Source organism: Dicentrarchus labrax, unplaced genomic scaffold (assembly GCF_905237075.1).
Source record: "Dicentrarchus labrax unplaced genomic scaffold, dlabrax2021, whole genome shotgun sequence".
Taxonomy (NCBI): Eukaryota; Metazoa; Chordata; class Actinopteri; family Moronidae; genus Dicentrarchus; species Dicentrarchus labrax.
In genome coordinates, this window is record NW_026136717.1 from 6,727,549 (window position 1) to 6,799,637 (window position 72,089).

The window sequence follows — 72,089 nt, forward strand, 5'->3', positions numbered from 1 at the left end:
GGATTTATTTGATTTTCCACCTGAAGGCTACATTTATTGAGTGTGTCAGAGGAGCAGGACTGCTGATCTAGTCCCATTTCAGCATTTTACATCATGATGAATCAGATGTTCAGGATGAACTGGCCTGTGATACTAGATCAGCAGGGGGACTCAGGGTACATAAGTACATAATATTCACCTCATGGATGCCATTTATTAAGATTTAATCAAGTATCTCAGAAGAGGACTTTTAAAGCACGACCACAGACGGAGCCAAAGTAGAACCTTTGGGCCAGATGTGACCCTTGTTTAACCCGCATCCACCCTCCTCCTGCTTATCAGCAAAGCACCCTGATCTGAATACACTGCCAGACAGTAACCCCTGCATACATATTTAAATCATTTGATGAGGTATTTTTGATGTGTGCGATCATACGAATGAGACGGGGATGGACCAGTAAGTTAAGATCAGCTGAGCTTTATCTGCTCAAGGCCTAAACTAAACAGGACAAAAGACAAAACTGCCATTGAATGCGTACAGCTCGCTGATGACACTGATAAGGCTGGCGTTATGATGATGGATCTGAGTGTAATCATGATGACATTGGCGGTAATGAACACAGTAAAGACGCTTATGATGGTGAATATGATCATCATTATGTAGGTTTGGCTGTGTGGTGTTGAGAAGACTAGGTCTGAATGACTGATATTTAGTCTGAAGAAAAAGACAGCACAGAGAGAAATATGGTTCAGAGATTGGCCAGGTACATGTTTTTTTCTCTTTGTAATCGCTCTTTCTGCATTTGCATTTTTGAAATTTTCATCTGAAGCAATGACACGCTTGTCTTTTTGTCTCCGAAGGTCATACAAAATAAGCTGCATTTTAAAGCAATTGAAATGGATTTTCCCATTTTGAATCCAATTTGTTGACCAGTTTGATTTGTCATCCTTGTTCTTTTCTTCCTGTATAGCCTATTATACTATCCACAGTGATTTTGTTATAATGCAAATCCTCATCTGTGCTGTGCTAGATATTACCCCTCTCCATCTGTACAAAATTCTGATTTGTCATCACTGACAGAAAGTAAGTACTTAAAGAAACAAAAAAGAAGCCTAAAATTATGGTAACTACCACCCCATTCTGTGACAAATGAAATACAACCTTTAAACTTTTATAATTAAGAGAGGACTCGGTTTGGTTTATACTGTATGAGATTCTCAGATACTGCTGAGCCTATAAGGCCGGAGATGTACCTGCTTTTTAACGACATAGATGCAATGCATTATTTCAGGATACAAGAAGAACACATCACGTGGACACGAACACGTAGTTAAAAGCAAGTATATCTCTGTCTCCCTTATACTATCCCCTGTTGCTGCTTAAAATGCATCTGTGGGGTTCGCAGTTCGTGTCTTGGATGTCAGTGGAAGCTGGGCATGGCAGGTGGCATCAATACTAATGACTTTGAGGTGGAAATATATTGAGAAAAGGAATGCACTTAGGGAAGAAAGTGAAAAAGATTATGATGATAAAATGAGCAGAAGGAATTGGAAAACACACACCCCTATAATTGGTTGTTAATGTTCATTTAGAGGTTTGTTCAGCTGTTTGCCATTCAGTGGAAATGAATCTTAAAACACCTGTGTCACTTTTCACCACTGCTGTTTATTAAGAATTTAAAAGCCAAAATCAATGTTGTGATTGAACAATAGGGTGCAGATGAATAGATTTCACAAATTCAACAGTTTGTGGCATTGAAAGAAACCGTTAAGGAGAATACTGGTGGAGCACTTCCTCATAATATCTGGGGGGGATTTCTGTAATTTTTTGTTTCAGTATTAGCCTGCTATATACATCCATGATTAGTTCTAGTGCTACGCCTTTGTACAGCATGGCCGTGGCAGTCAAAATAGATAATCTTCTTATTAGGAATCAAGCTGCCTCCTGTATGAACTGTCCATAGCTGAATAGGGCTGGCCTACTACTATATTTTAAATACCTAGTGGTGGTACTTGGAGACCATAATATTTTCTGAGGTGGTACGTGGTGGAAAAGGTAGGAGAAACACTGAGTTAACTCATTTTACCCAGCAGTCGATACTGAAAAGAAACCCTAGACAGCTTGTCAATGCTCTATTTAATGACAGGTGTCAGCATGATGTTCACATTCAGTCACAACAAACACATACTGAAACACATCAATCAGCCTGTCACTTATCAGCCAATTGATTAACCCCACTTGTTTGTGTCAATACAGTTGGCCAGGCAAATAGATAGTATCAGGTAGTATTACAGTTGTTGTAACAGGGTCTTTGTGTCAGTGTTGAGTATCAAACACTAATATTTTCCCATTCTGGAGATCCAGCACTGTGATTAGTATCATTTATAATTTGTAAATTGCTTGTGAGCAGACAGAAACTAGCTCTGGCATTGTCAGTATAATCACCAGTTATCACTTCTGCTTTGTGTGCATACACTGTCCAAAGGATTAGTGCTACTTTCAGATAAAATCTGTAATTGCACTTAGTATAGTAGTATCTGTGCAGAGGAGGAGAATGACAATACTGTACAGATGAGAAATGATTGATTATTAAAGTTAATGATGAGTTAAAAGGATATTACTGCTTACATGATTTTACCTAATTTAGTACTAAAATAGTCAAACTCATTGTCTTAAGTGGGACATGTTTACTGACTATACTGGCCAGTATGTATTAATGGGCTTCCTAAAATCTTATTTATGGAAGAATGGAAGAAAAAAGTTTTTTTTTTTTTTTGTGATTTTTTTTTTTTTTTTGTAATTTTTGTTTGTCCAACCAAGAATATATTTTTTACATTTCAGCAGTCTTTCCAAAGCAGTAGTAATAACAATACTGCTGCAGATTGCTGCAGCCTCTGGGCAACCATTGGTTTGCGTTCGTTTTGAGACTTGAAGCTTGTTTAGGCTTTGTATTCCAATACAATGTACCATATATGCAAACTTGTGATTTTTGTCAAAGTTACCTTATCAGTGCATGTAGTCAAAATTGCAGGATCATTTGAAATGTCTGCCACTGACTTACTGACTGCTCATGTGCTCTGAAATAATTGTTGTTCCATTATAAGTTGTTGGACAAACACACGCGTGATGCCATGGTGGTTCTGTGCAACAAAACCCTGATTTGGCTCCTCATCCACTCTGCTGGAACAATGCTGGGAGAGTGACTTGTTTAGCCAGGATTGGTCTGCTGGTTGTAGGCCAGCAACAAAGCGTTGTCAGAGAGATAGCATTACTCCATGCCACTATAAGGATACCTCATTTCAACTGCATCTGTCTCACTTCTCAGTAACAAGGCCTTGTCTTTATAGTGGATGTATCCGTTTAATGAATTCCGTCTGGGTGCTATTTTTACCCAGTACACAGTTCTGAATATGCACTGATTTCTAAAGTATATCTTGTTGAATTATCACAGCCCTAATGAAACATCCCCGCTTCTTTTATGTGAAGAGCTCAGGCAATCAGCAGATGAGATTGAGTTCTTCTACCCTGATAGAGATGCAATATCATCAAATCAATCTGATGGATTCAATTAAAAAATACCCTGCTTGCCTTTTCATGTCAAAGTTACAGACTTGGAGACTTTTTTTTATTATAGATTTACATACTTTTTTATAGATTTCTGACATGGTTTTTATCAGACAAATGTCTGCACTGGCATTGTGAAAATCACTGTCATTAAAGTGATTCTGAACAGGAAATGTGCCATTCTATAATTTGCAGTGGCTGGAGCCTCAGCTGAACATAGATCAGCGGTGGGGGTTGATGCATCTGTTTCCCCACTGATTTCAAGCTCCTTTAAGTAGTAAGCGCTGGTCTGGGATCAGTGTCAGTGTAGGGTTTGGGGCATGGCCAAGGTGTGAGAAGATTAATGTTTGTGTGTGTATATATATGTTAGGTGTGATGATTACCACAGACACATAATTCTCTGGGACCAGAGCTGGAGCAGGATTACTGCTGACTCACCAGGGAGCTCTTGCTGCTTCATGTGTGTCTGTTTCAATGTGAAAGATAGTGTGCAGGCTGTATTTGCCTGCCACAGAGTGATGAGAAGAGGTGTGTGTGCCTCCTAACCAGCATGTGTTTAACAAGATCCTAATTCTGTCTTGCACCTGAACATGAACACCTATTTTGCTCCCTGGAGACTTCAGCAAAATCCAACACTGCCGGCGCCCACACAGACAAACACACACACACACACACACACACACACACACACACACACACACACACACACACACCTACACACACAAACGCACTCACTATACTTCCTTCACCAACTTTTACAAAACTCTAGCAAAACAGCAGTCTCCCCATTACTCACAGAAACATGAACACACAAACACAGACATAGGCTCACAAATATACTAGGCTGAATGCTAGCATGGCACCAGTCTTGCCATGTTGGATCCTGTTGGGAGCCGTAATTATGTGCCAGCTAGAGAATTAGGAGTGTTAACCAAGCAGCAGTGCAAACAACAACAGATTAAGACTGAAACAACACAGCCACTCACTACCCGATGTTAGCTGAATACCATGGTGTATGAGCTTGATTATTTTATGGGCTCCCCTGACAAGGCCACCAAACCTTCTCTTACTGGCCCAACAGTTAATTCCTCACAGCTACATGCCAAGTTATTATGAAGCTAAACCTTATCCTAATTTTAACCTCTGCCATAAACCCAAATTCTAACTTAAATCTAAATTATACTACTGATCATTTTAGCCTCCGTTCTTTTTCTAAACCATGATCCCATTGATTTTTAAAAATGCTGAATTTGTATGATCAGTGTGGAGTGAACTTAACAATTCACATGTGCACTTTTAATATACACACCCACCAGTGACTAGTTGCCAAGTGCTGACAAGACCAGGACTTAGTCTTTGTAAGTAGAAAAAGCAACTTGGCACTGCAAGAGACTTTGGTTGCAGGACTGGCCTACTTCAGTGTGCTTTGGCCTGGTTTGGGAGCTCTCTGATTACTCTTTGAGCAGGAACAGAATGGAGGTGGATTTGCCTCCCACAAGCCCATCATCTGCGCCGCCTAGTATGACAGCCGTGCTGTGTATGTGTGTCTGTGTGCATGGGTTGTGTGTCTACGCACATTGCTGTGTCTCATGAGCTGCATGGAGCAGGTTTTGATGAGAACAAACTGACATAGTGGCCCAGGAGTCCTGCACACTGATTGAAATACGTGTGTGAGAGAGAGGGTTTTTTTTACTCACACATACAGTACTGCCCCTATTTTTCTTCTACTCTGTCCTCAGGTACACATACGAATAAACTGTTTATGTCAACAAAATATGTAGTGATAGTATAATGTTTATTGACAACAGTGTTTAAAATCTGTTTAAATATTTACATGACCATTAGCTGTCCTCTGCTGCATGTTTCGTATGTTTTTGATACTCTAATATGGAATAGAATTTGCATTGCAAATATTTGTGGGAAATAATAATAAATGTAACCAATAAATGTATACATTCAAGTGTGAGCAATATTATATGTTAAATAGAGCATGTACATGCTATATAAACACATACACACTCAAACTAACAAAATGGGGGTGTCACAACTGCGAAAGGCTGGGACATCCTCAGTGGCTGTCCACATACTGCACAGACGGACAGACACTTCACATGCTCAGCTCACATTATACGCTTCGTGCTGCAATGCAAGCTGGCTGTATGGTTGAATGGATGTATGATTTGAGACCTGTCTTTGAAGTCCACCGAGGCAGGGAATGGGAAGTGATGGATTTATGTTTCATGACATGCTTTACTGGCACACTGCCCTTCTCAGTCACCCTGGCTCATCTCTGGTTTATACTGCAAATTTTAATCCTATTTATCCAAAGCTGACAGCCTTATATAATTCACCCTTCTCCTTCTATACTTCTTCTTTGTCTCTCTTGATTCCTCTTTTTCTGTCACTGTTTGTATGTTTCTATATACTGCTCTGCCTCTGACTTCTTGTAGGTCTTCATCCTTCTCTCACTTTCTCCCTCACCTGTCTCACTGCTCCTTTGCTCCTGGCTAAGAAGGTGTTCGTCCTGTACTCCCTGGCGGTGCAGCAGCTGTCTAAAGAGGACCACTATGATTTTATGCCTGTGCGACCTCACCTCCTTGCTCCACTATGCTGGAAAGAAACTGTGCTCCTTCCTCAGTGATGAAGAGGTCAGTCTCCCTGTTGTACAGATAATAGAGGTTTGAACATTTGCTACAGACATGTTACAACCTTTATCAGTATGTATAAGGGTTATAAGGGTTATTCACAAAGTCTAAGAGATCCACTTATGCAATGAAAATAAAGCAAACGTTGACTATTTAAAGGTTCTATGTGTAACTTTCAGAAAACCGTTGAGCGAGCATCATCCTGGGCATTGGCCTGAAGTGACATGCCCAAGACTGAATGCTGGAAAATAAATTTCTGCAATGTTATTGCAGTAACTGATATTTTATTTAGACCATTGGCTCCATGCCACTAACTGTAGCCGTTAATAAATCACTCCATCAGCCAACACCACAAAGCAACCAATGCCAGACCGACACTGCACAACCAAGACACAGCCAGCCGGCTGACCCCAGCTTAGGCTACAGTGAGCTAGTTGAATCCACCTGCCTTACATCACTCTTGGTAGAAAGAAAGCATATTTTGCTTTGTACCGTTACATCATTTATTATTAGCTAAAATCAACACTTTTTTTGATAATACAAGTTAGTACTATTAGCATGCTAAAAACACATATTAATCAATCAACATATAAATTAAGATTTAAGCAATCTTTCAGGGACATTTGTGCTATTGACATTCCATCACAGTTTTAAGAAAATGGTAAAACATTTGTAAAACCGTTGACACTGGAGAAGACAAAGTTCTATATCAAGCTTTCCACATCCTCCAACCTGTAATATTCAGATTTTTCCTGTTATACATGGAATATGTTTTAGCCATTAAGGATTAGGACACTAAACAGAAGTACAGCATCTTTGGCACAGTTGTATAGTCAGTGACTGCTCGTATGCCCCTGTGAAATTAACCATCTTAGTCCACAGGCCATGATAATTGTGAAAGTGTGAACAGACATGCAGATGTAAGAACATATTGAAAAGCACTTTAAAAAGACAGCTGTTGTTCTTGCATCATATATCACACTCATTGCAAAGCTTAAAACTGAAGCTGACACTTGCATCGTGCTAAGGATTTTGGCTGGACCATTGTGAAATACAGCAACAGCACAATCAACTTTGAATTGACTTTGCATATTCTGTCTGGGTTTGATGTAGGTAATGTTTTGGCCTGAAGGGTATGCCCAGATATCCTGTAAAGGAAACAAATTACAGCTGCTTTTATCCACGATCTTATTCTTTTGGTCACTACCCAAATTGTGTTGCCAGAGGTGAACCCCTCCTTCACCACAACAGCATCTGCATGACTGCAGGTAATACAAAGGATTGATGTTGTGCTCTATCTAATCCTCTCTTGTGAGCAAATTCCCAAGAAATGCAAACTTCTTTTGGCACAAAATATTGTGTGCTGTGTGGTCTTGAAGGTAATCCCACCTGCTTCAATTTCAACTGCAAGCTGTTCCAGTGCACACTCATGGTCAAAATCAAGCAGGACCAAAACCTTTAGCAAAAGCTAGAGATGCAATGCTGAGGTCACAAACTGGACCCTCTGTACGCCTCTGCTGTGCATTAAAATCACCAACAGTAACCTGAAATGGGACCTCAAGGCCAGCTATCACATGCAAAAAGCCCAACAAAGACTCAACTTCCTGAGACAACTCAAAAAACACAGACAGGCAAGGTCTACTCATCCAATTTTACACTGCTATAATCTAGAGAATCCTGTCACTATTGATTACTGTCTGGTATGGAAGCACACCTTAGCACACAATAAAGAAAACTGACATCATCAAGAAATTTAAAGATCATGGGCTGCAAACTCCCCACACTTGCCCTATCTCCCCTCTGGCAGAAGGTACAGATCCCTAGGAGATGGGACAGAACGCCTTAACTGGGGCATCTTCCCCAAAACTGTACAGTTGATAAATACACAGAAATTCAGTCTAATAGCAATGCTATGTGCAGGTGTATGTGGTGTATGTTTGGTACATTTTTTTTACAGCCATTCCATTTCTACTGAGATTAATTCCACCAGCCTAACTTAGTGGTAATAAAAGAAACTTGAACTTGAACAGCTGTGCCAGAGCCCAGTAGCCATGCACTCGACCGACTGCTGAGGACACAGCTCCAGTCACAGAAGGACCAGATGTCTTGGAGCACAGCCCCAGAACCCTCATACTTCCTCATCCACAAAATCAATGCCATGTGGCTGGAAAGGTTTGACTCCTCATGTCAGTTGAATCTCTGGGGATAATTTAGCCATGTCCATACCATATGAGTGAGTGGTTCCATAGCTAAATAGCAAATATAAAGGAAACATCTCCCAAAATACACAAAAACTGTAAGATGTCCATTACCCAGGTTTTATTTTGGCTGCACCAATCTGCCTAAGCTAACCCCATCGTTCCTATTGCATGCGTCTATCTACAAGCAATTGGCACCTGCAGAATGCATTGTGCATCCTATCTCTAACCTGACCCCATATTCTCATATTTTGCCAGTCAGACTCTCTACTGCACCCTCACTCGTACAGAGAGTTGATGAGACAGTTACTGTAGGTGAAGGCTTGACACCAGGAAAATGTGTGTCTAACGGCCCCACAGGGGATCTGGCTGTGATCAAAAATGTATCAAAGTGGGGCTAAAACTTGAAACAGCAAACTTGAAAAGACCTCATCATTTTTTACCTGATCACAAAATCTTTTTTTTCAAGTTTTTTGGGGGCAATGTAAGCCAATCAATCACCAATAAGGCACTGCTTGTCACAGTACTCAGTTTCTGCTCCAAAACGTCACCATTGTTTAAAAGCCTATTAGCTTGCATTTCAAAGTAATATTAGTCATGCAAGCTGCTGTCAACTTTCTCTCTGCGGGGTTGCCCTGATGGCTGATGGGTCTTGGACAAACATGCATGGAAATAGAAGGCAGTTGCTGTGACTGCATTAGCTGAAATCTGAACCCAAGCTGTGCTGTCATCTCTCTTTTAGCATCCTGTCTGTCTACTGTGCCAAATGCAAATATAGGTGAACCAGCACCTTTAAACCTCCAGGAGCTGCACTAACCTCTCTCCTGGTCTTACAAATGAACCAACCTCTGGTCAAACAACGGGAAGGGAAATTATGTTTGACTCTCTGCCCTCAGATCCTGCAAATGGCTATGAAGGACTGGAACTTCAACTCAAGCTGACCTCAACTGACCTGCCTCTGTTCAATGGGTTCACCAAGGCCTTGTTCCCTGCTGTGGAAAGACCCATTATATAGACTGCGGCAAGGTAAACTGATCTAGGACAGCTTTCCTGCAGAGAACTAGTGTGTTATGACTGTATTGCCAGTGTTATTTCCTCTTCGACAGCAAAATGCCAAGAAGGTGAATCCTCTCCCGAGGAGGTAGATGCAAAATGTACGCAGTTCACATGTAGTTCATTTGTCCCAGATTGGGTCCTGAGAGCTGTCAGCTCTTCGTTGTAGCACTCAAATATACATACACACCTCTTACAAATACTGAAACTGAAAATAGAGTTATATAAACTTAGACACCACCGCTGTCACTGCATCTTCTTACTTTTGTCCTTGCCTCTTTGTCTGTCTACATGATTGTTTCTTTAGCTTCGGGAGAGTTGTGTGTGCCTCAGTGTGTTTATAAACACAGGTGATAGATGAATGAATAGCTGTGCATTATCACATGCAGAGCACACACGGGCTAAATTATTTATGCAGCTGTGATATTGCGTTTTTCATCTCTGCTTCATTTCTCATCTCTCCGTGCTGTGAAAAGCAGATGGCATATTTTGAGGTGGCAGTCATGTGTGCAGAAGGATGGATAGATAGATGGGAGAGTCCCCCAGTCCACACATTTTTGTCTTTTTCTCTCTCACCAAATTTACACCCCCCCACCCCACGCCCTCAGCGCATACATCATTTTAATGCTGTGTGTTTGCATGCACTCCTTGGAGTATGTAAGAAAGCACACAGGTTTTTTGTGAACACTTGTGCAGATGCATTCTCATGTATGTACTAGTGTGTATGAATCCATGCGTTTGTGTGTGTGTGTGTGTGTGTGTGTGTGTGTGTGTGTGTGTGTGTGTGTGTGTGTGTGTGTGCGCATCCTGGTTTGCACAAAGGCCCAGCCAGAGTCCATTGGCTGGGCGGGAGCGCGTGCAGCGTAGTAATGAGGGCGTCATTAGTTTGGCTGGGAGGCTCCTCCACTATTAGCTAATGGATTCTCAGCCATCTGCTCTGACAGGCTCCACTGGTTACTCATTTCCACCTCGATCAGAATGTGCTACTGGAGACGTCTTTCCTCTCTCTGTGTGGAGGCTCTGGGAGTGGCTGAACCCCTCCTGCTGTGTGGTTCAACTCCTCCTGTCTGTTTATCTGGCTCACTGTCAGGCAGCCACCGGTCTGTCTCTGTGGTTGCTTTTGTACCTCAGTCAGCATCTGTACCATTTCTTTTTTCACACCGTCTACATTTTAACTCTTTTTTTTCTTCCTTTATCAGTTATCCTCTGCTCTCTCTTCGGTTTGCTTCACTGAAGATTCCTCTTTTAACTAACTAGAAAATAAATACTACTGTAATGTTGGCCTTTAGCACAAACAGCATCACAGAGACATTTCAACCACACTTGGTCTTTCTTTCAAACATACTTCGAGAATATCTCCAGAGGTATGCCTTGAAAATGACCAGGCATGTCTGAAATGTCAGTTTTTATAAAGTCATTAGTGGAGCTCTGTGTTTGGTCACCTCTGTAACTGTTGTCTCCAATTTACCAGGTCATGGTCAAGTACATCAGAGGATGTTAAAAGTGGACAAAAAGGCAACCCGCCAGTATAAAGTGCAGTGTGGTGGCCAAATAATGATCACAATCACCAAAAAATGCACTTTAAAAGCCAGAATTTCTGCCTGGGGGGAAAACAACAAGTTCTTGGAAAAAGACAATGTGTGACCTATCTTGTCAGCTTCACTGGGAACTGACCTCTTTCTTCCACTCGGGCTGGATCCAGAAATAGGTTGTGGGCCTATTGCTTGTGGGTATCCACAGGACACAAGCTGTAATAGATTTTAAACAGACTGGCTCCCTGGGCTAGAGAATAAACTTGCCACCTGGGATCCTTTTGGAAAATGTGTATGAAAACCTCTATTTACCTGCTGTGTGCAGTGGTGGAATGTAACTAAATACATTTACTCAAGTACTGTACTTGAGTGCACATTTGAGGTACTTGTACTTTACTCAAGTGTTTTCTTTTCATACTACTTTACACTTTATCTCAGAGGTAAATATTCGACTTGTAACTTCCCTACATTTATATAAATATATATATACACTATATAAAAGATGCATTGCTATAAATTAAACCAATGTGCAATGTGTGTGTATACAAGTACAGCTGAAAAGAATTAGTGTCATAGTTGACAGTCACTTTTTTTATTGGCTTTTCTAGAAAGAACAGAAAGGCGACACAATTTGGAAAGAAAACAATGAAGAAGAATAAAAACGTTCACAGACATATTAACAAACAGTCACTTGCACAACGTAAAGGCCCAAGGATTTTTTCTTTGTGATGAGTTACAAAGAACAGCCTCAAATCGGTGCTACCTGGATATCTCCAGCTAGTTGACAGCAAGGTGACAAGACCTTGGATCACTGCTGCTTCACTATCAAGGGAGCGTACAGGTCTATTTCACTTCCAGACCATTAATCCATGCTATTGCCACCTGCTTAGAAGCAGAAAGTTGTGGTCATGTACAGTACTGGTTGGTGTAAAAATAAGAACAAACTACAGGGTTGTTTTCAATACAGTTACTGTTACTACTTAAATTCTGCCTGGACACTTGTAGTACTACCTGTACCATCTACTCCTATCCGAATCAGAAACCTTGGATTAAGATGAAATGAAAGGACTGGTACTTTCAAAGTAGGGGATAAGGATTGTTACAAGAAAGCCAGGTACGAGCTGAGGAAAGCCATCAGGTCAGACAAAAACAACACCGGGATAAACTAGAACTGCATTACAAAGGCAGAGACTCCACAATCATGTGGCAGGGGCAGCAAGCAATAACGGACTACATTCCCTGCTTTAAGTGTGACTTGGGACCACCAGACTATGTACAGAACCTTGTTGTGCACTCACTCAACGAGTTAACAGACCAAATGAAAGAGGCTGATGTGAGTAAGGTTTTTAAATCTGTCAAAGCATGCAATGCTGCTGGCCCAGACAGTATCCCATGTTATGGCCTGCTTTAGTTAGCTATTGAATGTTTTCACAGATATTTTTAACCAACCAGTCATTGACACCGTTTGTGGTTTCAACATGATATAAGATTTATAAGATGTATATAAATCTTAACATTCCGGTCAATCTTTTAATACACAACAGTTGCGGACTCATTTATGTAGTCTCAGGGATACCCGTCTAAGATTTACTTATTGCATAACTGTTTATACTGTAGATTGGCAGATTGACAATAACGGATGTGAAACTTGTGAACAGAATAGTCATCCTTATGCATTCTCATCTCATTGAGCTAACTTCTAGTCAATTAAATATTATTGAAATTAAAATATTCCCCATTTTTACGGACCCCAGTGCTACAGTGTGCTTATCGGTCAAACAGATCTGTGGGAGAAAGCTTCAACAGTAGGAAATGTTCGGTTTGCATTAGAAGTAACGTAATACTGCCTTCTCCAGGAATTGCCACAAATACCTAGTTCATACTAATGTAAATATATAAGGAACTGCTTTCATCAATGGCCAATCTGCAGGCTGGATGGGAAGCTTTGGTAGGCCGGAGGTTGCTTACGGGCCACCAGTTAAAGATGTGTGACGTGCAATTTTTTTGCCAAACATCATAACAGAAATTTGCAGATGACTGAATGATGAATCACAATGAGGACACCTATAGGAAAGGAGGTGAGGGACCAATCCATGTGGCATCAAGATAAGAGCGACCTTGCCCTAAATGTTGAGAAAAAGCCCCAAATGGTTTAGATGCCACTTTATATTAACAGTATTCCTGTTAAAACTGTGAATAACTTTAGATTTTTAAGCATTCAAATTTCAGACGCCATCTCCTGGTGTCTAAACACCAGGCAGAACAGAGAGTATACTGTCTGTGATATCAATCCAATTCCAGTCTGGAATGTCCATACCAATCCTTGTCAGTTTCTACCAGGCTACCATAGAGTGCATCCTTACAGGAAGCATACAGGTGTGGTTTGGCAACCTAACTGAACAAGACCACAAACAGCTGAGAAGGACAGTAAAAACAGCTTAAAAAAATCATAGCCCAGGCAGTCGGAATAATGAACAGTAGACACCTTACATAACCTGCAGTTGTTTATTTTATATTTATTATTTGGTGGGATTTTGGATTTGTTATTTATTTATTTATTCATTCATACATAGTTTTGAAGTCATTGCATTTGAATGTACATGGTTCTTTGACAATAAACAATGAACCTTCAAATAAATAATAAATAATAAATGAATAAATAAATATGACTAACTCCATTTAAAGTTACATTCAGGAAGGTGGGGGGGTTAAAGCTTTGTCCAAATGTAATGTATGAGTCTATCTCGGTGGATGAGGAGTCTTCCAGTGGAGAAGGATCGATCTCTGTGCTAACAAAGTGACACATTTCCTTATTTTGAGGATAGTTCTGGAAAATGATTGTTCTCTTCTACTATGCCAAAAATAAGAATCATAGGATCCGGCTGAATGACCATTTTGAAAATACGAATATTGAACTCCAATAAATAGACACATTAGGATATTGCCAGTGCCAGAATGCATGCATGAATTATATTAGTACTTTCACTTAAGCAAAGGATCCTCTCCATCTATCTCTGTGTGCCACTTCCTTTATTCTATGTCATTCTCTCTCTCTCTTGCTGCGTCTGTGCTTTAAAGGACCAGTGTGTGTGATTTAGTGGCATCAAGCGGTGTAGTTGCAGATTGCAATTCACTCACTTCACCCCGATGTGAAAAACAGAAACAGCCCTATCTAAAACCAGTTTTGGGTTTGTCCATTATGGGCTCCATGGAAGGCAACCATCTGTAGATATAAACAGCTCATTCTAAGGTAACAAAAACACAACGATTCCTATTTTTTGGTGATTATACACTAATGAAAACATACCAGTGAATATTATATTCCATTTCTGCCAATAGATTCTCCTAAATGTTAGACACTGGACCTTTGAGTCAGTTGTAAAGTGACTTTCATGCAAGTTTTTGAAATGCCACAAAATGCCAGCCAGCTGTGTTGAACTGAATTAATCATCTTCCTGAATAGAATGTCAAACAACATGTTGTAACATCTTAAACATGTTATAGATATACATGTAATCACAGGCAGTTTCAGGGTTTTCAAGCATAGCGAAACATGGTAATAGGGATGCTAGTAAGGGCGATATTCGATATGATGGCGTATCGCTAACGTACAGTCCTATATTGAGTCCCTGATGTATTTTGAATTGCTGCATCTTTCCAGCCATTTCAAAATCCTAAGCCTGTCACCATGGCTGAATTCTTGGCTTGCCAATTGTATCCTCCACAAAAAAAGTTGAAATACTATGTATTTCAAACTACTTAACGACAGGGAGATGAGGTGTCCTATCTGTGATGCAGAAAAAATATTTGTTTCCAATATTATTCAAGTATGTTTTAATGTCATTTTGAAAATGTTAAGTATATTTTGATGATTATCGGAATAATATTGTGTAATATTATGGGACATGAAATTTTCATATTTTCCCAATTCTTACATGGAAGACAATACATATCATAATACAATATACATACACATTCAGCATCCACTCTCATTCAGGTTGCCTGTGGATTACAACTTTCTGTCATTTGGTCAGAGTAAGTGTCTGTCTGTTTGAACAATAGTCTCTATTTGTTTTCATCTACCCGCATTCCGCCATGATCCTTTGTCTCTTTCTTTCTCTCTTATACTGTCCATCCATTTCTCATTTACTATGAATATCACAACATCCGTCCCTGAGGGGCCCTTCCAAGAAATTACAAACCCTTCACTTTGACACAGACGTGTTGGAGCATTTATCACACCTATCAGGATGTGTCGTGAACATATGATCGCATCCACTGTCTCTGGGGGGGGGCGGTGGCATGGCTGTGGCTCATCCAGCGCACACACGCACTTAACACACATCATACACAGACTGTCAAACATCTAGATGTATGTGTCAACTTTATGTTGTTCTCACACATACACACACATACAGGCATCCACACATAAACCGCAGATCTAACAAATCTTCTCTCTTTCATGGTTTCCTCTTCCTACTGGTTTAGCATGGCTCCCCTGGGCACAGTAGAACCCTATCCTGTTTAATTGAGTGTATCTCATCATCTGCAGTGGGCCTTCCCTCTTCTAATGAGTTTTAAGAGCTCCTTTGCTTTCCACCACCCTCTACGCTTCAAAAGAATCTAGCACTGTGTGTGTGTTTGTGTGTGTGTGTGTGTGTGTGTGTGTGTGTGTGTGTGTGTGTGTGTGTGTGTGTGTGTGTGTGTGTGTGTGTGTGTGTGTGTGTGTGTGAGTATTTGTGAGTGTTTTAAACTGATTGGGTGGGCTAAGTGCGGAGGATTAGAGCACCAATGCGAATCATCTTGTTGACATGGAGTCTGAGAAAGTCTAAGTGAGAGAGACAGACGAGGAAGTGGCACACCCTGACATGCAGTGAGTGACTGAACTCGAGACGAGAGAGTGTCATGATAAACACCGTGTGATGTTACAGTCAGAGGAAGGGTTTTTGAACTTCAAACTTCAAATAAACCCTTAAAATGGAGTGAATGGACTACATGTGTATATATAACTCTTTCAGAAGATTTTTGTTGTTTTGCAGGAGGATATCAGTGACTCTTTAACATCTCCATTCCAGTTCAAAACAAGTTTAAATGCAGCTAAAAGGCTTGTACTGTTTTGTCTCTCTTTTGTCTCTTTCCACTTTCACATAATATCTCTCTTTCATGATTTTCCTTCTCTTTCTTCCCTCCCTTGTCTTCCTATACTCTACGTCTTTGTTCACTGTAATGCTAGTCACATATGTAGATCCAGCTTTATCTGGATGGTTTGTCTCTTTGGGCTCTGAGACAATCAAGTCACACACAGATACACTTGACTGGAAGGCAGTGACGCCTCACAGTGTTTTAAATGGACCCCGGAGATATTGTACAGGCAGACACACTTAGCCAGTCGTCATATGCATACACAGACAAACACAAATAAATACATTTAAACTGTAAATATACACTTATGCTTATGCTCTTGTGTGAATCTATAAACACACTCCAGTGTAGTGAGACACATACTAAGCAGGCCTTATTTAGTTTGCAAGTTTCTATCCCTCACTTTCTCACAGTCACACTCTGTATTAACAGGCAGTTGTCACTCACACTCCTGTGGACAGAGTATAAACCTCCTGCAACAGACAGAGAAGGCAGCGCTAATTGCAGCGGCTTACCGGTGCTTTCTAGTGACAATATGTGCGTCAGACTGAACAATGCAGTTTGCTGTCACCTCAGCTGGCTGCTGGTACAGGATGATGCCTCTCTAGGGCATACACACACACACACACACACACACACACACACACACACACACACACACACACACACACACACACACACACAGTGTGTCCTAACTCTCCTTATCTGTCCATGGCCATTACCACTGTCTCACTCTCTGTGTCACTCTTGTAGCTACTCCAGGTGCTGGTATAAATAACGAATGGGGTTCAGAACAGGGAAAGGTGGGGAAAAAACAAAGAGAGATAAAAAGGGGAAGATTAACCTCCTTTTTAAAAGTGTGTGTGTTTGTATACATCTAGTATGCACGCCAAGCTAAGTGCTCATCTCTCATGTTGTGTTTCTCCTGCTTAACCTCCACCTCCATCCTTGTCTCTTGCTTTTCCTTGCTTTTATCTTTGAGCCTTTTATAAGTACTCTTTGCCCTTGCTTTCTCATTCCACACTTGAGAAGTGCATCGCCACATCACATATGCAAAGGGATTGTGTGTGCGCGTGTGTTGGTGTGATGCTCCCTGTGGTTCCTGCTGTAATTCTGTATGCTTTCAGCTTGTTCTAGGTTCCCAGTGTGACTCAACCTCACATGTCTATTTGTGTCTCTTTCTCCCTCTCTCTCTGTCTACTTACTCCCTACATCTTGCTTTTACTAACTCTTCCTTGCTCTTATTCTCTAACAAATTTTCCTGCATTTTTCCCCCTATCTCTCTTGCTTTATTTCCCACTCTTAATCTTTTTTTCACATTTCATTTCACATTTTGTCCTCTTGCTTCTCTCTCTGTCTCTCCATCTTCATCTTTCTTACACATTTTCACTCCCCCTCTCACTTTCTCCCTACTTCACTCTCTCTATCCCCGCCTCCTTCCATGCCTGCCATCTCTTCTTTCATTTTCTGACTCAACACCTTGCTCTTTGCATGTCTATTTCTGGTCTCTATCTTCCTCTCCCCATGCCAGCATCACCTCCCCCTGGTTCTCATTATCTGTCTCCCTCTCTTCCTCTCCCTGCCTCTGTCTCTGCTTAGATACTTTCTATTCCCGAACCTGTCCCACCCACATGTGCATGTGTGCACCCGCACAGACATACACCTGCATAGACACACATGTACACACAGATGCAGATTTATAAAGGCACTACATCCTCGGACCAGTCATTACTTCTGTATTCTTTTCTTGCCTCTGGGAACATGAGAAACATGCTAAAACTACTTGTTAAAAGTAAAGGTAACTGCAATATCAAGACTAGCCTCATCAAAGATTTAACCCATTTCTAGGATTTCACTTGATAGAGCTGGAAGCAATGTAGGCTTATGAAATTGTACACGGAGCACCAAAACATTTCTGAAACTCACATATTAAATTATTTGAGAAATTAAAACTGCAGCTGATTGCATCTCCATTCTTTGACAATTGTCATCACTGTGTCTGTATACTGTAGGTATCATTCAATCTACTCCGCAACTGCAGATATAATAAACAATTCTTATAGAGCAGAAGGCAACTTGCCAATAAAGTAAAGCGTCTGTCCCTGATTTTCTTTTAATTTCATTTGAAGCGAGTGATCTGTGATCTGAAAAAAAAAATTGTTATTATAAATCTGGCAAAGCCTTTAATATTTTTCTCTCTTGCTGCCCTCTGTTTTATTGCAACTTTTTACTTTTTTATAATGAACTCATCTTTTTTGTCACTAATGATCCCCACTCAGTGCAACTTGCAGACAAAGCAGAGCAGATGTTGCTCAGATAGTTGCTAGCTGTTAAATTATACCACATTATGTTTTTTGTCATTCAAACCTTAGCTAACAAACAAGCCAGTCATCAGTGATATGATCAGAACAAGCATTTGTGTAAATGTCTCTGCACCTTTGACTTTTTTTCTCTGTCAGTTTACACTGCTTCTGTTTGGCACATTGTTACTGTGCCCTCATTTCTTTGTCACTTGTCTAGTCAGTGTAAGATGCACACCCCCTGCTACCTTCTGATAAAATGGAGCAGATGTTCATTAAAAAGCTACTGTGGAATTACCATTATAATAGGTTTTTTTTGTTTTTTTGTCATGCAAACCTTGATAGCTGACAAACAAGGAAGAAATGTGTGATATGATCTGCCAGTAACGAGAATCATTATGTCCATAATTACAATTTCCTCATCAACTGTTTCTAGACTGTTTTAGTATTTTATCTCTGTGCCTTCCATCCTGTCAACACTTTTTCACCATGCACTTGTTGTTTTTTTCCGTCTTATCTTGGCCCAGATCCACAATAGGACAGTGGAAGCCTCCTCTGAACTCCATAACAACAAGTCTTGGAAAGCTGTATGGAGAAAAAGTCCTCTCCACCAGTGAATGAGCTTACTGACTGCTTTCTTCTCTCATGAGATCAGCCCGCACAGGTACAGATACTAGAAACACACAACATTGTTACTACAGTACATGTAGTCTAACTGAAACAAACACATCCTCCAGTGGCAATTCACATCTATAAACTCAGCTCAGGCTCTGTTTTCTCATACTGCTTCATAAAGCAATGACTATCAGTAGAAAACAGTAAAAGCAGATAGGCACCTTATGTTCACACTCATTTATCCAGCTTTTATTGCACCCATTAGCCACAGCCTTTCACTATGCAATCAGTGCATCTAAAATTATCCCCTACAAAACCTAATTTTTTTCGTTTCACTCTGCACATTGGGATAACAGTTTGTTTTTGGCACTAGACCCACAGGGCTTTTGTTGTCATGGCTATTACGATTACATTCAGAATCTCAGTAAAAAAAAATAAAGGCCAAGCAGAAAAGTGGGCTACTGGTTCAGCTACTGGCTTGTATGCTGTGCAAGTAAAGCTGCTGTGAAAATGGATTGATTTCATCCAGCACACAATGTTGTAGCCCCAATATGGTTTTTACACTGTGTAAGTTTACCATTCAGTACACACACTGCTACACATGAAAAAAGAAATGATGTTCATTTTTACGCTTGCCTGTAGATGCCTCTATATCTGCTGTAGAGGCTTAGAGATGATGGGATTTTCAATAGGCCGTGCTGAATTGTACATGTTTGAAATGCCTGTGGTACAGTGGTAGCCCTCATAGGCCATTTGAGAGCCCACTTGTAAGAAATTAAATACACAATTTTGATGTCAATTGGAAGAACTTACAACCCCAGTTACAAGATAAACACACAGTAGTAACAACTTCGCACCTACACCAATCTGACGCAGTCAAAACAGCATCAGTGGGCAGCTGTTTCACGCTGAAAAAAGCTCTGATAAATCTATGAACTTAGCTGGTGAACACAGTGTCCCCACAGTGGAACATTTAGCAGTTAAAAACACAGATATTTCCCTCAGGAGTTGGTGGAGACCAAAACAGAGGTAAAAGAGAGTGAATATTGGACACAGTGATTGCTCTGTAAATAAAAACAGCTCATTCTAAGGTAACGAAAGCACAACTATTCTTATTTTCAGGTGATTATAGACTAATGAAAATCTATGAATGTTGTATTACATTTCTATAAATCCTTAATTCAGTTAGATGTGTAAATATATGTGAAAAGGGCTGCAATGGCAACAACATAAACGTCAAAGTACGTCCACTAAAAGTGCTTGGTTATGCCGCTGATAGGCTCAGATTGTTATTCTAAGTGTCTGACAACATTATGGAAGGTATCCTTACAGAGACATACTTTTTGTTTAACCAGAAATAGCTGTGATATTGCCATTGCTTGCAATCAGACTCCACAGACAAGAAACACAATTGTGTGGTGGACAGAAATAAAATAAAACTCACCAAAACCATCTTTGTTAGACTTTCCGTTGTTCCAACAATCCCCAACTCTGGTTTGGTCGAAATAAATCCTTAATTCACTGACACAGATGAGAGAAACAGCAGTTTCAGTCGCTCTACTCAGCTGCACACAGAGGAGACAGCTATGTAAACAAACTACAGAGAGGCTGCGATAACAACACAGTCAAAAGAAGTGAAACGGCATTCTTTGCTCAGGTCACCATGACTCCACTATATCTTTATATAGCATGTAGTTGTTCGCTGCTGTATAAATGTTTTAAATCTGACATTTATAATTTTTAATTCTGCTTTAGAGAATTAAAAATGTTTATATCTCAGGATGACACATGATGATGCCGTAACACTCACTGCTGGAAAGCAGTAGCACCAAGTTATTTCTCAGTTGGACAAAGTTTTTTTTAATCTGGGGCCAACATCCAAAAACAAATCTCCAAATAAAAACAAAAAATGCTGACGCTGCTCTGTATGCATTTTACACTTGTCTGGTACACCACGGTGCTTGAGAAATGGATACGCACTGTAGTGTTGGGAGGGAAAATGGACACAATGCTCTTTCTATCCGTCTGGGACAACTACATTAAAAAACCACAGAGAATTGAGAAAGTCTTGACCCAGTGCTAAAAAGAAAGAGGTCAGAGCTCCAGCGTGCTGGAGAGGAGAGCAGAGTTCAAATAGAGATATGTTCATACTGGTTTATTGGGAACCAATGATGCTGTGGGGAACATAGAGTGACATTTGAGAGAGAGAAGACCAAGGAGCTCTTCTGAAAAGATTAAGAGATTTCTGAGAAAGGTGGAAAGAGGCAGACAGGGAGATAGATTGAGATAGAAGTGGCATGTCGACTGAAATTGGAAGTGAAGTACCTGCAGTACTTTGGACACACACACGTACACACCATAACCATCTGACAATCAGGTAAAGAGTGTGTGAAGGGAGACATCTCTCATACAGCTGTGTCCTGTTGATCATCACAGCTATATGCCCCCTCTTGCTCGCTTTCTCTCAAAAACCATGTCTCTGTTTAGCCCTCACACATCATTAGCTGGAAACCCCATTGCTTTCTCCCGAGTCTTTTCTTTCTTAACGGCCTCTCTTTCTGCCCAAACTCATCCCCCGCTACTGGACAGAGAGTGGGATAGAAGCAGGAGGTTGGTGAGTCAGAGGCAGGTGTCTGAGAGCCAGCCAGCCAGCTCAAGAAATTTCTCATCCTCTACCTCCTGTGTTTCCTTCCCATCTACTTCTCTCTCTGTGGTCTGTTGAGGCCCAGTGCTGCTCGCTGGAGATACCAAGACCCACAGAGGAGGGCCAACTCCCCTTATTTCTCTTCCTCTTCTGTCCCTCCTATCATTCTTGCCACTTATCTTCCTCTCAGCTCTCATTCTCCATCACCCAAACATTTTCTTTTTATGCACCTGAACGTTTCCCTCTCCTTTCCCTTTCTCTTTCATTTAGTCACTCCCAGCCAGAGTTCCCACTGCAGGCCTTTGTCCAGGCTCCTCAACCAACACATAGCAGCTGGCATGCAGCGCTCTCCTGCTGGGACACCTCTCACAAATACGTATGTTGCTATGGCCAAATATTCACTCACACACTCAGAACTCTGTGCAGATGCACATGGACTCAAAAACGCACACCAAAACCAAGAGTCCGCTGAGAAAAAATGGTGTTTGTTTATGTGCCTTGCGCTTGTTTCATGTGCGTTTTCTTATTCATCAAGCATTCATCCGGTCTAGTTCACCTTTGGGACAGCAGTTCTAATCTCTCTGTTCCCTCTTGCTTCTGTTGTTTGTTTGTTTTTGGTAGAGATTCTTTGAGCCGGTATCAGATTGGTTTGTTTTAGCCCACGTTTTGTACCTGGCTGCCGTTGGTTGAGTTTTCTGACTGATGTATGTGTTCCCGCTGTTTGTTCCCCTTTTACCACTGCAGTCTTCTGTTCACACAGTTCACACTCACCTTGATGCACAACCATTACACAGTGCATGCATAAACGCACGCCATATAGTCGGTTTCTGTCCTCCAAGGAAATGGATCCTACCATCTTAAAAGATTATTTTGCTCTACACATTTTTTTTTTTTCTTTTTTACTTCTTCCTACTTTTTAGTACTATGCAATCATCACCACTGCCCTCCACTGATATTAACTGGAGCTGTTTTCTGTCACTGAGTTAGTCAACCAAGTAAATGTGCAGTGTTGTGATGTCAACCCTTTTTTCCTGTGCGCGGCTCCAATTACACTAATAGGAAGATCTGCATGGGTGCTGATCATACAGTAACTGCTGGTTAAATATACTAAGGCTGACTGGGAATAGACAAATCTGTACAATATTCTGCATCTTCAGTCGGTATCTAACCATGTAGAGATGTAAGTGAATTTGATTGTCATTCACATCTATGTTTATTAAGGTTATTAAAATGATCAGTTTGAGTCATTATCACATGGAGGTGCTTAGTCTATAATGAGATGTATCAACTCTAGTAGTTTTTGAGGCTGTAGATGTTGGAAATGTTTTGTTGAATTACACTATAATGTACCTGTAACATTGTAACGTGAATAAAAAGCACAGTACTTACAATGCTTCACAATACTTACAATGCTTCACAATACTTACAATGCAACACAGTACTTTCAATGCAACACAGGCTAATGAGTTTGCTTGCTTCAGTGAAGTACACCCACGTTCTCTCTATTTGGTGTGATCACATCTATGTTCTTTGAGCTCTGCAATATATTATTATTCTAACACCATCAGGTCAACTCTGCCTTTTCATACCTTTCAAAATATTCAACTTTTTAAAGAATGTTATTGACGTGAACAGCCCATCTATTCTGTTTTCTCTTCAATCAAAACATCCTCCCCACAAATGCATTGTTATAAAAGCTTGAGTTATGTAATAAACAGTACACTGTTCTTTCTTTAAACTGATGTGGGCCAATGGGTTTAAGTCAAGCAAATTTAGTAACAAAATAATGTTTTGATTTCTTTTAAACTCATATTCTTCTAATGCCACCATGGAAGGGTACGTTGTTCCCAGCATTTTACACAACTCAGATAACAAAGGACTTTGGTCCAGTGTCGCCTCAGTTCACCCTGAACCCTCCAGAAATGCTGCCAGACTCATCAGGCTTTCTTAGTGGACCCAATCAGAAACCTAGTGCCATCTTATGCAATTTTATGTTTTTCCTAAATTGTAATTACCAGTTCCCTATGTGTTCTGGTCTGTGTCATTTCTACGTACAGTCGCTCCACTATTGGCCTGGGGAGGGAGCAGACATATGTGCCACCTTAATGACACATGGGGTGCACTATTTTTATGAATGACTCAAGTGTACTGTGTCCAGTGCACCGAGGGTCTTCGGCCACACTTTAACTGTCATGATTCTTTACATGTGCAAACACTCAACCAGGACACAAATCTGATAGTAACCATAACACTAGAGCAAATGAAAACACACACACACACACACACACACACACACACACACACACATCGATTTTCACTGCATCCATTCATTCCCTTAACACCCCTAACTTCCTCCCTCCTTTCCTCTGTTCCATTTCCCCACCTAATTGCTCTGCCGGTTTCTCTTCCTTCAAATTCATTGCTTTTCATGCCTTCCACCTCTTATCAGAGTGACTCGATATTTATCTCTGCACTGTTCTCGCTATGATCACCTGTTCCCCTCTGCCTGCTCCCAGCTGTGTTTGTGCAGTCCATGCACTGAGATGAGATGGCTCTAACAGCTGAGACACAACCACCAATCTATCTATAAATCAATCATGCCATCACCTGCTGGCACTTGTGTGTGTATGTATGTGTGTGTGTGTGTGTGTGTGTGTGTGTGTGTGTGTGTGTGTGTGTGTGTGTGTACAATTGCATTCATGGGCACGCCTTTCATTTGCATCCACTTTTCCTCAATATCCTTTTTTTCCCCCTTTACTAAATTCTAACTCCGTTAGGCTTTGTGGAGTAGTTTGGTCTCCTTAGTGAACCATCTGCTTTGTTGTTGCGTCAGTCCTTATGTGAAACACGCGTGCAGGTGCATCAGCAGACTCATGAGTGTATATGAATGTATATGTGTGAGTGTGTGATTGCGTATGTGTGCTTGAGTGCTTGACTGCTCCTCCTTTCAGCTCGACTTGTTTATCTTTCCCTCCTACCTTTATTTGCCGAAAGGCTCAATCCCAGAAGGCTTGTGACAGTTTTACTTGTCAAACGTGTGTTTGCATTTCCTCCTCTGTGTGTCTGTCTGTCTCTCCCTGTTGTTGGTTTGGTCTCATTCACATTTAAAGTTATTCTGACTTACTCATTGGTTTTGAATGGAACAAACTTGAAATGCCAATGTGAGGGGTCTAATAAGTAAGCCTGAAGTTAAGTTACATGGACAAAATAAAGGACAAAAAGGGCTCTTATTATGAAGGAAATTTTGGTCATGTTTTGGTGGACACTTAAATATGGAAATGTCATGCCATGTTTGAACAAAGCATTAACATTTGTAGAAGTCCAAAGTTTGCATCAATACTGTGAAGATCCTTCAAAGTGTTACACTGGGGACAGGCTTTCATTTCTATTGACATTTTGATAATTTACCTGGCATTTTAGTAAATCCTTGTCAAAAGTCAAGTACATTTTATTTATATAACCCAGTATCCCTCTCCCAAGATGGACAGACATGTAATAGACAATAGATGTTGTGCTGCTATATTACCAGCATTGTAAGTAACCAGGAGTCAGGGGTCAACATAAAATGCACATACTGTAGGAAATGGAGAGAGAAGGCAAATTAGAGTGTTTTTGTGTGGAACAGTGGTGTGGGTTAGTCCTACAATCTTTTATAATTGCTAGCACAGTGTGTGTTGACATGTAATCATCACTGGTATTTGTACTTTACCTCCCTTCTTCTGCCACACACACTCTGTGTCTCCTCTTTATTCTTTAGATAAGAAACCAGATGAGAAGTGGATTGTGACTTAGACACTCTGTGGATATGACAGCTCCATCATGGGTGATAACAAGGTTCCCACATTCGTCAACAGAGGGAAAATCTTGCTGCCTGAACAGGTGAGAATGGAAACTTTACCTCTGTGTACCATTTTAAATGCCAGGTCTCCCCACACATTACATTTCCAAAAGAAAAACACTTTGTCAAAGCAAGTATACACCGACTAGAAGTTGTTTTCTTTTGGGCACCAACAGCAAGTTCTTTTAAGGAAACAAACTGAAGCGGTTTGGGTTGCTTTCTTGTAAATCCGACAAGGCAGAGGCACAAAGACGGGCCAGGATTAATAGCCTAAAAGGGAAAAGGAGCCAGAACATCCAAGTGGCTTGATCCATTTAGCTGACAGTCTGGCTTACATTAGAAATGGAACAAAGTGACAGCCAACAAATCACCGCCATGTTTGTGTGTTTTACATGATTAAATGATGGAGGGAGTATTAAATCAAACTAAGCCCGCCTGGCTTAAAGACACCCTTTTCTTACAATAACAATTTCTCAGAATGAGTGAGCACTCATTGTTTAAAACACAAATCAATTCCTTGTTGACCACACATGGTATTTATACATTGGCAGTTTCTTTGAAAGTGATCTCAGCTTCCTAGCTGTGTAGTTAATTAAACAGCTGCTCTTATCTTTTGTTTGGAAGTTATATTGAACCACTGTGCTGGCTTGTTTATATCAGCTACTCAGTCATTAGTCTTGCACTCACGCCATTGTGTAATAATTTAGTTCTACATATTTAATAGCCAGCATAATCACATTATTCCCAGTTGAAAATGTTTAGTCTTGATTTGTATTAATGTTGACTGTCACCTCATTGTATTCTGCCCAGGGAGGAAAGGTTTTTGTTACACATTTTTGTTTTGTCACCTTGTGGTCCTTGTTTAACTAATAAACTAAACTATAATTTAAAATCACAAGAAAAGTAAAATTCTCTAAGATTTTGAAAACATTACATCGCTATCATGGGGCAATAATAGGACATTTTATTTTAGTTTTTTTAATGTGTACAATTGTAGAAAAATACAAATGTGAAAGTGTGCTATGGGGCTCAGACACATATTACATATCTGCAAATTGTACTGGAAATGTTTGCACTGATACGGTCTTCCTGAGAACTGTAGTCCAATCCATATTATTGATAAAAGTACATATATACACCACAGTTTAATACATACTGATTCCATTCCAGTATATTATGTTTGTATTCTTTTTTCTCCGTATTCTTGCTGTCCCAATTCCTTTCTCTATTGCTCTCTACAGGCTGACACTGACCATGTAAAATAGATATTCAGAGGATTGGTCCCCATCACTGAGCTCTGTGGAGTCATCTCTGTCTGCTACCCAGATGGCATTCCATATCTAAATCAGGAACATAAAATGTTGAGACTGACTCTGTCGCACTCCACCCCATTACTTTATCATTTGCATCAGGCTGAATAGCTTTCCCTTGTTACGTCTGTGAAGTGGAGATAACATGAACGTCAAATGTTTGTAGTCCACCTTTTATGCTATTATTGTCACTCTCATATCACTGCTTTATTTAGTTGAAAACTTGGAGAGAAGTTAAACTTTTTTTTGTGGTTAATTTAAGCAGGAAATACTTTTTTGCTTCATAGCCATGCATTTCTTTGTTTCCATGTGTTGTTTGTGTGTCTTTGATCTCATCAGTGGGTTAGTAGAAGTCTGCATACTTTGGCAGTTCAACAAAGGCATGCTGAATCTCTTGAACATCTCAGGTTTTTCTTTTCTCTCTACAAGAGGTGCTCTATTTGGATGGCTCTGGCAGTATGATTCACACTGCGGCAGTACTGCAAACAGTACGTTAAGTTGCTATAATCAATATTTTTATATTAACAAGTGCTCAAATGACGATGTGGATGTGGATATGAAAGGGAATCATAGTGATTAACCCACAGAGAATTATCACCCAACTCCCCTCCCCAGCTCTATGCAGTTTCACCATCTCTCAATTTATTGTGATTTTCCAGCCTGCACTTATTTCAGTGAAAAAGCTCAGAAAAACCCTATGGACACTACCTGTCAGATAGCTGGCAAACACAGTGGAGCATTTAGCACAGAGATCAACAAACTTTACTATCAAAAGAGCCATTTTTGTTCAAAAACAAAAAGATCTGTCTGGAGACGCGACACATATTTGAGCCTTATAATGCTAATTTCTCACCTCAGATCAAGCAAATCAATAAGCCAGCAGCATTGATAGTGAATCTTCCCAAGCACTATCAAATTCTCTATTTTCCTTTGCAACTTTTCTTCTTTTTTTTGGAATTTGGAATCCAGCCAGCCTAGCTAGGAAGACTCAACTCTAGAAACCATCGCTGTTGAGATTCGGCAAAATAGAGGAAAGGAGCTAGGTCACAACGTAACGTATGATTCATTTAAGTTCAGTGTAATAGAAAGGGTTAGAGTTACAGTTTTTACAGTTCAGTTTAATTTTCTTATTTTCTCTTCAGAAGCATACCACTATTGTAATAATCAGTACTGGTAGCACAAGTACGCTGCTGTGAAAGAGAGGAACAGGTTACAACACATATAATACAAACGAGTCTACAGAGTCAGAAGGCACAAACAAGAGCCTACAAATGGCCTCCAGTGCTAGAATTAAGTGGGAACATTGGATCCATAAGCTTTAACAATTGCTCTAAACCTATGACAAAGGTATTGAAGGTAACAGACCTCAAAAGCCAGCATATGGCCAACAAATATACCATAATCATGAAAAAGGTGCTGAAAAAAAGTGCTTTGTGTACCGTTGTGGGCAGTATCACATATAGTACTGACCATCTGCTGGTTTCATGCTTTCATAGGGCTGTCCTCCGCTAACATTTATAAAACAATGTTTTTGGATTTCATTTCTATGACTGTTTTGCTCTGCCTCAGTTAATTGGGGGTTGCACAGAAAGACATGAGTTAGTTAATGTTTTGAAGATTCTGACAGGTGCCACTAACAAAATCTCACCGGTAGCAACACACCACAGTCTGAGAATAATATATTTCCTGCCGCCTATTTGTCCAACAAACTGAACCTCCTCTCTTGGCAGGCACCAACATTGTCTGAACCCTTAATGCATTGAACTCTTTGATTCTGAACTCTTTCAGGACACTATTTTACCCACACTGTGTGGACACCAAGAACAAAACCTGGTCCTCTTTAGAAGATAAGCTGCCAAAGGGCTGGTACTATGCTGCCAAGTGAGTAACCGTCTGGCCTTGTGTACCTGACCTCAGGTGGTGTGAGTCTGTGTGTATATGTGACACTATATATAACCTGCCAGCCACCTGCTTCCAGGTTTGCTCGCCCACAGTCATCAACCTCACCTCCATACACAGAATCACTGAACCATTGTGTGTGTGTGTGTGTGTGTGTGTGTGTGTGTGTGTGTGTGTGTGTGTGTGTGTGTGTGTGTGTGTGTGTGTGTGTGTGTGTGTGTGTGTGTGTGTGTGTGCACTGTATGTAGAACCTCTTTCAAGTGCTGTTTTAGTTAAAATTATTGTATAAATGACTTTCAGTTTACAGTATGTTGCATGGAGACGAGATAACATACACCTTACAACTTCACGTCTGCTTTTTAATATGCTGTGGGGCTTAGACAGTATAAAAAATATTTTTGTAACAAGGCACATATAGAGTCTGAAAAACTTAAATTGTCTACAAAATACTTAGGAAATTATTACAATCCTTAGTGAAAGCAGTAAAAAAGGACACATGGCAAAAGTCAAAACAAGTGTTGCATTTTGTGTGTTTAATTTGTGGCAGCTTTCCTTCCAGAATTATGTTGAAACTTATTAATGATGTTAAATTGATTTGACTGTCTACTTTTACGTTTAGATATTTTCTGTCTGGCAGGGTTATGTAGATGCATTTTGATTTATTCTAATCCCCTGCTCTTGTCTTCCTACCCTTTTCACCCCAGTCTACTCATCCCCATATGTATCACGCTCCTCTCCCTTTTTCCTTCCTCACTCTCCTGTCTCTTCTTCCGTTATCTTTGCCTTTTTTCTCATTCCACCTTACCTCTCTCACTTCATCATGTCATTCCTGTTACCCCCTCATACTTTCATCTGTCTCTCTCTATTCTTACCCTTCATCTCTTATCTCTTCTGTCTTTCTTTCTTCTGTCATGCTTTCATCCCTCCCCTCTTATCCTTCCTGTGTCATCTCATCTCATCCCACTTTCCGCTCATCCTTTCATCCATTTCCCCCGTTTGTCAGTTTACTGATTATCATAGACAGTTTGCCTAAACAGTGTACAAAATGTCACTTTCAAAAACCAACAAGCTTCTGCAGTCAAACCACACTGAGTTTCTAAATTGAAATGGAAGGTCCATACATATGATGTGATGATAATTGATCACTAATATCTACAGCACATCTATAATTCTCTATATCCTCTGCACGCTCCTGCATCACTTCATTCTATAAGATTTTGACTGTGATCTATTAGATTACATTGAACACTGTTTGCTACAACCTCCTGGTTAAGGCTACCCAGTGCTGCTCACTTAGATTGGTTAACTCCATGTGGACCACCCTCACTGTCAGCATGTCTTCACAGGCAGGTGCCTATGCATGAAGTGTGTGTTTGTGTTTGTGTATGCCTGGCCCATGCTCTTGATCTTTTATCCTTGCAAGAGCCTGCCTTCTGAGAACATCTTTGCAGAGGAAGGACTTTTTGATTTTAAGTTTATTTAAGTTCGACTTCAGCAGTACAAGCCCTGCACACCTCTGATACCCTCACACACATTATTTCACTTATTCTAGATGATTAGACTTCTTCTCAGGTCTATGTGGGTGTGTACACTGCCCTGTTAGCTTTGTTGCACTTGTTAGTGTGGGACCTTCATGGAGTTTTTGACCACTAGTAGCACTATGAAGTGAAGAATTTTTATTTTTTTGTTTGTGCTTGTGCATGAGGACGGCAAACCTAATTATGTCATCAGATTTATCTCAGTTGGATACTAAGATACTTGAAATATAAAGAGATATAATACAAGCCTGTGTTAAAAACTACAGGTAGGTTTAAACAAAATGTTGGTATTGTATGCATAATAGGTAATTTAGGATCCAGTGTCTTTTGAGTTTTACAAATACTTGGGACTAGAAGTCACAATGTCTTGGCCTCTTTTGCTTCTATTTCATTTGCATTTAGTCCCCCAATTTTATGGAAGTGCTAAATAGCTGGAGTAACTCTTTAAAAAGTGGGGGTTTTAAGTAGGACAGTGTCAGATCTTAAATTAGCTCCCTCAGTATGTGTGCGTGCCCTTGTCTTTCCTGTAGTACCACTACATGGACTTATGCCTTAAACATATCCAATAGAGAACACACACACACACACAGTCATGGAGAAAACTATAGATGCACCAACACGCACATATGTTCACCCACATGTGCATAGGCTAGGCTTTAACTAGATTTAGACAGGCCTCCCTCAGAGCATGAGATTCAGCCATGCAAAGGTAAACAGAGAACTACAGATGTTGGGTGTGCATATGCTACATCTCTTTGTGTGTGTGAGAGTGCATCTGCCTCCATCCGACCACGCGGCAGCTCTGAATAGCCTCCATCTCGGCTTCACTACAATTAGAGTAAAAGTGACGCGTTGCTCCAAGGCGCCGCAATTAGGCTGAGTCACGTCAGCGCTGGACAGCTCTGATGAAGGGCTATTAGAGAGCCCGGGATGATGGAGGCACTCATCACCCCCCCACCTTTACCACCATCACCATCATCACCATCCGTCACCATAACCCCCACCGCATGCTCGCCCCAACCACCCTTCTCTTCCACATCCATCACCATTACCACCAAACTTTCCCAGGCAACTACTCTGAGCAAGAGTCATTCTAACCTGGCAGCTCTCTACCCGCCATTTTTCCCTCCTCTCTTTTCTGCATCTGTCTCATTTCCTGCCACGGATTCATATATATTTCGGGATAAGTGCTCTCCATGAATCTTACACCTGCTTTCTCTCTCTCTTTCTGCCTTTTCCCACTTTCTATCCTTCATCCACTCTCCTTCCTTCTGTTCATCCGCACGCCTATTCATCTTTCTCTCTCTAGCCTCAGTGAGTGCTTCACTCTCCCTCTTCCTTCCGCTTTTTTTCCCTCAGAGTCATGCACCTCTTTTAATAGCTCAATTTCTCTTATTCTCCCGTTATCTTCACCAATTTGATGCATTTCACCTGGCTTGAATCATTTTGCTCATATCAATCCATCTCCTCCTCCCTCACTCTTTTACTCTCTCACCTATTTTAATACCTTACTCGAAAGCCTCTGTTTGTCTCTGAAAATGAATATTTTGTGTGGCTTCTAGGAACTCTGACTCCAAAAGGAATTATTATTTGATATAGACAGTCTGGAGGTACTGTATGGTCTAGATTGATTTTCTGACTGAATTGTGTTAGCTCTGTGAACAAAATCAGTCTTTGGGTTATTTACTGTAGTTGATGTAACAAATGACTTTCATCTATTGACATTTTAGTGTAACTAAACAATTTAACGCCAAATGGATTAAATGCTGTTTTTCACCCTTTAATAATTGTTTGAATTCATTTCATTTTAGCTGAAATAGTTTACTTTTGTCATGATGATTTGGTATTATGTTTACAAATATTGGTTTTAAATAAGAATTTTAATGACTTAGTTATTTGACATTGTGGTGTAACAAATAATAAATCTGTTTTAGCAATATGTGCAGAAGGGTTTGGTTAATGCTAACTGTAATGCCACTTTAGCATTAATTAACATGTTTTTAGGTGACTCAGCTGTAAGGTGCATGAATTGAGGGGTTTAATCAAATTATCATAAATGCAGTATTCATAAGTCCCACTTGCACTTGTGAAAATGTGTAATTAATTAGATCAGGGTAGCTCTTCCTTGAGGACCGGGTTGTATACTGACGCACTGTATACGACAAGAATATCAGTGTCATTTTTAAGCTGTGCATGTCTGTCACTGTAACATTTTGTAACATACCTGTTCTGTGAACATTTTTTATTGCTTTAGTCTTTATTGGCTTTATTTATTTCTACCATTTTCTGTTGAACTAATTTTCTTTAAATCTTAGAGCAAGTCATTTTTTCCATCACAAATATTTGTTCTGTGAAAATTCCATTCTGTAAAGCCGAGTGACAGGATAATAGTGTCCAAATGACTAACTTCAGTCCACAATTTATTTGTCAGTAGCAGTTGGCTCAAAGATGCATAACTATGTACAGTGCGTGTGTAAAGTTCCTGAAAAGTTCTGAGTAACTACTTTGTTTCAAGGCTGAAATTCAAGAAATCAGAGCCCTTTAAGTGCAGATCAGTTACTAAGAAACTTTTTGTAATAGCAAACAACATAACCACAAAAATCACAGCAGCATCAAAACAATTCCAGAAATAACAGCAGGCCACGCAACAAAAATCTTATCTGCCAATTCACTGCTAAAGGTAGGCAATGTTATTTGTGATGTACATACTATGTATGTACATCAGAAATATCTCATATTTGTCTAGCTTAGAGGGAAATACTACCTAATAACATCTGTCAAATCAACTTCCTCTATTCACTGTGAGCTAACCAAATAGTGTCTTTTTTTTATTCATGAGGTCAATGTGTGTGTTTTATGCAACAGTTAAACCTTATAATTGGTAGCTGTCACCATTTAGAACCAACTAAGCTTTATGGAGGGACTAGTTTCTGCTCTTAATTGAGTTATGCATTAATCTCATCTGCCACACAATGAAAAAAACCCATAACTTCCTCTCTGAATCTCTCCTCCTCTTCCTTTGTCTCCACCACTGTCTAGACCTCCTCTAATAACATCCAAGCCACGGTGGCGAGCCAAACAGAAAAGAGAACCAAAGGAAGGTTTGTGCCAGCAGGCGGGAAACACCTGCTGTGCTTTCTGGATGACCTTATCATACTGACACCTGACCACTTTGGCTCCCAGCCACTGCTGGACAACAGCAATTGGTGTAGCCACCAGACTACCACAGTCGCTTATGTTTGTCAAGGTAAGAGAGGGCATTTTGGTTAGAGGGCAAGTCAGATTTGTGTGTAGCTGAAAGACATTAAACATTTTCTGCCTCCTTTTTGTCCGCGCTATACCTATATATATTTCTGTATATGAGGTGGTCCTGATTTAATCCTGCCGTTTCCAGTGTGTGTCTCTGTGTATTTATCTGAACTACTGACAGTATATAGTGCACAGAGCTTCAAGGTCTGTGAAGTAAAGCCAAAGCTGAAGTGTCTTGAACCTGCATGCTTTGTAATGGCCAGCAGGGGGCAGCTCAATGGGCTGCAATAAAAGAAAGGTATTATTGAGTTTTCTGGAGAAATGATTCTTCTTCCTTGATTTATTAGCTCAGTAAACAGTTTCCTAATGAGTTTATGGTCTCAATTGCTCATTTCAAGTCTTCTCCTATACATCATGATGTTCATTTTGTAGATTATGGTCCAATTTAGACTAAAAAAGATGATAAAGCATTGTATGCTTTAGGGCATGTGAAGGAAGGACTCACATCTTTGGTCAGTATGACCTTCCCTAATGTGCTTTTGTTACTCAAACCTCTTAATTACCACTTTTCCTATTTGGCCTATTTCAAGTTTTTCCAGAAGTATTATATTGTGCAATTCTTTTTATTTTTTATTTTATTTTTTATTTGCTGTTCTTTTATTGTTATGAAACAGTATGCATTTTTTACAGTTGATCTCATTTTCCCATTGATTTAACTCTTTAACTGTGTTAAAGGTTCAGTGTGTAACATTTAGGAGGATTTATTGTCAGAAATTAAATACAATATTCATATGTTTTCATAAGTGTATGTTCATCCTAAAATAATTAGATAATTAGAATGAGTCATTTATATCTACAGATGCCTTTATTATTGTGACAGCTGAGGACAGAGAGAGAGAGGGGATGACATGCAGCAAATGGCTGCAGGTCGGATTCGAACCCTGGGCTGCTGCAACCTCAGTACATAGGTTGCCAGCTCTACCCACTGAGCTAAACGGGCACCCTGGAGGCCACCATGTTGAACGACCATGTTTCTACAGTAGCCCGGAACAGATGAACCAGACACTGGCTCTAGATAGGGCTGTTGACATTTTTCGCCATTGTAGTTTCTCCTTTGCACGTCACCGCTAGATGCTATAAACCTTACACACTGGTCCTTTTTAGTACAAAGTATAAGATTTGTATAAGTATAAAGTATTACTTAGAACTAGTACAGCTCATCACTCAAATCACCAGGACTGCCCTTTTCCACCTAAAAAACATAGCTCGCCTCCACCCATCAGCTTCTCTGGTGCCTAAACTGATCCATGCCTTCATCACATCCAGAATAGACTACATAAACAGCATTTTATACGGAACACCATCCAAAGTCCTCAATGAACTCTGGTATATCCAGAACTCTAATGCTCACCCACACCCACACCCACTCCAGTGACCATATAACCCCTGTCCTCCAGAAACTCCCCGTCTCACAACAGATCCAATTTAAAGTAGTTAAACTCACATTTAAGCTCACAAAGCCCTCCATAACCAGGCCCCCCATACCTCACCGACCTGATCCACCACCACAGCCTCCACTCCTCTGATATATAGCTGCCCCCTCACTCTGAACTCTCTCCCCAAGCACATCCAAGACTGCACAAATCTGTCCATGTTGAAATCTTTAATAAAATTTACCTTTTCAGAACAGCTTTTAACTCATGTTTAATGTTGTATGTTGTATCATGAAACACACTTTATAAATAAAATGTATTATTATTAGTAGTAGTAGTTGTAAAATCACTACTACTAGTATTAGAAGTAAGTAGTAGAAGTATCAAAACTGCAGATAGCCACAGTTTTACAATCTGGGTATAAAAGGTTTTTTTTCAACAGGGTCATTGAATTGAAAGGGTTTCAGAGCTCTTTTTCTGCCTACTAAAAATCTCAATTAATATTATTCTTTCATTACGTTGCCTTTGCTTTGTTGTGCCCCAAAAAAGAACATTATTGTTATCAACACAGGCTTTGTAGACCTGGTAATTGTGAATGTCTGATTTAATTAAAAGAGCCCCATGCTCATTTTAGCAATCTGTCTATTCTCTACACCCCCTGTCCTTCTTTCACTGTCATCCACCTACTGTATCACTGTCTCTGTGCATTTCACCATGGTTACACCTGGTAATGTCCTTGTTCCTCCTATCTGACATTTTATCCTCCTCCATCACCCTTTGCCATTCGCCTTTTCCATCTCCCCACACTGGAATTACCCTGATTATGATTATAGCCGTGATGATAATGATAACCACTGCAAAATTGCACTCTCTCTCTCTCTCTCTCATATCCAACACCCAGGAGATTATGATTGACTGAAAGGCTGCCTGCAAATGTTTCCCTCATCTCATTTTTTCAGCTTTCCTCAATGTTTCTTCCATCTTTTTTTTATTTATTTGGTTTTTTCATACTTTTCTCTCTCCCTCCACTCATTGCCCGTTCCCTCTCCAGCTCACCTCTTGTCTCTTTTCAGTCTTTTTCAATTTTCTGGCAGTCTTTCATCTCTGTTGTTGTGCTCCTTTCAACCTTTCCTGGTCCATCTTACCTCCACCACTTGTCCCGAGCTCTCTCCTTTTCTCAGTCCTAGTTTTCAGCCACTTATTTGTTCTCCTCTCCCTCTCTCCACTCTTCTCTTCTCATGCCTGCTTATTCTACTACCACAAAGAAACAAGACAAATTTGCTTTTTAGCCATATTGCATTCAGGAAATAATTATAGAGTTGCCTTGCCTCTTGAATATATGAAGTGGACAACATGAAATGGCTTTGTTCCTCTCCTTCATCTTTCATTGATGTATCCACTTCCTTACTGTGTGCATTTCCTGTTCTTTCTTTCCTTCTTGTTCTTTACCAGTGCAACTTTGAACTCCATGTATCTTATTGACATAGCTGTATCATTTAGATCATGTACAAAACTTGAATAGACCTTTTTTCTCTGCATGCAGGAGTCCCAGATCAGGTAGATCTACAGTACCGTCAACCAGAATCTACAGGGCTTTCAGGAGGAGGTGAAGCCTATTAGAAAGATTCTGACTCCAGGCCACCTTAGAAGTGTATTATGCTGTTAAAGCTTGTTTTCTTCCCACTCCTGCCAAGATACACTGCCTCTTCAACCTCAGGGATACAGTATCTAACACAATAACACATGATAAATGGGTTATATGGATACACACACATCATACACATACTTACTGTACAATACCTCAAAAATGTGTTCAAGAAAATGGAACTGCTCCTGGTTACAGTGATTGCAAAGTTCAATCCAATCCCAAAGTCATTTTGTCTAAACAACATTTTTTGAAGGTTTTTTTTTTTTTGCAAACCCGAACCTCAACAAAAAGCAAAAAGATTATAGAAAATTATACCATTTCAGTAATCGCAGTATTTTTCAAAATTATTTTTGAACTCGAGTCTGCCCCAGCCTGCCAAGATATCGTTTCTTGCTTGGCGTGTCTGACATATCAGCACTATAAAAAACTTTATTAGAGTAGTTATTCTCCTTACTTACTTCTCAGACTGTTCACTGCTGACATAGACTGAGGAAGCATTTGCCACTTTGCCTCATTAAAGTAAAAGTTATGGGAAATATCTGCTTCCATGATTATGTGTTATTGTTCATTATGTAGTTTTGATTTCTATAATTATCTTACTATATTTTTTAACATTAATACATGAGGGCCCCCACAATAACTAAGGACTTGAAGCGCTAAAAGCAACAACATTTCTGATGATTTGTTCTTGTTTTCATAACTTTTTCTTCTGCAACATCATGAATGAATCTTCATTCTGTGTTGGCCATGTATGTTTTGGAGACTCCAAACCTGAGCTGAAAATAGCTAGATAAGACAAAGGGTGGTACAAGGGTAATTTCCCTTTCCACTTATTCCATTTCTGTAAACTGCAAATGAGTCTGCAGTTCTTGAGACAGCCAGCAAGTAAGCCTCAATACCAAAGCCAAGACCAGTAGCTTTAGTACACATCTGTTTTTATTCTCTCTTTCTCCATCCCTTTCCGGTTGCTTCAGGATCAGCTGAGAGCTCACCCAGACTTCCTTAATACCAAAACCACTGTCACAACCTTGGATCCATCAGTGCTTCAGGTAATCTGCATCTCTCTCTCTCTCTGTGTGTTATATTTCTTTTCTCTCGCTCACTCAATCAAGTTGTCTCACTGCTTCTTCCACTTGTTTGTCCCTCCAGACTTTAAAGGCTATTATCTGCTGGATATTTCAATATCAATACTTTGTCTGCTCCACAATCGCATTTATCTTATGTGTAATATCCTAATTGTAATCCACTCTATAAGCATAGATCACACAGTTTCTACCCCTACAATAACACATAGATATATCTTAATCAGAGCATGATATTCAGAGGAGGGATCTCCCACACATAATAGTGTTATTGATCAATATGTAGATAATACATCAGAACTGGGTTTACATTTTATAGAAAATCTTTTGGACTAAATCTAATTACTCAATTTAAATCCACTGCAAAGTTATTGCATTTTTCACGTAATTATAGCTTACACTGTCATGGTCAAATCAATGATAATGAAGAGGCAGAAAAGGGTATAAATTAATAATCTACTTTTTTTATTAATTTTAAAGACAGAGCAATTAGATTTCAGGATGCTTTTTGTCAATCTGTGTTAGAAAAAGCACAAAAATATTCAATGGATGTCTTTAGCTCATACTCCTCTCACTCCAGTGTCCAGTTGGACCAGTCTGGATCTGGTGACTGGAGAGATGTGTGGTCATTTCTAAGTACTAGACACAGGCTACCATTTTAATTGTGTTGCATTCTAACGTTTTTGCTGTGTTAAAATACGGCTTTGAATGTTTTTCTCTTTTGTTTATCACACTAATGTGTCTGAGAGTAGCTTCTTGTTATCTACTAGAAAGATGATTATCGTTCTTTGTAAATGTCAGATTGTTTTTCAAGCAGGAATATAATTTATTCCTTAAGTGCATTATTCTAGTTTATTAACATCTCAAGCCATCAAACAGTCTAATGTGCTGTTATGAAACCAGACATCTTGTTGAAGCGCTGTGCAGGTGTTTTTGCATGCTTGACTAAAACTTAAAGATATCACTCGTATCAATGGTCCTTTTTCCTTTGTGAGGAAATGCAAGTAATTATCATTTCTTTAGTTATTTTATAGGTACTGTTGATATTCTGTTGTTTTTTATTTCCATTTGGTTGCAGTTGCCTGTGATAGTGGCGATAGCATTTCCTTTTGATTTGTTGTTGTTTGTGTTGAGGTGAGAAGTTGATATAAGCCTCTTAGGCCTTTTTATCTCAGCAGCATGTTGTTGATTGCATTAGCTTTCTCTCTTTTTTTGACTGTCATAGTTTTTATCATTCTACTTAAGTTAATGTTGTGCACATAAAGTGCTAGGCAAGATCCTAATGGAAAAATAAAGTCACTTTATCAGCCTAAATCAGGAGCAGGGTTGCAGTAGAGAAGAGCATTCCATTCTCTAATTGAAATGCCCTGTATTCACCCTCATTGCCTAAATGAAATTCTGCTTGCTCTGTGTAGGTGGAAAATATTTTTTTATTGGTACAAAGTAAAAAACAATATTGCAATCTAAAAGTGATTTCTATGTAGCAATGACTGATCACAGTTGGTTAACATTAGGGCACTGTGTGCAGTTTACTGATGTCTTGTTTCATGATTTCTGTGTTTTATAAAGTAATATAATTCACATACCTCTTGCTGCCATTCGCTACCACCACCATACAAAGTACTACTTTCTTCCTGAAAAGCAAGATGGTAAATTTCAAGGGGTTTATCCTGATAAATAATAGATTTTTAATATACTGCAACATGTAAATATGTCTTACGTCTTGTAACATTTGAGATTTTACCAAGGATGTGTTTGGTATAGGCTTTCAAATAGAATGAAGGGAATATCTTGAGCTGTTAAGGGGTTTCTTGGTTTATTTTTAATTAGTAAATATTTTATACTTTATTCACGGTGTATAGCAGTTTATAAAATAGAACTTACACAGTGCTTTACAGAACATGAAAAGGGAGAGAAAAAGATTAGAAAGATTTATTACTGAAAACACAGTGATATCACGGTGTAAAGACGGCCCCACAGATAAGATGATGGATTAGAGGATGGTCTGTGGTTTAATAATCTTTTGAAGAATCGATCGATTGTATTATCTTAGGTGACAGATTGATGAATACAGCAGGGGACATGAGTGTGTTTACATGTTTATTTCTATGTGTGTGTGTGTGTGTGTGTGTGTGTGTGTGTGTGTGTGTGTGTGTGTGTGTGTGTGTGTGTGTGTGTGTGTGTGTGTGTGTGTCATGGGTGCCCTGAGTGAATCTCATGTGTATGAAAACCTACTGGAATTGAAGGGTCTCAAGAAGCGGTGGGACTATAATATGACACCTCTTGTAGTTCCCATGAGCCTGATCCTCTTTTTTCCAAAACGCCAATACAACAAACATATCCACACACACCCTCATACATGTTTAAATACACACACTCACACACTCCTAAAAATTCTCCTGATGCATCAACCCACAATGTCAATTCCACCCGTCCCATTCTGTCCAGTCAATCCAGTACATTACCACAGTCAATATAAGAGGTCCTCATCTGCTGTACTCTGGTGTGTCTTTGCTGTGTTCACTGTTTGCCAGTTTTATGATTCAGGCCCAGTTTGAAACTCCTTTGAAAAACGCAGCATGAGGCGCAGCTAAAAGCTCCCCTTTGGTTGAAAGATAGAAGGCCTCTCAGCACCAGGCTCTGCTCTCTACACACTGCTGTCAATGTGCCACTTTACCACACGCCACTGCGAATCAATAGCACTGCATTACTATAGGAACAACATGGATCAACACTCCACTGATGGCTTTTGTGTACAGTACATCTTTTGTTTTTAGTTTAGTTTGTACATGGCTGTGGGTATTGTGGGTTTGCGTAGGTGCTGCTTTCCATTTACACAGATGACATCCTCATCAAAACTGTATGATTTTATAACATGCAAAATAATCTAGCATCTGCAATGTTAGTAATAACCCTTTGTTAATGGAACAAGCTTTATTTAGCCATTCTGTTTAGTGTGTTGTCCATGCAAAAGGGCTGTGAATACATTTCAGTAGTATTTTGTGCTCTTTAAATATTTAGTCTCCAATCACAGCATTAAGGGAGAAAGGCTATTGGAAAACATCCCTGGGAATGAGTCGGTGTGCTAGTGTAGCTTTTGTTCCATGTTTGTTGTACCTGCGTGTAAGTGTGTATTTATCTATGTGTTTGTGTGTTTAGCTTGCAGTCGGTCAGACAGACCCTGTCCAAGATGGCTGCCACTATCCGAATGGTGGACGAAAGTCAGCCATTGCTCTGAAGGCCTGTTGTTCTGAGAAAACACACTCTGGTGTCACCAAGTGATGTTTGCAAATTAACTGATGCAACTAACATACTTCTGTTGAGCCAGACATGATATTTCTTAAACCTAACCAAGTAATTCTGATGCCTAAGCCCAACCACACTACGACCATTTTAGAATGTTAACCACGTTTACTATTGTTACCATAAAAAACTCCAGGGAGACTGTGTGTATTCAGAAAAATGGGCATTCAGAGCAGTGGACTTGTTTTGTGGACTGTTTTTGGAATTGTTGGACAAATGGCCTTTCGGTTCAATGGGAAATTTTTTGGACTATTGGGGTTTCAGAATAATGGCCTGTCGGAACAATTGTCAGGCCCCATCTGACCAGGTATTCCAGGTGGAAGTCACCAAGCAGCACGGCAAGCAGAAGTTCAGACAAGGTGAGATCTCACACACACACATGCTAGTACTACATCTACTTCACTGGTGTTTGAGAAAGACCATAACTACATCTGATGCCTTCCACTGAGGAAATCACACTAACCTCTAAGAAATTAAAACAAGGAAAACTGGAACCAAAGACGGAAATGAAACAAGATTAGATCAAGCAATGGCCTCATATAGGTTCCATCAGTCTTCTGTTATAGACCATGGCTCCACTCACACATTCTTCATGCTGCTGCTGCTTCACTACATATTGAACTGCAATAGCTCAAAAGAGAGTGAAATGATCAAAATCACAATATTGCAGGGGGATGGAGATTGTTGTGCCTCAGTTTGCGTAAGAGAAATTCATTTGCGCATAATTGCTGTGAATTATATTGCCGTCACTGTCTAACCATTAAATATTAATTGTCTCAGACTGCCGCCCTTATGTTGCTGATCTCCACTAAATGGAACACTTTATACAGATGCCATTTGTCACAGTTATTTGCTGTCATCTCATATTTGGTCCCCTGCTAAAAGTAGCTCCCTTCTAACTGCATCTTTGTTCAAGACTCCAATATGAACAAAGTGACATTTTGAATGTGAAGGCAGAGGTAATTCTTATTTATTAATCTCTTTGAGATAATCAGGCTTGCTGTTTTCCTTCAGCTTTTATTTACCCAGGAAAGGTTGACTGGGCACACTGCTTTTGTACAGCAGCATGTGGCTGCACTTCCAAACTCCTCACTGCAGAGAACTACTGTACCTCACACAACCAAACTCTTCTACAACTGGAGGTGACAAGCTCCACTAGAGCAGTTAGAGACCAAGTGCCATGCAGTAGAGAATCTTACTCAGATTTTCTCAGCTGGTTTGAAGTGCAGACTGTCTAGTCCAAAGCCCGGAAAATATCATTTCTTTCTCCAATCTGAAAGATCCATGAAAGACATTCTCAATAGAAAATGGACACAATGTGTAGTTAATGACATCCTCAATTATTTGGTTAAAAACAGGATAAAGAAGTTTGGCTGCTGACTTAATGACCTTAATTACCATTTTGATGAATTACCTCAGCTTTTGTACAGTTAGTTCTTTTCGTCCTCTTCAGTCAGCTACGTTACAGAAGGTGATTTGTCTGTCCTTGCTTTATCAAAAAAATTGTTTTATCTTTATTCTTTTTTACAGACATGCATATTTAATTCATGTTTTATTTTTTTAAAAGAAGGATTTCTGTAAAGTGACCTAAATTAGGACAGTGATGTATAAGGGTTGTTACCCACAACCCACAACCCACAATCCACAACGTGCAGAGATCTGGTTTAAGCTGCATAGAACTACTTGATTTGATTTGATTTAAAATATTGGTTATTTCAGAACACCAAGGTAGTAACTCTTTGATAAGTGAAAGGTGCAAACCTTTATTCAAGGTTTTTGATATTCTAACATTCCCAGTTTTTGTCTCTATTGTATTTAGTTAGCATAGCCCTCAGCTTGAATTTATGAGGCTATATAAAGTTTATATTGATTTAGATTGACTCTCCAAGAGTTCAAAGTCCTTGCCACTTGAATAATTCTGTAAGTAATGTTAAAAATTCGTGCAGCTGGTAAATCAAACAGTGGGGCTGGCCTTTGGCAGCAACAATATTATTGTGTGTATTACAAAACCAGGCTTGAGGATTTTGGATGACATTTCTGAATTATGAGCAGTTCATCTGTTAAAATGCTGTATAAAGGCAGACAAAGGTCAGAATTAGACATCACTCAACAAATCATGCAAAATGCAGTTAAACCATTATGCACAACATTTAAAGAACTCATCCATTTTATCTAGGACTCCTGACTAACACTGTTTCCCAGAAGGCTTTAAATTGGAAGCAGCAAGCAGTGCTAATTGTTTAAAATTAATAGACACAGGTGTGACTCATCTTAACACGGTGAGCTACATATCATGGGCCAGAATGTTTTACACCTTAGTTTTATGCTCAACCAATGCTGCATTTTTCTATCACTAGGTCCATCAGCAGCATACAGCCAGAGCTGTTATTAGTTTCACTTATTGGCTGACTAAACCTTGTGACAAACTATTATTGAGTCTTTGAGGATATCCTTTAGAAATAATTATTAAAATTCATTGCGATAACATGTTTATGTTGTCACTCTTCCTCTAGGTGTGCAATGCTCTGTCAGAGTCTGCCAGGAAAGACAAAGTGGTGGAGACTCCTGATTCCTTGTTCAGCTACCTGATAGAGCGAGTCAGGAACAACCTGCACATAGTTCTCTGTATGAGCCCAGTGGGAGAGCCCTTCTGGTATCTTCTGATACTGTTTCCTGCTCCACACTGTGTCCAATATCAGCTGGTACTGGGCACGTCACTAGTCAGCCCTTGGTGCATCCCGTGCCAGCCCCTAAAATACCTCTCAACCTCCCAAAAGAAATTTTCAAGTAAAAAAAAAAATTAGACTGATTAACAACTGCTGCATCGACTGCAATGTGTGAAATTCATCATCAGTATAGAGGAAAGTTTTCACTGACCACTGTTGATTGATGTGCCGTGAATGTAAGGCGCAGCTGCTCCTCTGCTTCCACACACACAGATGCGGGATGTGCTGAAGGTGCTATAGCAACCCTCCAACCCCAGGTGGGTGAGGTATATTATGTGTCACCTGTCACCTGCAATATCTTTTGTTGTACTTATTGCGAGCAGCGTGAGCTTTCCAGATGGTTTCCAGTAATGTTTTTCATAGTGTCCTGTAGTCTTTGGTCTGTAGGCCTGTTGATCTGTTGTGGCAGCTTCTCTAGAATGAACAAAAGGTAGTTCAAAGGCAGCTTCCAGCCAACAGCAGAACTTAAAAAATGTGGTTTTGTCATAAGTGACGACTCTGTTCTGTCTGTGTAATGTAGTACTGATGGCTAAAGTAGCCTACCAGCTTTTTTAATACTGCCGTATCGTTTCTCTGACCAAACTGTGATTTACAGTGTTGCAGCGGCATTATGAAAGTGTTTTGAATGTATTTATAATTAAGTCTAAATGTAATGCCACAGCATTACAGTTTTATTGGCTTAAATACAAATGCTAAACATGCATGAATGAAATAAATCACATTGCACTGAAAAACTATTGTGAATCTTGCATTAGGCTCATGATGCAAAGACGCAAAATTTAATTAACTTCATCAATTCCTCCCCAAATTCCATCCAACAATATCTATGAAAATGAAATATATGAAATAAAATCGACAATTTCAATTATTTCCCATTACTGTGTTTAATGATTAATAATAACAACAAGACTGGCTGGAATACACTATTTTCCTGCCTCTACTTATTTTCTCTTATCTTCGCTCTCCTTGAGAATCCTTTTCTCTCTTGTTTCACACTGTTCTGACCTGCAGTCCTCAATGAGTACATTAACACAGATGAATAGTCCTGCTTGTACAACCATAATTAGAGCAGAAAATTTCATCTGCTAATGTGTTTGGCTAGGTACTCACTGTGCATATACACCAACTTCCAAGCCTTCGACACACAGGTTTATGAAAAGGAGCACAGTATGAATCATACTGCAGTGCTTCTAAGCTGAAGAGCCTCAGCACTTAATGGCACTCTTCAGCTTCCCTCTAGCAGCTGGATGTGAATTGTTGCCTTAACAACAATGAATTATATGCAAGTATTGTACATTTCTGATTCATTTTGGGGCACTATTATAATCTGGTAAAAAAAAATTCTACTGACAGGTAAACAACTCTGCTTCACCATTGTACAGTATAGAAGGATCTGCTGAGTAACATTACACAAAAGCACACCTTCAAACGCCTTGCAGCACTTTTTTCTCTCGTTGCAAATAGATTGAGTGACACGCGCCTCATGTCACATGTCCATGTTGTGATGTGGTTTAGTCTGTTTTACAGCAGACACTGGAAAACAGATACCGTGATTATTTATATAATTCAAATAATCTGTTCCTGCATGAGAATATGACTCAAGACCAGTTCTTGTAATTAATCACAAACGTTGCAGGAATGGGTCACTTTTTTTCTCATATTAGTACTGGCCAATTTTTTGTCAATCTTTTTTTTTTATTTTACAAACTGTGGGGAATAGGCTGCCATGTAAAGCAGTATTTTTTTCTGGAATTTGGTACATTTCAACAGATACTGACATGACTCTGACTGTGCATAGCATTTTTATCCCTTGCTTCACATCTCACATATTGAGACAATGTTCCGATTTCGATTGCCTCTAGTTTTCTAAAGTCAAATCACTGCAGAAGAGACGCTTTTCTGAAATCTGGTCTGAAAGCTTTATCCAATGGTTGCGAAGAAAGCAGGGAAGGCTGTCATCACGGGACAGTGTTTGATGTCAATCAAACTGCGCACATAGGTTAAGTGCAGGTTAAACTGTCACAGTCTTAGCTTATGCTATGCCCAATGGGGAAAGTTGTGAGTCACCACAAAGTCACAAGCTATGCAGATTTAGATGAAATATGATTTAAAGTACCACAAATAAAAGGAAATGCAGCTACAACAAAGAATGGGAAACTACTTATAAGGAAGCTGGTGGAAGGTGACTACTGCCATAGACCATAATAACAACTGTTAAATTTTAGCTTCCTTTATGCTTACTGTATTTACTTAGAATGGGAGAATGGGAGTTGGGACAGATGCATCCAAATAAAATATATTTTCAACAATTACATTTTTTTTCCTTCACATGCTAAAGGCCTAACCTGTAACCTGAATAGTCTATTGTGTGCTACTGAGTCAACCATTATATTCAAATTGTAGTCTACTTCTGAGCATTGCTAATGTGTCCCAGATTGTCCCACACAGACATTTTCTTTGTCCCACATTTGGTTTGTTGGTCACCCTAGCTCTCTTTCTTAATGTTGTGTGCATTTTGTTCATTGGGTGAACTTTAATAATAAAGCCCTTTTAATGATGTATTAAAAAAGACACAATTCAAATACACTAGTGGTCTTGCATCCCTCGGATACATGTAATTATACCCTACAGTTCCTCTCAGCAGTTCCTCAATATTGCATTGAGGACAGTGGGTCGTGTCTCACCATGAATCAGTGTGTTAATGGCTGATTGACGCTCGGTGTCGAGCAAATGAGGTCTAGTAAGCTGGGTGATGCTGTAGCAAGGACCTGAGGCTCGCTGTAATTGGAAATGACAGGGTGGATGCTGTGGCAGAGAGGGGTCAGCTAGCTGCACACACACACACACACACACACACACACACACACAGCACACACATTTTTTCCTTCTTCATTCTCTCTCTCTGCCGGTGTCACGCTCACACACACATGCATATACACACACACACACACACACACACACACACGTTCTTTCTCACAGAAGACCTCTTTCCCTCTGTCTTTCTCTGATTCACTCACTCACACTCACGGCCTGGTTGTAATTAGTGGCACAGGGTAGTGGTCACACATAATGCTGCTAATTGGGCTGGCAGGCTCCATTACCCAGAGCTAATCACCATTCTCTGGGTGACGAGGCGTCCTGGCCCTCTGACCACTAGCTGCTAGCAGGATCCATATCACATTGCCAGAGCTCGGGGAGCCCTGCTGCACCAATTAACCAGCTAAAGTCACTGACTCACTCTGTAGGTCTCAAGCATATTCTGCTTTACCATATTTTTAGGTACTACTTTTGAACTGGGTCCTGCTGCTTAAGGCTAGCCAATCTACTTACTAATTTGTGACATCTAACCAACTGCGGGGCGGACTGTCGTTCTTCTGCAAGTGTCCTTGAGATAGACCTCGTCCCTACCTGTACCACTTGACAGACTCTATGGTCAGAGGTGTAATTGGGATCAATTTAAATGAGATTAAATGTGTTTTTGCAAACAGGAGCTGCCTCCTTCAGTACCCAGTGCTAGTCAGCTGCACCAGACGGGCTCTCTGGGTGGCCCAAAGATGTCCTGCTGGTGTCCTGCAGTTTTAGTGACTGCTGTTTCTGCTGTCTCCTACCACAGTAAGATTCTCTTCATCCTTTCTCTGACACAATGAGGCCTTTAAGAGCCCCATGAAATGCATCTGGTCCATCAGAGCCTCGAGGCTAGCCAACCTGTGAGTGCAGCAGCCTTTGAATGTGAGAGAGAGGAGAGAATGAAGGCAGTAACCTGAACATGAACAGGAACAGAAAGCTTTTTTTCAGCTTTCCACATCAGGAGTCTTTCATTTTTGTGCCCATTAAACATGACCTGACTTTAATTGCATTTGCAAGCCTCTCGAACCAGACCTCACTTCTAATGAGGGTTTTGTAGTGCTTTATTTAGCTTCAGCTGTCTTGCGATTCCAGAAAGTACTAGCCTTCTATTTGTATTGTTTTCATAATGGTTTATCATAAGTTAATAGGCTCTATGCACAAAGTAACCCTGTACATTTAGTGTTTTTACAATCAGTTATAGGGCTCTACATTTGTTATTGTCACACAAGCCTGATTTATTTTAAGTTCCTGGGCCAGGTTTCCTAACATCTGCTTGTCTCTGAAAGCATTTTTACAGAACGGCACTAAAGAGCCCTGTCCATGGTTCTGAAAAGGATGACGAAATGATGAAGTAACTAAGCTAATTTAACTGTCAACTATTCACAGGGTCTCCTGCAGTATATTATAGTGCCTGAAGTAAAGACCACCACTTCCATCAGAAGAAATTATTACAGCTTTATAAACTATACCGTTTATTTTCAGGGAAAATAGCAGAGGCAACACATGACATGCAAAAAAGGTAAGATTCAAATGGAGAACATTGGTAAGGGTTGTGTTGCGTACCAGTCAACTCCAGGAAGACTCCAGGCAGACAAGAAGTAGTCCCACACATAGCCCCCCGTTAACTGGAAAATAGTTGTTTTTATTTATTTTTTTTTCTCCTTTATAGATAATTAACAAAAAAAATCATGAACAAGTAGGTTGATAATCAATAATTATTTCATTACTATTTCATTATTTTAAAGAATAGCGCATTGCCACTGCTTTGCTTCTCATCCACTTATGTTGTGCTCGAATGGACAGGAATGATTCAGCCACCAGTAACTTCCAATGTGCATATGAGTATTGATTTTAAAAGAGACCTGACCTAACCGGTTGTATCCTTAAAGATGCTGTTAGCCTTCTGTAACTGGATATGATGCATTCGTAAACTGTGATCTTTTCTGAGAGCGTTTGAAGTTACACCACTTTTTGGAATCAATCTGCAAAATCAGAAGATACATAGAAAGAGTTTAATGATCAAATTTCAGTTTTCAAGGAAAAGGGTCTTTTCAGTCCTCTATCCTCAACGATATTTTGCTCTGCAATGTACTTTGGGTGTTAAATATATCAGACTGGAACTTACCTGCTCAATTCTAGTGTGGATGTTATACATCATTTGCAGATAATGGGATGACTTTTTGCAACTCTGAAGGAGAAAGAATGGCTAAAAATCCTCAAAAATCTCTTCTGAAAGTCCCCTTTCTTGCCCTTTGCAGTTTTAGTTCTCTCTTCAGTCACTTTACAGTTGCCACGTGTCTGACTTCTACTAATCTTCCTCTGTGGATAAATGGCTCTATTCAATTCACTAAACACCTGTCTCTGTTTAAATCGTTATGTCACTCATCTGATTTTGTGTGTGTGTGTGTGTGTGTGTGTGTGTGTGTGTGTGTGTGTGTGTGTGTGTGTGTGTGTGTGTGTGTGTGTGTGTGTGTGTGTGTGTGTGTGTGTGTGTGTGTGTGTGTGTGTGTGTGTGTGTGTGTGTGCGTGCGTGCGTGCGTGCGTGCGTGCGTGCGTGCGTGCGTGCGTGCGTGCGTGTGAGAGAGAGAGTGTCTGTCCAGGCTGTTGGCAGAGAAACTCAGTGAATTGGGGGAACAGGTGAGCAAGCTGCGTAACGGCCTTTTCAAGATCAGTGACACACGGGAGAAGGTGGAGGCCATGTCTGTAGAGCTGGAGGAGGCCAAGAAGCAGGTGGTGAGTTCCAGATACAGTGTGACGAGTACCTATCCGACATTGTACAGCAGAGGATAGAGGGAGACAGGCAGCAGAAGGTAATGTAGCTTAGCAGTGCCAGAGGGTCGAAGTTTGCATATATCTAGTGAAATATCTTAACATTAATAGATGGATTGGCCCATTCATGGTTCACAGATGATATATACTAACGATTTTGATGATCCTTTGACTTATATGACTCTAGCAGCACAATTAGGTTGAGATTTGTGGTTTTGAGTGAAATTTCCCAACTTGTCAAAAGCAGCAGCTTGGTCGGTGGCCCTATGCTTCTCACTATGACACTGTAGGTACCCCTCTAGCGTCAGTTTTGCATGTGCAAGTCAAGTTAGTAATGATAAATATGCAACATCTGGTTAGACTTTCAAAATAAAGCTTGCTGAGAAACATTTTCTGACTTTAATCAGTTGCAGTTAGGTTTAGGCACAAAAATGACTTGGTTAGATTTTGGAAAAATACGTAATTTAATATAAAGTAACAAAAGTATTGTAAGTTATGTTACATACATAACATAATTTTAAAAAGTCAACTATGACTTTTTGTTTCACATGGCACATGAACAGTTTTCTCCTGGGTGACCAGCCATCCCCCACCCCAGCCTTCTCTGTATGCGTAGGGCCACAGACCAAGCAGTCCTATCTGACGACGGGAGTGAGAACAGGCTGCTATGGGATGGATATATGGACCTTCATGTTCGCCAACGTAAAATTTAAATAACTTTGGTGTTCCCTTAACTTTTAATCTAGCACCTTCATCAGGTCAAAATTTCAACATCCAATATTTTGTGCCGAAGTACAGACTCACAAAGCTGCTAGCCTGGCTGTAGCCTTGTTATTCAGATATGTGTAGTCCTAGTGGTCAAACTTGAGATTGGTAAAACCATTGTCACTAAAAGCACAACATTAAACATTGTTTTCCATACTTTACAAATCCTGACTCATCAGTTAAACGAAATACAGTCGCTCGAGCTGAGAAGCTCTAAAAAGATTTGAATTCATATTCAAACTAGCCAACTCTGGATGAAAAGCCAAGTAACAAAATGTTTTTTCTTTGACAGTCTTAGCAAGGGCAAGGTAAATCTATGAGTCTTTGTCACATCCTTAAGGAGAATTCTCTCAGCATTCAGAAAGATAAGTCTTACAGATACCATCACGAATAGCTAAAGGATTTTCCTGCAATTGACAAGTGGCTGTCCTCTTCAGAGGTCAAAGAATCCAAAATTTAAAGAGCAGCCAGCAGAATTTGTTAATCTCTAAGTGCCTTTTACCAGAAAAAAGTTCATAAATTAAAATGTGACTCACCAAGAAGTATACCTTGTTGTCATCAATTTTCTGTCCTTTCTCATTCACCAAGGAGCCTCTGAATAAAACAAACATTGCAAAAGATCAAGTCCCATGGCCGTCCCCCAGCACTGGTGGAGACAGTGATGCAGGCCATCATGATCCTCCAGGGCAAAGAGCCCACCTGGGCAGAGGCCAAGAGCCAGCTGGGAGAGAGACAGCAGCAGGATGAAGGGATGAATAAGGGAAGGAAATTGAAAGGAGGGATGCAGAGAGACAGAGCCATTTGGGCCTGACAGAGAGGAGATTGGGAGTGCAGCGAGAAAACACAGAGAAAATGGGAGAACTAAAGTGCCCTAAAAATGAGCTGAGTAAAACCTGACAAGTACAGATTGTGTACAGTCACAGCATGCATAGAGAGAAACACAGGGAAAGGCAGGATCATTTGTAGTATTTTCAACCTGGGGTTTGTTTTTTACCATTTGCATATCATGGCCAATTTGTTAAATTGAGGCCATTATCTCTGTAGGAGTAGAAGCAAAAATGTCAGCTGAATGATTGGCTAAAATTAGGATTGCATTCATTGAACTCCTCTAACCCAAGCAATTCAATACATGAAAAGGTTCAAGAGTTGCAGGTCAGAATGTGAGTTGAGCTATGGTGTATTGGTGCAGCTGTACTGGATGCAAAATAAACAATGTACCTGTATCTTTTGGACTTTGTCAACGTGCCAATTTCAATTAACTGATCTGTCAATTTATGAAAGACTAACAATGAATAAACAAACATTTGGGTCCCAGTGCATTTTTCATGGGTAGCCTTACCCTTAAACCTATAACTTATTCTGTACACACCTCCCATTTAACGGTTTTGAATCTTTAAGATGCTCCTTTCCTCCCCCTTGCCTGTTGATTGGAACCACAACTTATTTTGACTTGGCGCTATATATTTATATTTTTGCCTTTTCAAAGAAGATTACAGCAGGTGAAAATTCACTGTAAAGACGTAGAGATTCAAAGTCACACATTCCTTTTTTAATTAGATGCTGCTTACAAGAGAAGAGACCTGATTTATGGAAAAATATAATTTTCTCAAGTGCTGCAAAATATAATGAAGTTTGCTAGCGCACAGGTGAAATGTCTCCCCTCTGACTCACTGAGCTAAATTTTCATCTTGATGATCACAGTCCTGTAACGGTGGAGCTGCTGGAAAAAACAGATAAAAACACATAAAACCCAAAGTAGGCTGATTTGGAGAGATCAGAAGGAAGGTCGCAAAACAAAGAAACATTTCTCTCCTTATGAGAACAACTCAGATTAGGAAATTAATCAAACTGAAAGTTATAAAAGAAAGTACCAGAGAAAAAAATGTTTCCACTGTTCCCCTGGTCTGTGCACCCTTGAAATATTTTGTAGGTGAAATAAACTTCATAAAAATGTTGGCAATCTTCTAATATATGTTAGACATTGTTTTAAAGATGATCAGCCAGAATTTTGTTTTCAACCAGTCAGATCATCCCAGAGATAACACACAACTCCCCTTTGCTCTCTGTCTGCCCTCTCCTCAGGATCCCATGATCACCGGGGTTCAGTTTCCTGTCCTAGGCAGTGAGGAACTGCAGCATTCAGGACCTTCCCTCTAACACATTCTCAACTGAGTCACCGGTCAGTACATTTACACACAGATTGTTATTTAGGGGTCTATTAACTGAGATTAGCTGTAGTCCAGTGAGCACACTAAAGCAAAGACACTTTGAAATTAAGCAAACAGAGCACACTGTTGCACTCTGAGTGACTTTGGCCTTCTTGCTTTTGTTTTAGACAATATGATTGAACTGATGTCAAACAGTTATCAGGAGAGCAAACAGAGGTACAGCTTCACAACCGTTGGCATCAGGCTCCTTGAAATATGCTCTAATATTCTGTCCTTCTGAGTGACAGTTAGTAGGAAGAGTGAATAAAGGAGAGGAACTGTACAAATCAATGTAAGCTTTTATTATTAGTTTATTTAATTTAAACATCTTTTTCATATATTATTGTCAATTTTCAGTTTTTCTATTTAAGCCTCATGATTTGCAGTGATTGTTTTTATCTTCATTTATATTTTTCTTGTTCAATGTTTATTGTTACGCACCAATATACCAAGGAAAACCTATTTGGTATTAAACCTGTTTCTGATGTGCCTGATATCGGTAAAAGCTTACCGACGTCTAAATAACTGCTTTTGTGTCATTTACATTTAGGGTGCAGGTGTCAGGTTTCTCTAAAATAGGTTTGCTTTCCTCTGTGCACTGTGTACTTTTGTGGAAGAATTGTGCTACATTTGGCTTTGTCTTTCATTTATTGCTATTGTGTATTTATGCGTTATACACAAACGTAACAACTTAAGTTGCCTCAGACTAGTTATGTTGCTTTGTCCTTTGTTAATATGGAAGCTCATCGTGGACCTTCAAGGCCAAGCTATGCTCAGTTAGTGTGCTTATTAGGCCAGTCTAGACATCGTTCTGTCTTTACAGTTGCAAAGTTAAATTTCTGTTGCAAAAAAAAAGACATTTATTATTTTATTTATTTATTTTTATTTTCCACTGAGGATATGGTCTACAATCGAATCTATTCATAGCACATTTTTGAATTTTACTTTTTGTAAATTGATGATAATTTTCATCCAGTTTTGTCTATTTAGGAGCTAATTTACAACAGCAGCACAGGCAAGGTGCATACAAAGGGTATTAGCTGCCAACTTAACATTTCAACCGGAGGTTAGTTGAGACTGACAGACTGAGGGATGAAGAATTAATAGACTTAGTTATGAATGGGTTCCACAGCTGTAATAGAGAATATGTGAGCAGTGTGGAGTGGAAGCGGTCTCTTTTGAAATTCAGAGGCTGTGTGTTCTCTCTTGATATCACTGTGTCACATAAGCCTGCATTAAAATGTGATGCAAAGTCTAATTTGTCTTCCTATTGTTGCTGTTGTTGTTTCCTGGTTGATAGTGTAGATGAGCTCACACTAAGTAAGTATGTGTGGAATGTACACCCTAGGTCTGGGTAATATAGCTGAACAATGTATCATGATAAAATGTTTCATTTCATCAATATCTAATTATTGATTCATTTTAATGACCTATTTTTAATAAAGAACAGGCTAAAGATGATTGAATTTAATCACTTTATTCACCAAGACACACAGGTAATACTGTAATAATTACAGTATTGGTAATGAGTACCTCTCTGTCGACTGCCTGTGGATTGTTTCTTAAGATGTGACAGATGTAGGTCGTGACTGACGACATGTTGCGTACTCCAAAGGGTGGAAGTGGCTTTAGTGATTCACTGATAGCACACTCCATTATCAAGGGATTTGCTGTTTATGAGCTAGGGCTTATTCAATATGTGCTTTCATGGCGGTTTTCATTTAATGCATTGAAGTGAAACTATTGATATTCTATAGAACAATTTTATTATTGCTATTGATGCAATGTCTTTTGCCAATACATATTGCTTTTGTTTGCAGAGGCCTAGTACTATTAACCAGCCTAGTTCACACAATGGTACAGACAAAAGCTGAAAAGCCTTTATTATCGTATGTACTTTTTAGTGGAATTCATTCCCTGTCAGGAACACCTGCATTGTGTCACACTGAGTCAGACCCAAGTAGGGCTTTAGGGTGTAGGGCAATTTGCTTCTGGCTGCACATTTCCAGTGGCTTCCTTTCTTACTACCTGTAATGTTTGCTTTGCATTGTATAACGCGTATTTGTAATTTAGCAACTTAGTGCGGGTATTTTTTCCCAGTGTGAGCAAGTAAGAAGCAGCATAAAGAAAACTTAAAGCAGTTCAGGGGTTTTACAGAATGCTTTGTGCAGGGAGACGAGGAAACTGCAGCCGCTTCAATCTTTCTCCACTTTTGTTTCTTTAAATCAGTTTAGCCTCAAACATTAACAGGTTTAGCAAAGTAATCAGTGTATTGAAAACATGTTGCTTAAATGAGAACATGAGCCCATGTACAGACATTTATAATGGGAAACAGATTGTCTTGAACTGTTATCAACTGAGGCATTGCAGTGAAGTGCATTATGGTCATATTTTAGGAAGGCTCTTGATATTTGAAGGGATTTACTTTGACTGGATATCAGATAAGCCATCAGTAGTGGAAAGCCAGGGAACGCTGCAAAGAAAGTTTACAGGAGCTAATTTATCCTTCCTGTTTTCCAAAACTACTGTGACTTCTGTTTTTGCTTACTTTCTGAACTCTTTCTAAACTTAACTCTTTTCGTGTGTGTGTGTGTGTGTGTGTGTGTGTGTGTGTGTGTGTGTGTGTGTGTGTGTGTGTGTGTGTGTGTGTGTGTGTGTGTGTGTGTGTGTGTGTTCTGTGTGGCATTTTTGTGTCCTGTCCTCTAGCCTGCGCTTCCATGGAGCAGCTTATTTCTCTGAACAAGAGCTCAATCAAAATAAAAATGCCTCATTGAATTAACTCAGCTAATTTTGAAATTCACAGTGTTGAAATGGCTGCTGTGAAGATCTACAATTTGTATAACAAATGAAAATGTGTAATTTCCAATTATTTTATATTGTCATCTCTCTGAAGATTTCCAAATGATGGCGGGCGTTTTGCCCATTTGATGTTTCCACAACTAATAAAACTGAAGATACCAAAGCAGTAAAATAAAGTGTCAAATACACTGTATTTTTCGTTAGTTTGCTTGAAGTGGATTGCTGACATGCTTGACAGACTACTGACAGGCAAAAACTGTGATCCAAATGTAAAGAAAGCAGTCATCCGACACCAATGAAAGATCTTCTGTCGCTCTTAAACTGATTTACAGGTCACTTAAAGGTCCAATGTGTAACATTTAGGAGGATCTATCGGCAGAAGTGGAATATAGTCCGCCATGTTAAACCACCATTTTTATATAGTATCTCAGAACAGACTACACCCCTGGAAGGGGAGGATGAAGAGAAGGAGTTGCAATCAACAACTACACATCTTTTCTAATTCTGTTGCTGATCAGGTAACAAGCACAAAAGAATAATTTATTGGCAGTAAGTCACTTTAGCTGACATTTATAAAGTAAAATTTGTGATTTTGAGTAATTTAATTTTGGAAGAAGAAACTGGCTTGTGTATCTGTGGTCTGTGTTACATTCTGTCAACACAGTGTCGTCTGAGAGAGATGTAGCTGCAAAGATTTATGTACTATCAAAGAGAGAGAGAGCGAGAGGGTTTGACAAAGGAGAGTGAGTAAGTCACCTCACTATTTTTTCCATCCCAGTCTTTAGGTCACCGTTGTTCTCATCCTCCTCCCGCTTTTCAAAATGTCCTTCATCTCCACAGAGCCTCTATTCCTCTTTCTCCTTTCTTTTCTATGGCCAATTTCTTCCCAGTGTGCGCCATTCAGACAGTTTCTTCCTCTTTCGCCTTTCTGACCTTTCATTCTCTCTTTCTCTCTCACTCTCTCTCTCTAGGTCTTTGCTCTGCTTCATTGCTCCCACTTCATTCAGCTGCCAGTTCACAATGTAGCCACAGCGTGACATTTAGGCACAATTGAGTTGTGGCAGTTATAGATTGTGGCCGCAGCGTTTCAAAGTGACGTATTTTTCTAATAGCCGACTCGTCTGGTCCTTCCGACTTGCCAATAATCAATAACCCCCTCTGTTTCTATATTCATCTGTATACCCATCCATTGTGGTGAGAGTAGGAGTAGTAGTAGTACTGCAACTGCTATAAAATGAAACAAAGTTCATTTAAAGAGCATGTTTACCCAAAATATAAATAAATGCTAATATTTTTATAAATGGGAAAAGTTCAGTCCAACTAATCTGAAGTCTCCACAGAGGACTTTACATCTGCCAGTCTTACTGTGTGTCTCACTCCTCATTTCAGCTATTTCTGGTAAACCCAATAAACTTTACTTTTTCAGTGCTTCTGAGCTTTTTTTTGTCACCTCTGTACCTAGACTTCAAACATTTGACATTTATATGGCTTTGTACAGCTGGCAGCTTGATATTTTTAAACTTAACACTTCTGGTGTATGTTAACCATGCTGAAAGAGGTGACTGACTCGCACGTAGGCATCAGAGCAGCTGGAAAACGACAACACATGATCAAGATCAACTTGCTACCAGGTGAGGTCAGGTTAATAATAAAGGGATTGAGGGAGGATGCAGAGGCCAGAAGAAGAGAGAAGGCTGACTGATTGAATGGAGGGAATTGGTTGAACAAGAATGAAAATGAAAGTAGGAGAAGGGAGTGGGGGAGGAGAGGTAGAAGAGTTAATAAAGAATGTCAAGTTAGTTTATGACCTGAGGCAAAACTTATATGGGATGAAAGACACGGCAGGATATTATCCAGTCCTTTAAAAAGCTATACATGGACGACCTATCTAGCTAGTTAAATCTTTGTAAAATGTTACATTTTTGGTAATCTCATAATTAATTCCATTAATATATGTATATGATGTATATGATGCAATGCTGGTCAGTTGAGTTTGCTGTATGCTGCCAATATAGTGCTGACTGTGACATCAGATTTAATGCTGCAGGGATAATGTAAGTGGTAATTGGATGCAAAGAGGATATAATCAATATTTCTATACAAACAATGGGCCAAATGACTTTGTGTAATGTGAAAGGTGTCGTTGTAGTGGTTGAACCACAGAAAATGATGATCTGACTGATTCCCCTCATATAGCGTCTTTTAACTCACTGTTTTGGTTTCGCTCTCACTGCTTTCAACAGCATCGTTTCCAGACACAGCAGGCAGCTGTTTAAGTGAAAAATCTCGCTCGACTAGGATTTCAACTAGCTGGTGAATAAAGTGGAGCCTTTTCTGTTTGCTAAAGAGACATGTTTCATTCAAGAGTTGGTGAAGAGCAAAAGAAAAGCACTGAAAAGTTAATTATTGGGTTATGGTTGACACAAACATGACTCCAAATAAATCTGCCAGATATGTAAATCAGCAACTGTAAGCTAGCAATGAACTATAAGGCAATAATATGTCAATTTTGTGTTTACAGCAGTTTTACTGCAGAATTGGCAAAAAAACAAAACAGTTAATGTAGATTTGAAGTAGGAATAGGTCAAATATCGTCACGATGTTATTGCCTGTACCCAGATTGTGATATCAAATCATATGTTTCTCAGCATACAAGTATGTCAGACAGGAAGGATCAGGCACATATTTGTTAATATGTGAGCAGATTGGATTAGGTAGAGAGCAGTATAACAGATGGCATTTGTTAATCCTCACAAAAAGCTGCATATACTTTGGACATGTGGCAGCAGAGTAGGTAATTTATAGTGATGCTGATGATTTCATGTGATATGGATTATGATTCTTCTTAATGTTTGTAATTATCTATCTTTATGTTATCTTTTCATTTATGGGTCTGAATTGGTGTTGGGAGATGAAGAGGAAGATATATAGTATAGGGAGATGAGGATCTTAGTAAGAGACAGTAGGAGGACAAGAAAAGATGAAGGGGGGATTAACAAAAGAAGGGGCTGGGCTGACAGAGGGGAGGAGCATGTAAGGAGAAAAGAGAAATAAGGTAATGGAGGAGGGAGAGGACAGACAAATAAGTGAGGGAGGACGGAGGGCGAGGTATGGCAAGGAGCCAAAGCAAGAGGACGTATGGGGAAAGAAGAGAGATGAGAGAAAAGGAAACATAGGGAAAGGGGGACTGGTGAAGATGAAAAGGAGTGCTGAGGTCAGTAGAAACATAGTTTAAAAAGCTAAGGACGGAGACAGAGAGGAAGGGGAGAGCTGAGAGAGGATCAGTAAACATTTGATAATACACAAAGACAAGACTGTACTCACATGTTACTGAGTGGCACATTGTACTATTTTTTATACTGGATTCATTCCCCAAACTCACACTATAAAATATAAACACTAACTCACTGGTGAACTGTTATACAGACTTTAAAATGCATTAATCCAGTAGGAGGTATTTACACAAAATGAAAAAGACATGCCAAGTCTACAACCCAAGAATACAGAGAAAAGCTTCAGAAGAGAATGACTATTTAACACAACAGGGTATTGTACAAGTGCACTGTGGAGGTGGAGAGTAGACTAGAGCAAGACTAATTTCCACTGCAGCAATGCTGACGGATGGACTAAAGGAACCTTATTTTACCCTATAAATTTTTTATTCCTAGATCCTCCGAACTATTAGCTGCTTCCCCTTTGTTCCTTTTCTCTGGCTCTCTACCTTTCTTTCTTTCCCCTCACTCAACCTCCCCTAAGCTCTCTGCTGGGATCAAACTTTTAGAATAGCTCTGACTTTGTTCTAAGTCAGCTTGTTCTTAAAATTACAGGAAAGGCTCTGGCACTGCCAATATGAACCTGCACCTGCAAGGAACACCATGATTAAACTTTGGGCAGTAATGATGGAAATGTGTTGAAGTACTACATGCCCCAGAAGCAACATGTCTGGGGGCAATTACTTTAGCAGGGGTATTGGTTTGCGACATAGACTATGGATTGGATTTACCTTGGCTTGGTTTGGTTTGGGTTAGTTTATTGTAGTGTTTTTGGATCTGTTAAATCTGTTTATTGCACTTGTTTTGTATCTGTGTTGCACTTGGTCTTGAGGATAAAACACCAAATATATACTTATATAAGCAGTCAAACTTGAACATTTTTATTGCTTAAGATTTCTCAAAATGTAACATGTACTGAGACAAACAGCAGCCTCATGTATGCTTTATGCAGTAGCAAATGATTGTGTCTTTGATTAAGTTTTATATGACTTAACTCTTTAGAGAGAAAACTAGTCATGAAATCAAGACGTTGCAGATGCAGCCTTAGAACTGTGGAGCATAACTTGTATCCTTTGATATAGGAAACACAGCACAGTTACAGAACATTCATTGCATGTTTGGAGCTATGGTAGACTGAATAAAATATGCCTTTGGAAGAGATGCATGTAATTCTACTCTCTGAGTCACTGAGATAGAGGAGAAAAACAACAGCCTCAGTCACTATACACAGCTGCACACAGAGCAGACCAGCTATGGAAACAAACCACAGAGAGGCTGCGATAGCAACAGAAGCAGAGTGACATCCGTCTCTGCTGTGGACACCATGACTCCACTATATCTTAACATAGCAAATAGTTGTTTGCTGCTATAGTAATGTTTTATATCAGATATATATAACCTATAAACTGAATTTAAAAAAATTAATTGGGACCCTTCACCCCTACTGGTGGCATATGTCAATGAGGTGTGGGGTTTTTCCTACTTTCCTGTGGTGGTCAACATTTCTCGACGGCTCTGATTTATCTAGTGACCTCTTGTGGGGATCCTGACCCACAGGTTGGAAATACTGTCCTAGGAGATGTAGTGACTGTTTGGTGTTACCAAAGGTAACAGTGTGTGTTCTATGTTCTACAGGTACATGTGGTCTGCTTGAGGTCCACAAGCTGCTCTTCAGCTTCCACATGTGTGCCAACTCAACACGGATGAGTCCAGCTTCTCCCTCAGAGGAACACTCCTAAGAAAATACAGAAAACACACAAGCATCTTGTTTTCATCTTGTTTGATTTGAGATAATCCAACGGGACAAACCTTATTTTCAAAGGCTTGGAACACACTTAATGCCCCAAAAGCCGTTCCAACGTGAATTCAAATGTAAAACTATGTAGAAGTTATGCTTCCCCCTTCCCCCTATGCAGCCCCTTCTTTCACGCTGTTAGAATAACTTTTCCATAACTATCTTTTCTGCCAGTGCATTCCTCAACAGACTAAACACAGACTTGCACCATATGACTGCTGCGTTCTTTGTTTCATATCTTCATTGATAAACCAATGGATGGATTGTTGATCGCTTCATGCTTGATAAAGCAGTTCAGATGGACAGCGACCTGGGGCAATATCATAGAGGTGGATAAACTGCCCAGCTTCCACCTTCCACATACCTTTCCATCCATTTCCTTCGAACAGCGCCCCTGAGATAGGAACCTTTGCTTTGCCACCAGGTTTGTATGTGTTGTTGGAGGTTGTTATTGTTTTGCTGCTCAGGCAAGAATATTTCACTAGTAACAATGAAATTGAAGTGAATTCAGGTGTGAGGGCAGGTGTATTGAGAAAGGCAGCTTGTGTGTGTTGGTGTCTTCATCATGCTTTTCCTGCTGTGTACTGAAAAGTTTCAAGGTTTTGCTCAAGTACGACACTGACAGTGTGCTGTATTTGATTAAGAATACAGTCCCCTGCTGTGTGTGTGTGTGTGTGTGTGTGTGTGTGTGTGTGTGTGTGTGTGTGTGTGTGTGCGTGTGTGCGTGTGTGCGTGTGTGCGTGTGTGCGTGCGTGCGTGTGCGTGCGTGCGTGCGTGCGTGCGTGCGTGCGTGCGTTTGTGTGTGTATATTATACCGTATTGATGATGAATACATGTCTACTTGTGCTCTTTCTAACAACTAAGGATCTATTCATGGCTGCTTCACTGAAAAGACAGGAGAGCAAGAGAGTGTGTGGGTTTGTGGATACGTGTCACTCACTTGTGTTGCTTTATTCCATCAGTGGGAATTAGATTTGACAAAGTTGAGCTCAATATTAATGTGATCACAGGAGGGTTTTTACTGCTGCCAAGATTTTATTCTCCCTTCAGCTTTGAGGAGAGTCGAGTGTTTATCCAGCTACGTTAATGATGCAGGGCCATGACTCATGACTCATATTAACGCACCCAGTTTGACGAAAACTTCACTGTAATACATACAATGAGCCCTACTTTCTTACCAATTTCTCTTTCTCCATACCCTCCTTATATTATATATTCTCTGCCCTTTCTTATATTTCTTATCACCAGCTCTCTCTTGCTTCACATCACTTTTTCCATCTAATTTTTCCTCTCATATCCTAACTGTCCTGCGTCACCCGTGAATTACCCTTCCTTTTTGTTGCTTCTAGAGGACTGGGATAATAGCTGTAATGAGCTGCAGAAGGTTTTGATGTTGTGAGCTCTCTGCGTCAGGACCGCATCTCCTTCTGCGTCACGTCCTTCATTGTTAACATTGTTAACTCTCGCTCTGTGGAGCCTCCTGCTCTTTCCTGCTCTACAAGCTGTGAGTGTCAGCTGTTATCCCATCAATCCCATGTTGCTTCTTCTGCCTTGTTCTTCTTCTCTATGCACGCGACTTTCTCTCTTTCTCTTGCTCTCTCTCTTTCTTTCTGTTTTTGGCTGTCTGACTGAGCCCTTCCTCCCACCCACCCACCCATTACACCATGAGCCCCTCTTTGATTAACTCTGATGGCTAAAATGGCCACCAGAGACCGAGGCAATGCCACAATGGTGCCGTAATTCTCAGTTGTTGAGTTTAAGTTGATAACTCTATTAACTGAGATAATAGATTAAACAAACGTTTCATGCGTCAGTTGTCTAATTCTATTTGATTGTAGCTCACCTGAAGACGCAGAATCTCACAAAATCCCATCAGTGTTTCTATTAGGTGTCAAGCGAGTTACACCATGTTGGCTCATCCATTCTCACTCTCTTTGTCCCCTCTCTGGGTTGTGGAGGAATGCACATGTGGGACTCCTCTGATCTTTGATCTTTCTCCTGGGGTGGACCCCACACAAGCACACGTGAGCAAGCACTCCTTTTGTTTGTTTTTTAAATTTTTTGCCTTTGCCTTTTTTATTGTTTAGATAGTGACAGTAGAGAGAGACGGGAAAGACAAGGGAGAGAGATTGGAACCCGGGCTGCTATGGTCAGGACTTGACATGCGGTACGTACTCTAGCAGGTGAGCTAACACTTCCATGCTCTCTCTCCGGGCCAGGGACAAGCCGCCAAGAGCATGCTCTGTCTTCCTGCTCCTCTGTCGCTGATTTGTTCTGTTGCTCAGCAGTATTATTTTTTCCTCCCACAAGTGTTTCTTTTAGGCTCAAGTGTCATTTGTGCTTGACAAACTGCACAAGATACTTGATGAATATTTGATTGATTAGGTTTATTCAGATGAATCTTTCACTCTGCGTATCGACCCACTGTTCCCCTGCTCTCTCATGCTCATCAGCATGATTTGCAGCTATTTATTATACCAGTGGAGGCCTGACTGTCAGCTTCTATGGTTTGTTGCTTTTCAGTCACGCCTCTCTGTAACTAGGGAAATGTCACTGTTATACATCAACCAATTTGTTTGTTTGGGGAAGTCGATTTTTATTGTCTTTCCTTTGATTCATTTTCACCCTTCTATGTCTTCCCTCGTCTTTGCCTTAGATGCCATAATGACCTTGGTGCAGGTGGCACACTACCAACAGCTACAACCAAGAATCTAATTATCCCTTTTGGTAACTGTATTTGTCTAAATAAATGGTTTTAAACTGATTTAATGAAACATGCTTCGACTGACAGTCAGCATACCAATATTGACCAAGCTGGGGTTTGATCATCCCACAAAAACCACACACTAGGGGCTGTTCCAGCCAAGGGCCAGTTCATCAGTTTTTAGTACCAATGCAGATGTCAGAAGTCATGGCATGTACAGTAGGCCTGCTTAGACCACTACACTCTAATGTATACTCTACATTATACACCTGATTCATTCATTATGTCTCTCATTAAACTTGTACCCAGTCAAAGCCAGCTATATCACCTTTACTTAGTTGCATTAAAATAGGCGGCCATGGTGACTGCGTGCGTCAGACACAAACAAACAAGCCAGTTTGATCCTGGTTGGGTATCTTTGTTTTGTGCAGTACCTCTCTCTTGCTCCCCATGTTTCCTGTCAGTATTTTAAATCTGTTATTCATCTTGTATTTGCATTTCAGAACCAGGAGCTTTCTGTACTAAGACCAGTCAGCCTGAGTTGGACAAGCTGGTGGATCATCTAAAAGTGCAAATGCTCCACTCAAACTTCAGACTCAAACTTCAGATATAACCCCGTAAGAAAACATACATTGAAACATTTATGGAAGACCAAAAAACAATCCCAAATAAAGCTTTCCCAGAGTGTTAACACTATGTCACCCTCAGGGTATAAAAGCCAATGTAAATGAGCATGACAGTCTCTTTTTGTTTTTTTTTCCTCTGCATCCTGCTGTAAAGGAAGCAGTTCTGCAGATGGGATGGAACATTGTCTACAGCTTCAACGATTCTGTCTTTGAGGTCAGGGCCTCATCTCATACTGAAGGAAACCATTAAACAGTGACAGTTATTGGCATATCTGCCATCAGATGAACTGCAATCAGTGCAGTGAAGATGTTAGTGGTGACAATTATTGAATGATCAAGTGGAGATGACTATGACGTGGTTGTGTTTATGGTGGTGATGATTGAGTGGAATTTATTTGTGGCTGATGTGTTCTTTGTGAGTAATGTGCTTTAAAACAGAAATATAGTCTCAGCTCGATCAGAAAGGTCCTTGTATACACTGTCAGAGTGAGGGCCAGTTAGACTAATGAATAATGACTATCTAGTTCAAGTGTATGAGACCGAATCATTTTTTACTGTTTCTGTCTACTTTCTGCAGCTTTTTCACTTGCTCCTTGGTCTGTGTCTCACATTTCAAAGTCAGTCTGTTAAGAGCATGGTTTTGATTCCCCCCCCCAGGTGAGTGAGAATCTGCTTAGTCTGTTCCTGGATGAGTATGAGGAGATTCCCTGGGATGCACTGAAGTATCTCATTGCTGGGGTCAACTATGGAGGTCATGTCACAGACGACTGGGACAGACGTCTTCTAACCACATACATCAATGACTACTTCTGCGATGCTACCATAAACCAGCCCTTCTTTAAGTGAGACACTGTAACACACATTTATTCTACCACTGCTTAATGTGTATGGACTTAATGTAATTTGTATATTTATGTAAAACTGCTGTCAGTCCCTCTTCAAGTAAGCACATATGAGCACACATAAAGACATACATAGTCACACATAAATAAATTATGAACTGTGCCTTCAGACTTAAACTATGTACTATATTTGAAATGTACTGTATGTATTTGTATCCAAATGCATACAGTCCACTAACGTAAAAACACATTATTTCCTGAGGAAGCGCACTGCGGCTGCACTCAGCAGGAGCAGAGGCCACTTCAAATCCCTGCTGGAGCTCCTTGTGGTCGCGGAGTGCCAGCACCACCAAGTGGACGGTCAGATTATTGCAGCCTAGGAAATATAGACACAGTGCCACCCTGATGAACACTGACAGGAACACTTAGTCCTTGCTTTTTTTCATTTAATCACAAATTTACTCAAATGCACACAGGCACCCGTGTCCACTCACTTCATTTCTAACCAACCATTCTTAAAAGACTTAAGAGGTGGTGGTAGAGCAGATAAAATGTCATTTCCTATTTACAGAAAGCCAGCTGAATTGAAGTGTTTGGGATATTTTGTTGTCACTTGATCCAGCTGTCATGACATGATAAAGGTGTAAAGCCATATGAATAAGCTCCTAAAACACACAAAAAAATGTATAATGTATAATGTACACCATAATATTTAGAGGGAACTATGTCTAGTTATTAATATGACTTACTTGGTTTATATATACGTATATATACATATATATTAAATCTACTGTATTATTTACCTTTACCAAAACAAAATACATGATAAAATAAAAAGTCAGTATTATTGGTCATCCATGGGAAAAGATATTTAGAAATATATTAATATCATCCACAAATTCTTCATGTATCAGAGTTTTGTTTTGCGGCTAACTTGCTCTGTTGGCCGAGGAGGATGTAGACAACCATGTACCTCCTCCTATACATGAGGCTGCCAGTGGCTTCTTTTCACCTGCAGGTGTTCTTAACTTGGAGAGCACTACACACTATCTACTTTTTACCTTTAGCTGCAAAAAGTGTGTGTCCGTGTATAACTGAATTTGCATGTGCATGGGTGTCTGTGTTCTGGTAGGTATTACTGTCTCCAGCCTGAACTTCTATGTGTTATGAATGGGTAATGTAGAGGCTGGGGCCATTATCTAACTGGAAGGGACATTATGAAGTTTGAAAGGTGTCCATGGAGGTGTGTGTGTGTGTGTGTGTGTGTGTGTGTGTGTGTGTGTGTGTGTGTGTGTGTGTGTGTGTGTGTGTGTGTGTGTGTGTGTGTGTGTGTGTGTGTGCCACATGCTGTCAAGCAAGGTAAGAAATCTGAAGATTGATGGAATACTCAGTGGTCGGTTTACATAAATAAAAGTAAACAACATTAATAATTCAGGAAATGTGGAGTAATGTTGGATATGTGAATGTGTATGTGAGAACTGCCAATAGTTACCAGAGTGTCATAGCCCATAACTATTCCCCATTTCTGCCTTAACGTTTTCCTTTATTTCAAAGACATTAATGAATCATTGTAGTATTACAGTAGATCCACATTAGACATGGTCTTTCTTTTTCACTATAAGTGGGGGTTAAGATGACAAATTGCCAGCTGAAACTGTGTTTGTTTGTGTGTTAGTTTGTCCCTGGTCGAGCTAGAAAAAGTGATCAAAGGCTTAGTAGTGATATCATCCAGTCTGGAGGGGACCTTCCACTGCATCTATGACGCCTGTGTATCAACACTGTGCCAGCCACACACTACACACATATTCCTCTAACATCTTCCAAACCAAGTTCTTCCAAGCCTACTGCTTTTGTGTTTTTAATTAATTATTTTCTGAATAACAACATGTAATACTCCACTTCTCACCAATCATACTGATGCACTCCTTTAATTGCTGCCTTCCTTTTTTCTCACTTCATAAAGTGGGCGGACTAGAATGAAAAAGTGCTTGGATCATTAATATTGACACAGCTGCTCTTTGGAGAATGAGTAGCCTAGAACAAAACAAGACAAAGAGTCAATACTGAGTCAAGATTAAAGGTCTGGTGTGTAACATTTAGGAGGATCTATTGGCAGAAATGGAATATAATATTCATAAGTATGTTTTCATTACTGTATAATCACCTGAATATAAGAATTTATATTCAGTGTGTTTCTGTTACAGTAACCCAGAACAGGCAAACCAAACACTAGCTGTAGATAGGAGCGTTTTTCACATGTTTTGCTTAGAAAGGGAGGGTGAAGCGGTTGAGTTGCAATCTGCAACTACACCACTAGATGTCAGTAAATCCTACACACTGGACTTACTAAATATTCAGGATTCTTTGTGTATTGATCTTTGTGATTGAGATCTGATCAGCACTAATCTATGCTGCTCCTTTCAGTCAGTCAAACAGCTGCAAGCCTGCCTCTGTACAGACTCACTGCTCTGTTATTAAAGGTGTATTTATCCATCACTCTGCCTGGCTGCACAGACACACACTTATTGTTCTCCTGTGTCCAATCTTTCTCTCTCTCTCTCTCTCTCTGTCACACACACACACACACACACACACACACACACACACACAGAGTGATGGGGCTCTGGCAGCATTCCAGCTGTAATTCTGTCCGAACACTCCATTCTGGCTTCATTATCACTGGACCTCTCTTTACAGTGGGGAGAAAACACAGGGTGCTGTCTGCCCAGGTCAAGGGGCTAGAAAAAAAGATTCTGGCTACAAGTGTGTGTGTGTGTGTGTGTGTGTGTGTGTGTGTGTGTGTGTGTGTGTGTGTGTGTGTGTGTTGTGTGTGTTTCTTTGTGTGAATGTTTGTGTGGTGTATGAGTCAGTGGAATGTGTGTGTGAGAGTAAGCAGGGGTTATTCGGGGCAGATCATGTCTATCTTCAAGTGTCTGATTCTTTCCTCGTTAAGGCTGTGAATGAAAATATGTATGCAGATGCATTAGTGTGTGTGTGTGTGTGTGTGTGTGTGTGTGTGTGTGTGTGTGTGTGTGCGCACATGCATGTATTTATGAGTAGCTGTTCATCAGGTGGAGCATACCTTGGCCCTTGGTGGCTGAACAAAGCCTGCGTCTGTGGACTAATAGTAGTGTAATAATCAAAGTAAACCTTCCAAGGCCTGCTCCACTTTCCTAAAAAGACCCTGAGCTCATTGTGCTCCAGCCAGCAGCTTATTACTGCTGGATGTACTGTATGTGCATCTGTGTCAGTGTGTGTCTGTATCTATTTCCTTTTATAGGAGTATTGGACAGCTATTAAGGCTGCTGCCTCCAGCTGAGCTTCTCTATTCTTGTAATCTGACCACTTCTAAACTAGACAACTCTGTTTCTCTGTCTTTTTTAAATTTCTTTTTATTCATCCCTCTCATCCATCCCCCCATCTTTTCTGATGATGCTGTATATCTTCTGCCTCATCTGGTATAAGCAGCAACAACAGCCCCTCATAGACTCCCTGTCCTGCTTATTTATTCCTCCATCCCTTCATTCCTCTCTTCTCCGCCCCTCTTTGGCATGGCAGCCTGTCATTAGTTCTGAGCTCACCGACTCATGGCTTTAATTTTGGCCTGCCTGCCTCTCTGTCTCTGGCCATTTTGTATCTGGTTTCTTCACAAGACTCACTTATATGACATAACCACTAGAGATTATGGCTCATCCCTCTAGTTTATGATGATGATGATGATGTTCATGGATCTTCAGGAACCTATCCAATCCTGTGTCGTTGTACCTGCACACCTCTATTCCACTCTCAAACCAACATTTTCTCACCGTATGGCAGGCATCACTGCCCAGGGAAGCAGTTTACTCACTGGACAGGCAATGCACTGCTGTCTCTTGATTTCAACAAGAAATATTCTGTTACTGGTAATTTTAAATATCTGAACCATAGAGGAATATTCTCATTTTCAAAACACCCAGATACACAGAAAAACTTGCACACAGTGTAAAAGCTGACATGCAAACAACAAAGTTAATCAAGATGAGTTAAACAAAATTATGCTAATGTGCATTTCCCCCAAGCTGAACAAGAGGACACAGGCAGTGACTGAAGGAGAAATGAACCTATTCAAACAAATGAATTCTAATGAAGCTTTGCAGACAAGACGTTTGCAGTCGCTCAGCGTTGTGAGAGAGAAGTCCCGGACTTCCCCACTGGAAAGAACTCAGCCCAAACTCCTGAAAGGGAGGGAGAGAAAAACAAGAGAAGGACCCTGGAGAAAGTGAGCCGGGAGGAAGAATGGTCCAGTAATGAGAGAGGGGAACCAGAGAGGGAGGGGGGGCTGAGTTCAAGGTTGTATTCAGACGTAAGGATTGTCCCCCTGAAAGACCGAACACAGACTTCCTCAGGGTTTAAGAGCCTCTTTATCAGACCCAGGTCTGTGTGTGTGTGTGTGTGTGTGTGTGTGTGTGTGTGTGTGTGTGTGTGTGTGTGTGTGTGTGTGTGTGTGTGTGTGTGTGTGTGTGTGTGTGTGTGTGTGTGTGTGTGTGTGTGTACACTGGTGGTCTCTGGTTGGGTGGGAGATGGAGGGGGGCACTCATAGCAACATGCTGAATTCAAATTCAAATTGGCTTATTCTCAGGCCTGGTTGTTACAAAAATATCAGACTTGGGAGGTGTTTTTATGGATAAAAGCTCCAGCTGAAATATACTGGAGTGTAAATGTGGTGTGGAAACATTTTAGATGCATTTGTTATAATGGGATAGCAATTAATTTTCTAATGAGTTTAACAAGAATTGTGTATCCCGATACAAGAACACTGTATGTTTTGTTTTGTGGCTGATATTCTTCAGAAAAGTACCATAATAATACAAATCTGCATTTCTTTAGCACTTTGTTAGAGGTGGTGTTACAAACTTTTACGTATAACAGATCTTTTAAAACTAGATTTTCTGCAGACCTGTTATACCCCTGTAACTTCAGTAGAAGAAATAGGGTGATTGAAAATGGTTATTATACTGTCTGACTACTGAATGCTCCATTGACTAATCTGCAGTTTGCTCGCTGTCCCCCTTACATCACCACCCCTAGGAGCCTAATGAATCTCTGTTTAGGAGCTACTTGATGGGTTTGCTTTGTGCTTTCATTTTTGAACCAACCCAATTTTACTATGCTCCAGTTTTCAGTTTCTAGGGAAATGACAGAGACCTTTGGAAGTTTTCCAAAGCACAACTTTTGATTCGTAAAGTGACTCTTCTGTTAGGCCTAGTTCCTTCTTCATTACTCTTTAACCTAATGGGGAAAACCTGGGGTCCAGTTGTTCTCCAGTGAATAGTAGTTAATAATGAAATTTAGGCAAGTTGTACAATGTTTGCCAGTGACTATGGAGGTCGGGCAGCTAATGTCCAAGAAGATAAATCTGCACATAGAAAGAGAGAAAGCGAGAGAGGGAAGGAGGGGAAAGAGTCTTTCAGTAGTGTCAGATGTAACAGGGTCTGTGTTTCAACAGAGTAAGAAGTGCACTGTTTGCTGTGATTGCAGTAGGGTGTTCTTCAGTGAGAAATGTTTATCACTAACTACATTTTGGGGGCACTGTTGAAGCAACTGGATCTGCACCTATAGGCTACTTTTTTTTGTTTGTTTATTAGAGGTATCATGCTTTGGAAGCCCATTTTCTGCAGTAAAATAAAAAATAAAGATGAAAATGTAGCCTTGATAATAAAATAAATAAAATGGGTGAAGTCAAAGTTATGCTTATGATTTCTCATAATTTTGATTTTTTTTTAAATCTACGATTGCAACTTATAATTTCAAAGTAACATGACATTTTTTTTATTATTATTATCAAGGCTTTTATTATCAAGTTTTCATCTTGTTTTTGTTGTTTTTATGTTTGTTTTTTTTACTGTCGCAACTGGTCTTCCATATAGCTACTCCAGAGGAGGAAACGAGCTGTGCAATCATTTAGAAAGGCGGTATGACTGTGCAGAGATGCAAGATCAGTGATGAGTCTTATCCGTCATGCCTTGCCCATGGGCGATCCACATTTTCTCAGCCTGGCTTGTGATCCATCTAAATGTACAGTAGCTCCCCGTGTCGACGTTTGCACCCAAACGCGTTATGGATGTTGAATGTTCATGTTTTTTTTGGGAGAGGGCTTTTAAGGAGCTGCTGTGGCTGGGGGTGGAGGTTTTCCACTATTAGACTGTTTTAACAGCGAGAGTCAGCGCAGCACCTCCCCTGCAGCGCATTTTGGATTGCACATAAAAGGTAAGATACACTCATAGTTTGTCAGAAGCAGAACAGAAACATGCGACCATAAAATAATGTTTGTTTTGTACATTACATTCACATTTTTTGTTTTTTTCTCATCATTTTATTATTATTTTTTAGTGGAATGTAAGTCTGCAGCTTGTGATTACGCAAATTATCTAACTTTTTCCATCCTTTAATATAGGCTATACATAAGCTAAATATTAAATATGTTACTTTAGTATAATAGGTTAAAACTGAATGAAATAGTTTGGGCGATGTGGGACGAGAATCATATTTCCTTTTTTAAATGTCCAGTAAAGTTAAAGTTTAAATTTGCTCCACACTTCTTTCCCATTGTCTCCCTGCAGCACTTCAGTCAATCTGCCACTAGACGGCGACACAGGACTGCTACAGTTGGGTCAAGTTGATTGGAAGAGTGCAGGAAGATAACTTACAAATTCAACAGTGTTTTTAAGTGTTAAGTGTGTTGAATTTCTTAAAAAATATATATTGTTATGCAGTTATTATTCTCATACTTTCATTATGTTTACTGTACATACAGATTACAGATTATTTGAACTACATTTATGCACAATCCTAATGGTTTAATTTACTTGTACGTATTTGCATTTTTTCATCACAATAGGATACTATTCCTTGTTTTCTCTGCTCCTCCAGGGCTCCCACAGCATCATGTTCATAAGGAGGTGGAGGAGGTTCTTGCTGACCAGCAGCTCGGTTAACCAGAAGAGAAACTCCAGTGTGGATCAAGAGGACCCAGAGCCTCCACAAATTAAGGAGTCCACTCCTATTTCTGTTCAAAGTGACCGTAGTCAAGATCAGACTCTTTTGTAATAGCACCTTATTGTCACACTAATGAGGTAGCACATTTTCAATAGTGCTATACATTTTTGATGAACTATCCTTGTTTTACTTTCTTTAATATTAAAGATTCTTGTAGTTTCAGGGTGTATAACAGTTGTTTTTTTGTTTTTGATTATTCATGAAGTTGCATAAACACTGCATAAACTGTTTCAAATACTCAAAGTTGTATCTCATTTCGTATTTTGTGATTGGTTCAGCTAAATATACTTTGTTTATGGCTTTAGAGATGATACACAAACACAATTTGTAGATGGTGTGCTACATTGTGTTCTCAAAGAATTTAGTTGTCAATGAAAATATATGTATTTGATTCCAGTTGTTACGAAATTGAAGAATTGGAGGGTTTTGTTAACTGATAACTACAACAATAAAAACCCAAGTGCTACTAGTGCATGCCATAGACCTTTTTCACAGCAGCCATTTTCAAATGAAGGTGCAACAGGTGTTACCAATAATACAAATTAAAGTTCTGTTCCATTTAGTGTAGCAGACATGTACAATAGCAGCACCGTTACTCTGTTTGACCTGAATGGAACAGAACCTTAATTAGTATCACTGGTAACACCTGTGTTTACCCTACTATTTCATGCCAAAATGGCTTCTCTACAAAGGTCTATAATTAATACCTAAAGTAATGTGGATAACAAA

General features: G+C 39.9%; 1 long non-coding RNA gene across 1 annotated transcript; it reads left to right on the forward strand.

Annotated features, from left to right (window-relative positions):
- The first annotated feature begins 28,606 nt into the window (after positions 1 to 28,606).
- LOC127379305 (uncharacterized) lies at positions 28,607 to 36,519 on the forward strand. Its single transcript, XR_007888285.1, has 3 exons — positions 28,607 to 28,702; positions 33,298 to 33,505; positions 36,484 to 36,519. It is a non-coding gene; the product is annotated as an uncharacterized LOC127379305 (long non-coding RNA).
- The last annotated feature ends 35,570 nt before the right edge of the window (positions 36,520 to 72,089 follow it).